Here is a 72,089-nt window from a genome sequence, read left to right on the forward strand (position 1 = left end):
TTGAAATCTCCACATGCAAATTCCTCAAAAAGAGGGTTTCCAATCTGCTCTGTCTAAAGGAAGGTTCAACCCTGTTAGTTGAACACACACAAATCAACGAAGTTACTGAGAAATCTTCTGTATAGCATTAGATGAAGAAATCCCACTTCCAACGAAATCCTCAAAGAGGTCCAAATATCCACAAGCAGACTTTACAAACAGAGTGTTTCCAAACTGCTCTATGAAAAGAAAGGTTAAACTCTGTGAGTGGAACGCACACATCACAAAGTGGTTTCTGAGAATGATTCTCTCTAGTTCTTATACGAGGATATTTCGTTTTCTACCGTTGCCCCAAAAACGCTTGAAATCTCCACATGCAAATTCCTCAAAAAGAGTGTTTCCAATCTGCTCTGTCTAAAGGAAGGTCCAACTCTGTGAGTTGAACACACACAAATCAAAGAAGTTTCTGAGAATTCTTCCTTCTAGCATTAGATGAAGAAATCCCGCTTCCAACGAAATCCTCAAAGAGGTCCAAATATCCACTTGCACACTTCACAAACAGAGTGTTTCCAAACTGTTCTATGAAAACAAAGGTTAAACTCTGTGAGTGGAACGCACACATCAAAAAGTGGGTTCTGAGAATGATTCTCTCTGGTTTTTATACGAGGATATTTCCTTTTCTAACGTTGGTCCAAAATCGCTTGAAATCTCCACATGCAAATTCCTCAAAAAGAGGGTTTCCAATCTGCTGTGTCTAAAGGAAGGTTCAACCCTGTTAGTTGAACACACACAAATCAACGAAGTTACTGAGAAATCTTCTGTATAGCACTAGATGAAGAAATCCCACTTCCAACGAAATCCTCAAAGAGGTCCAAATATCCACAAGCAGACTTTACAAACAGAGTGTTTCCAAACTGCTCTATGAAAAGAAAGGTTAAACTCTGTGAGTGGGACGCACACATCACAAAGTGGTTTCTGAGAATGATTCTCTCTAGTTTTTATACGAGGATATTTCGTTTTCTACCGTTGGCCCCAAAACGCTTGAAATCTCCACATGCAAATTCCTCAAAAACAGGGTTTCCAATCTGCTCTGTCTAAAGGAAGGTTCAACTCTGTGAGTTGAACACACACAAATCAAAGAAGTTTCTGAGAATTCTTCCTTCTAGCATTAGATGAAGAAATCCCGCTTCCAACGAAATCCTCAAAGAGGTCCAAATATCCACAAGCAGACTTTACAAACAGAGTGTTTCCAAACTGCTCTATGAAAAGGAAGGTTAAACTCTGTGAGTGGAACGCACACATCACAAAGTGGTTTCTGAGAATGATTCTCTCTAGTTTTTATACGAGGATATTTCCTTTTCTACTGCCGGCCACAAAACGCTTGAAATCTCCACATGCAAATTCCACAAAAAGAGGGTTTCCAATCTGCTCTGTCTAAAGGAAGGTTCAACTCTGTGAGTTGAGCACACATGCATCAAAGAAGTTTCTGTGAATTCTTCCTTCTAGCATTAGATGAAGAAATCCCGCTTCCAACGAAATCCTCAAAGAGGTCCAAATATCCACTTGCAGACTTTACAAACAGAGTGTTTCCAAACTGCTCTATGAAAAGAAAGGTTAAACTCTGTGAGTGGAACGCACACATCACAAAGTGGTTTCTGAGAATGATTCTCTCTAGTTCTTATACGAGGATATTTCGTTTTCTACCGTTGGCCCCAAAACGCTTGAAATCTCCACATGCAAATTCCTCAAAAAGAGGGTTTCCAATCTGCTCTCTCTAAAGGAAGGTCCAACTCTGTGAGTTGAACACACACAAATCAAAGAACTTTCTGAGAATTCTTCCTTCTAGCATTAGATGAAGAAATCCCACTTCCAACGAAATCCTCAAAGAGGTCCAAATATCCACTTGCAGACTTTACAAACAGAGTGTTTCCAAACTGCTCTATGAAAAGAAAGGTTAAACTCTGTGAGTGGAACGCACACATCACAAAGTGGTTTCTGAGAATGATTCTCTCTAGTTTTTATACGAGGATATTTCCTTTTCCACGCTGGCCCCAAAACGCTTGAAATCTCCACATGCAAATTCCTCAAAAAGAGGGTTTCCAATCTGCTCTGTCTAAAGGAAGGTTCAACTCTGTGAGTTGAGCACACATGAATCAAAGAAGTTTCTGTGAATTCTTCCTTTTAGCATTAGATGAAGAAATCCCTCTTCCAACGAAATCTTCAAAGAGGTCTAAATATCCACTTGCAGACGTCACAAACAGAGTGTTTCCAAACTGCTCTATGAAAAGAAAGGTTAAACTCTGTGAGTGGATCGCACACATCACAAAGTGATTTCTGAGAATGATTCTCTCTAGTTTTTATACGAGGATATTTCCTTTTCTACCGTTGGCCCCAAATTGCTTGAAATCTCCACATGCAAATTCCTCAAAAAGAGGGTTTCCAATCTGCTCTGTCTAAAGGAAGGTTCAACCCTGTTAGTTGAACACACACAAATCAACGAAGTTACTGAGAAATCTTCTGTATAGCATTAGATGAAGAAATCCCACTTCCAACGAAATCCTCAAAGAGGTCCAAATATCCACAAGCAGACTTTACAAACAGAGTGTTTCCAAACTGCTCTATGAAAAGTAAGGTTAAACTCTGTGAGTGGAACGCACACATCACAAAGAGGTTTCCGAGAATGATTCTCTCTAGTTTTTATACGAGGATATTTCCTTTTCTAACGTAGGTCCAAAATCGCTTGACATCTCCACATGCAAATTCCTCAAAAAGAGGGTTTCCAATCTGCTCTGTCTGAAGGAAGGTTCAACTCTGTGAGTTGAACACACACAAATCAAAGAAGTTTCTGAGAATTCTTCCTTCTAGCATTAGATGAAGAAATCCCACTTCCAACGAAATCCTCAAAGAGGTCCAAATATCCACTTGCAGACTTCAAAACCAGAGTGTTTCCAAACTGCTCTATGAAAAGAAAGGTTAAACTCTGTGAGTGGAACGCACACATCACAAAGTGGTTTCTGAGAATGATTCTCTCTAGTTTTTATACGAGGATATTTCCTTTTCTACCGTTGGCCCCAAAATGCTTGAAATCTCCACATGCATATTCCTCAAAAAGAGGGTTTCCAATCTGCTCTGTCTAAAGGAAGGTTCAACTCTCTTAGTTGAACACACACAAATGAACGAAGTTACTGAGAAATCTTCTGTGTAGCATTAGATGAAGAAATCCCGCTTCCAAAGAAATCCTCAAAGAGGTCCAAATATCCACTTGCAGACTTTACAAAAAGAGTGTTTCCAAACTGCTCTATGAAAAGAAAGGTTAAACTCTGTGAGTGGAACGCACACATCACAAAGTGGGTTCTGAGAATGATTCTCTCTAGTTTTTATACGAGGATATTTACTTTTCTACCGCTGGCCCCAAAACGCTTGAAATCTCCACATGCAAATTCCTCAAAAAGAGGGTTTCCAATCTGCTCTGTCTAAAGCAATGTTCAACTCTGTGAGTAGAGCACACATGAATCAAAGAAGTTTCCGTGAATTCTTCCTCCTAGCATTAGATGAAGAAATCCCGCTTCCAACGAAATCCTCAAAGAGGTCTAAATATCCACTTGCAGACGTCACAAACAGAGTGTTTCCAAACTGCTCTATGAAAATAAAGGTTAAACTCTGTGAGTGGATCGCACACATCACAAAGTGATTTCTGAGAATGATTCTCTCTAGTTCTTATACGAGGATATTTCCTTTTCTACTGTTGGCCCCAAATTGCTTGAAATCTCCACATGCAAATTCCTCAAAAAGAGGGTTTCCAATCTGCTCTGTCTAAAGGAAGGTTCAACCCTGTTAGTTGAACACACACAAATCAACGAAGTTACTGAGAAATCTTCTGTATAGCATTAGATGAAGAAATCCCACTTCCAACGAAATCCTCAAAGAGGTCCAAATATCCACTTGCAGACTTTACAAACAGAGTGTTTCCAAACTGCTCTATGAAAAGAAAGGTTAAACTCTGTGAGTGGAACGCACACATCACAAAGTGGTTTCCGAGAATGATTCTCTCCAGTTTTTATATGAGGATATTTCCTTTTCTAACGTTGGTCCGAAATCGCTTGACATCTCCACATGCAAATTCCTCAAAAAGAGGGTTTCCAATCTGCTCTGTCTGAAGGAAGGTTCAACTCTGTGAGTTGAACACACACAAATCAAAGAAGTTTCTGAGAATTCTTCCTTCTAGCATTAGATGAAGAAATCCCGCTTCCAAAGAAATCCTCAAAGAGGTCCAAATATCGACTTGCAGACTTGAAAACCAGAGTGTTTCCAAACTGCTCTATGAAAAGAAAGGTTAAACTCTGTGAGTGGAACGCACACATCACAAAGTGGGTTCTGAGAATGATTCTCTCTAGTTTTTATACGAGGATATTTCCTTTTCTACCGCTGGCCCCAAAACGCTTGAAATCTCCACATGCAAATTCCTCAAAAAGAGGGTTTCCAATCTGCTCTGTCTAAAGGAATGTCCAACTCTGTGAGTAGAGCACACATGAATCAAAGAAGTTTCTGTGAATTCTTCCTTCTAGCATTAGATGAAGAAATCCCGCTTCCAACGAAATCCTCAAAGAGGTCCAAATATCCACTTGCAGACTTCAAAACCAGAGTGTTTCCAAACTGCTCTATGAAAAGAAAGGTTAAACTCTGTGAGTGGAACGCACACATCACAAAGTGGGTTCTGAGAATGATTCTCTCTAGTTTTTATACGAGGATATTTCCTTTTCTAACGTTGGTCCGAAATCACTTGAAATCTCCACATGCAAATTCCTCAAAAAGAGGGTTTCCAATCTGCTCTGTCTAAAGGAAGGTTCAACTCTGTTAGTTGAACACACACAAATCAACGAAGTTACTGAGAAATCTTCTGTATAGCATTAGATGAAGAAATCCCACTTCCAACGAAATCCTCAAAGGGGTCCAAATATCCACAAGCAGACTTTACAAACAGAGTGTTTCCAAACTGCTCTATGAAAAGAAATGTTAAACTCTGTGAGTGGAACGCACACATCACAAAGTGGTTTCTGAGAATGATTCTCTCTAGTTCATATACGAGGATATTTCGTTTTCTACCGTTGCCCCCAAAACGCTTGAAATCTCCACATGCAAATTCCTCAAAAAGAGGGTTTCCAATCTGCTCTGTCTAAAGGAAGGTCCAACTCTGTGAGTTGAACACACACAAATCAAAGAAGTTTCTGAGAATTCTTCCTTCTAGCATTAGATGAAGAAATCCCGCTTCCAACGAAATCCTCAAAGAGGTCCAAATATCCACTTGCACACTTCACAAACAGAGTGTTTCCAAACTGTTCTATGAAAACAAAGGTTAAACTCTGTGAGTGGAACGCACACATCAAAAAGTGGGTTCTGAGAATGATTCTCTCTGGTTTTTATACGAGGATATTTCCTTTTCTAACGTTGGTCCAAAATCGCTTGAAATCTCCACATGCAAATTCCTCAAAAAGAGGGTTTCCAATCTGCTGTGTCTAAAGGAAGGTTCAACCCTGTTAGTTGAACACACACAAATCAACGAAGTTACTGAGAAATCTTCTGTATAGCACTAGATGAAGAAATCCCACTTCCAACGAAATCCTCAAAGAGGTCCAAATATCCACAAGCAGACTTTACAAACAGAGTGTTTCCAAACTGCTCTATGAAAAGAAAGGTTAAACTCTGTGAGTGGAACGCACACATCACAAAGTGGTTTCTGAGAATGATTCTCTCTAGTTTTTATACGAGGATATTTCGTTTTCTACCGCTGGCCCCAAAACGCTTGAAATCTCCACATGCAAATTCCTCAAAAAGAGGGTTTCCAATCTGCTCTGTCTAAAGGAAGGTTCAACTCTGTGAGTTGAACACACACAAATCAAAGAAGTTTCTGAGAATTCTTCCTTCTAGCATTAGATGAAGAAATCCCGCTTCCAACGAAATCCTCAAAGAGGTCCAAATATCCACAAGCAGACTTTACAAACAGAGTGTTTCCAAACTGCTCTATGAAAAGGAAGGTTAAACTCTGTGAGTGGAACGCACACATCACAAAGTGGTTTCTGAGAATGATTCTCTCTAGTTTTTACACGAGGATATTTCGTTTTCTACCGTTGGCCCCAAAACGCTTGAAATCTCCACATGCAAATTCCTCAAAAAGAGGGTTTCCAATCTGCTCTGTCTAAAGGAAGGTTCAACTCTGTGAGTTGAACACACACAAATCAAAGAAGTTTCTGAGAATTCTTCCTTCTAGCATTAGATGAAGAAATCCCGCTTCCAACGAAATCCTCAAAGAGGTCCAAATATCCACTTGCAGACTTTACAAACAGAGTGTTTCCAAACTGCTCTATGAAAAGAAAGGTTAAACTTTGTGAGTGGAACGCACACATCACAAAGTGGTTTCTGAGAATGATTCTCTCTAGTTTTTATACGAGGATATTTCCTTTTCTACTGCCGGCCACAAAACGCTTGAAATCTCCACATGCAAATTCCACAAAAAGAGGGTTTCCAATCTGCTCTGTCTAAAGGAAGGTTCAACTCTGTGAGTTGAGCACACATGCATCAAAGAAGTTTCTGTGAATTCTTCCTTCTAGCATTAGATGAAGAAATCCCGCTTCCAACGAAATCCTCAAAGAGGTCCAAATATCCACTTGAACACTTCACAAACAGAGTGTTTCCAAACTGTTCTATGAAAACAAAGGTTAAACTCTGTGAGTGGAACGCACACATCACAAAGTGGGTTCTGAGAATGATTCTCTCTGGTTTTTATACGAGGATATTTCCTTTTCTAACGTTGGTCCGAAATCGCTTGAAATCTCCACATGCAAATTCCTCAAAAAGAGGGTTTCCAATCTGCTCTGTCTAAAGGAAGGTTCAACCCTGTTAGTTGAACACACACAAATCAACGAAGTTACTGAGAAATCTTCTGTATAGCATTAGATGAAGAAATCCCACTTCCAACGAAATCCTCAAAGAGGTCCAAATATCCACTTGCAGACTTTACAAACAGAGTGTTTCCAAACTACTCTATGAAAAGAAAGGTTAAACTCTGTGAGTGGAACGCACACATCACAAAGTGGTTTCTGAGAATGATTCTCTCTAGTTTTTATACGAGGATATTTCCTTTTCTAACGTTGGTCCGAAATCGCTTGATATCTCCACATGCAATTTCCTCAAAAAGAGGGTTTCCAATCTGCTCTGTCTAAAGGAAGGTTCAACTCTGTGAGTTGAACACACACAAATCAAAGAAGTTTCTGAGAATTCTTCCTTCTAGCATTAGATGAAGAAATCCCGCTTCCAACGAAATCCTCAAAGAGGTCCAAATATCCACTTGCACACTTCACAAACAGAGTGTTTCCAAACTGTTCTATGAAAACAAAGGTTAAACTCTGTGAGTGGAACGCACATATCACAAAGTGGGTTCTGAGAATGATTCTCTCTGGTTTTTATACGAGGATATTTCCTTTTCTAACGTTGGTCCAAAATCGCTTGAAATCTCCACATGCAAATTCCTCAAAAAGAGGGTTTCCAATCTGCTCTGTCTAAAGGAAGGTTCAACCCTGTTAGTTGAACACACACAAATCAACGAAGTTACTGAGAAATCTTCTGTATAGCATTAGATGAAGAAATCCCACTTCCAGCGAAATCCTCAAAGAGGTCCAAATATCCACAAGCAGACTTTACAAACAGAGTGTTTCCAAACTGCTCTATGAAAAGAAAGGTTAAACTCTGTGAGTGGAATGCACACATCACAAAGTGGTTTCTGAGAATGATTCTCTCTAGTTTTTATACGAGGATATTTCCTTTTCTACCGCTGGCCCCAAAACGCTTGAAATCTCCACATGCAAATTCGTCAAAAAGAGGGTTTCCAATCTGCTCTGTCTAAAGGAAGGTTCAACTCTGTGAGTTGAGCACACATGAATCAAAGAAGTTTCTGTGAATTCTTCCTTCTAGCATTAGATGAAGAAATCCCGCTTCCAACGAAATCCTCAAAGAGGTCTAAATATCCACTTGCAGACTTTACAAACAGAGTGTTTCCAAACTGCTCTATGAATAGAAAGGTTAAACTCTGTGAGTGGATCGCACACATCACAAAGTGATTTCTGAGAATGATTCTCTCTAATTTTTATACGAGGATATTTCGTTTTCTACCGCTGGCCCCAAAACGCTTGAAATCTCCACATGCAAATTCCTCAAAAAGAGGGTTTCCAATCTGCTCTGTCTAAAGGAAGGTTCAACTCTGTGAGTTGAACACACACAAATCAAAGAAGTTTCTGAGAATTCTTCCTTCTAGCATTAGATGAAGAAATCCCGCTTCCAACGAAATCCTCAAAGAGGTCCAAATATCCACAAGCAGACTTTACAAACAGAGTGTTTCCAAACTGCTCTATGAAAAGGAAGGTTAAACTCTGTGAGTGGAACGCACACATCACAAAGTGGTTTCTGAGAATGATTCTCTCTAGTTTTTACACGAGGATATTTCGTTTTCTACCGTTGGCCCCAAAACGCTTGAAATCTCCACATGCAAATTCCTCAAAAAGAGGGTTTCCAATCTGCTCTGTCTAAAGGAAGGTTCAACTCTGTGAGTTGAACACACACAAATCAAAGAAGTTTCTGAGAATTCTTCCTTCTAGCATTAGATGAAGAAATCCCGCTTCCAACGAAATCCTCAAAGAGGTCCAAATATCCACTTGCAGACTTTACAAACAGAGTGTTTCCAAACTGCTCTATGAAAAGAAAGGTTAAACTTTGTGAGTGGAACGCACACATCACAAAGTGGTTTCTGAGAATGATTCTCTCTAGTTTTTATACGAGGATATTTCCTTTTCTACTGCCGGCCACAAAACGCTTGAAATCTCCACATGCAAATTCCACAAAAAGAGGGTTTCCAATCTGCTCTGTCTAAAGGAAGGTTCAACTCTGTGAGTTGAGCACACATGCATCAAAGAAGTTTCTGTGAATTCTTCCTTCTAGCATTAGATGAAGAAATCCCGCTTCCAACGAAATCCTCAAAGAGGTCCAAATATCCACTTGAACACTTCACAAACAGAGTGTTTCCAAACTGTTCTATGAAAACAAAGGTTAAACTCTGTGAGTGGAACGCACACATCACAAAGTGGGTTCTGAGAATGATTCTCTCTGGTTTTTATACGAGGATATTTCCTTTTCTAACGTTGGTCCGAAATCGCTTGAAATCTCCACATGCAAATTCCTCAAAAAGAGGGTTTCCAATCTGCTCTGTCTAAAGGAAGGTTCAACCCTGTTAGTTGAACACACACAAATCAACGAAGTTACTGAGAAATCTTCTGTATAGCATTAGATGAAGAAATCCCACTTCCAACGAAATCCTCAAAGAGGTCCAAATATCCACTTGCAGACTTTACAAACAGAGTGTTTCCAAACTACTCTATGAAAAGAAAGGTTAAACTCTGTGAGTGGAACGCACACATCACAAAGTGGTTTCTGAGAATGATTCTCTCTAGTTTTTATACGAGGATATTTCCTTTTCTAACGTTGGTCCGAAATCGCTTGATATCTCCACATGCAATTTCCTCAAAAAGAGGGTTTCCAATCTGCTCTGTCTAAAGGAAGGTTCAACTCTGTGAGTTGAACACACACAAATCAAAGAAGTTTCTGAGAATTCTTCCTTCTAGCATTAGATGAAGAAATCCCGCTTCCAACGAAATCCTCAAAGAGGTCCAAATATCCACTTGCACACTTCACAAACAGAGTGTTTCCAAACTGTTCTATGAAAACAAAGGTTAAACTCTGTGAGTGGAACGCACATATCACAAAGTGGGTTCTGAGAATGATTCTCTCTGGTTTTTATACGAGGATATTTCCTTTTCTAACGTTGGTCCAAAATCGCTTGAAATCTCCACATGCAAATTCCTCAAAAAGAGGGTTTCCAATCTGCTCTGTCTAAAGGAAGGTTCAACCCTGTTAGTTGAACACACACAAATCAACGAAGTTACTGAGAAATCTTCTGTATAGCATTAGATGAAGAAATCCCACTTCCAGCGAAATCCTCAAAGAGGTCCAAATATCCACAAGCAGACTTTACAAACAGAGTGTTTCCAAACTGCTCTATGAAAAGAAAGGTTAAACTCTGTGAGTGGAATGCACACATCACAAAGTGGTTTCTGAGAATGATTCTCTCTAGTTTTTATACGAGGATATTTCCTTTTCTACCGCTGGCCCCAAAACGCTTGAAATCTCCACATGCAAATTCGTCAAAAAGAGGGTTTCCAATCTGCTCTGTCTAAAGGAAGGTTCAACTCTGTGAGTTGAGCACACATGAATCAAAGAAGTTTCTGTGAATTCTTCCTTCTAGCATTAGATGAAGAAATCCCGCTTCCAACGAAATCCTCAAAGAGGTCTAAATATCCACTTGCAGACTTTACAAACAGAGTGTTTCCAAACTGCTCTATGAATAGAAAGGTTAAACTCTGTGAGTGGATCGCACACATCACAAAGTGATTTCTGAGAATGATTCTCTCTAATTTTTATACGAGGATATTTCCTTTTCTACCGTTGGCCACAAATTGCTTGAAATCTCCACATGCAAATTCCTCAAAAAGAGGGTTTCCAATCTGCTCTGTCTAAAGGAAGGTTCAACCCTGTTAGTTGAACACACACAAATCAACGAAGTTACTGAGAAATCTTCTGTATAGCATTAGATGAAGAAATCCCACTTCCAACGAAATCCTCAAAGAGGTCCAAATATCCACTTGCAGACTTTACAAACAGAGTGTTTCCAAACTGCTCTATGAAAAGAAAGGTTAAACTCTGTGAGTGGAACGCACACATCACAAAGTGGTTTCTGAGAATGATTCTCTCTAGTTTTTATACGAGGATATTTCCTTTTCTACTGCCGGCCACAAAACGCTTGAAATCTCCACATGCAAATTCCACAAAAAGAGGGTTTCCAATCTGCTCTGTCTAATGGAAGGTTCAACTCTGTGAGTTGAGCACACATGCATCAAAGAAGTTTCTGTGAATTCTTCCTTCTAGCATTAGATGAAGAAATCCCGCTTCCAACGAAATCCTCAAAGAGGTCCAAATATCCACTTGCAGACTTTACAAACATAGTGTTTCCAATCTGCTCTATGAAAAGAAAGGTTAAACTCTGTGAGTGGAACGCCCACATCAGAAAGTGGTTTCTGAGAATGATTCTCTCTAGTATTTATACGAGGATATTTCCTTTTCTACTGTTGGCCCCAAAACGCTTGAAATCTCCACATGCAAATTGCTCAAAAAGAGGGTTTCCAATCTGCTCTGTCTAAAGGAAGGTTCAACTCAGTGAGTTGAACACACACAAATCAAAGAAGTTTCTGAGAATTCTTCCTTCTAGCATTAGATGAAGAAATCCCGCTTCCAACGAAATCCTCAAAGAGGTCCAAATATCCACTTGAACACTTCACAAACAGAGTGTTTCCAAACTGTTCTATGAAAACAAAGGTTAAACTCTGTGAGTGGAACGCACACATCACAAAGTGGGTTCTGAGAATGATTCTCTCTGGTTTTTATACGAGGATATTTCCATTTCTAACGTTGGTCCGAAATCGCTTGAAATCTCCACATGCAAATTCCTCAAAAAGAGGGTTTCCAATCTGCTCTGTCTAAAGGAAGGTTCAACCCTGTTAGTTGAACACACACAAATCAACGAAGTTACTGAGAAATCTTCTGTATAGCATTAGATGAAGAAATCCCACTTCCAACGAAATCCTCAAAGAGGTCCAAATATCCACTTGCAGACTTTACAAACAGAGTGTTTCCAAACTGCTCTATGAAAAGAAAGGTTAAACTCTGTGAGTGGAACGCACACATCACAAAGTGGTTTCTGAGAATGATTCTCTCTAGTTTTTATACGAGGATATTTCCTTTTCTAACGTTGGTCCGAAATCGCTTGATATATCCACATGCAATTTCCTCAAAAAGAGGGTTTCCAATCTGCTCTGTCTAAACGAAGGTTCAACTCTGTGAGTTGAACACACACAAATCAAAGAAGTTTCTGAGAATTCTTCCTTCTAGCATTAGATGAAGAAATCCCGCTTCCAACGAAATCCTCAAAGAGGTCCAAATATCCACTTGCACACTTCACAAACAGAGTGTTTCCAAACTGTTCTATGAAAACAAAGGTTAAACTCTGTGAGTGGAACGCACACATCACAAAGTGGGTTCTGAGAATGATTCTCTCTGGTTTTTATACGAGGATATTTCCTTTTCTAACGTTGGTCCAAAATCGCTTGAAATCTCCACATGCAAATTCCTCAAGAAGAGGGTTTCCAATCTGCTCTGTCTAAAGGAAGGTTCAACCCTGTTAGTTGAACACACACAAATCAACGAAGTTACTGAGAAATCTTCTGTATAGCATTAGATGAAGAAATCCCACTTCCAACGAAATCCTCAAAGAGGGCCAAATATCCACAAGCAGACTTTACAAACAGAGTGTTTCCAAACTGCTCTATGAAAAGAAAGGTTAAACTCTGTGAGTGGAACGCACACATCACAAAGTGGTTTCTGAGAATGATTCTCTCTAGTTTTTATACGAGGATATTTCGTTTTCTACCGTTGGCCCCAAAACGCTTGAAATCTCCACATGCAAATTCCTCAAAAACAGGGTTTCCAATCTGCTCTGTCTAAAGGAAGGTTCAACTCTGTGAGTTGAACACACACAAATCAAAGAAGTTTCTGAGAATTCTTCCTTCTAGCATTAGATGAAGAAATCCCGCTTCCAACGAAATCCTCAAAGAGGTCCAAATATCCACTTGCAGACTTTACAAACAGAGTGTTTCCAAACTGCTCTATGAAAAGAAAGGTTAAACTCTGTGAGTGGAACGCACACATCACAAAGTGGTTTCTGAGAATGATTCTCTCTAGTTTTTATACGAGGATATTTCGTTTTCTACCGTTGGCCCCAAAACGCTTGAAATCTCCACATGCAAATTCCTCAAAAAGAGGGTTTCCAATCTGCTCTGTCTAAAGGAAGGTTCAACTCTGTGAGTTGAACACACACAAATCAAAGAAGTTTCTGAGAATTCTTCCTTCTAGCATTAGATGAAGAAATCCCGCTTCCAACGAAATCCTCAAAGAGGTCCAAATATCCACTTGCAGACTTTACAAACAGAGTGTTTCCAAACTGCTCTATGAAAAGAAAGGTTAAACTCTGTGAGTGGAACGCACACATCACAAAGTGGTTTCTGAGAATGATTCTCTCTAGTTTTTATACGAGGATATTTCCTTTTCTACCGCTGGCCCCAAAACGCTTGAAATCTCCACATGCAAATTCCTCAAAAAGAGGGTTTCCTATCTGCTCTCTCTAAAGGAAGGTTCAACTCTGTGAGTTGAGCACACATGAATCAAAGAAGTTTCTGTGAATTCTTCCTTCTAGCATTAGATGAAGAAATCCCGCTTCCAACGAAATCCTCAAAGAGGTCCAAATATCCACTTGCAGACTTTACAAACATAGTGTTTCCAATCTGCTCTATGAAAAGAAAGGTTAAACTCTGTGAGTGGAACGCACACATCACAAAGTGGTTTCCGAGAATGATTCTCTCTAGTTTTTATACGAGGATATTTCCTTTTCTAACGTTGGTCCGAAATCGCTTGAAATCTCCACATGCAAATTCCTCAAAAAGAGGGTTTCCAATCTGCTCTGTCTAAAGGAAGGTTCAACTCTGTGTGTTGAACACACACAAATCAAAGAAGTTTCTGAGAATTCTTCCTTCTAGCATTAGATGAAGAAATCCCGCTTCCAAAGAAATCCTCAAAGAGGTCCAAATATCCACTTGCAGACTTCAAAACCAGAGTGTTTCCAAACTGTTCTATGAAAAGAAAGGTTAAACTCTGTGAGTGGAACGCACACATCACAAAGTGGGTTCTGAGAATGATTCTCTCTAGTTTTTATACGAGGATATTTCCTTTTCTAACGTTGGTCCGAAATCACTTGAAATCTCCACATGCAAATTCCTCAAAAAGAGGGTTTCCAATCTGCTCTGTCAAAAGGAAGGTTCAACCCTGTTAGTTGAACACACACAAATCAACGAAGTTACTGAGAAATCTTCTGTATAGCATTAGATGAAGAAATCCCACTTCCAACGAAATCCTCAAAGAGGTCCAAATATCCACAAGCAGACTTTACAAACAGAGTGTTTCCAAACTGCTCTATGAAAAGAAAGGTTAAACTCTGTGAGTGGAACGCACACATCACAAAGTGGTTTCTGAGAATGATTCTCTCTAGTTCTTATACGAGGATATTTCCTTTTCTACCGCTGGCCCCAAAACGCTTGAAATCTCCACATGCAAATTCGTCAAAAAGAGGGTTTCCAATCTGCTCTGTCTAAAGGAAGGTTCAACTCTGTGAGTTGAGCACACATGGATCAATGAAGTTTCTGTGAATTCTTCCTTCTAGCATTAGATGAAGAAATCCCGCTTCCAACGAAATCCTCAAAGAGGTCTAAATATCCACTTGCAGACTTTACAAACAGAGTGTTTCCAAACTGCTCTATGAAAAGAAAGGTTAAACTCTATGAGTGGATCGCACACATCCCAAAGTGATTTCTGAGAATGATTCTCTCTAATTTTTATACGAGGATATTTCCTTTTCTACCGTTGGCCCCAAATTGCTTGAAATCTCCACATGCAAATTCCTCAAAAAGAGGGTTTCCAATCTGCTCTGTCTAAAGGAAGGTTCAACCCTGTTAGTTGAACACACACAAATCAACGAAGTTACTGAGAAATCTTCTGTATAGCATTAGATGAAGAAATCCCACTTCCAACGAAATCCTCAAAGAGGTCCAAATATCCACTTGCAGACTTTACAAACAGAGTGTTTCCAAACTGCTCTATGAAAAGAAAGGTTAAACTCTGTGAGTGGAACGCACACATCACAAAGTGGTTTCTGAGAATGATTCTCTCTAGTTTTTATACGAGGATATTTCCTATTCTACTGCCGGCCACAAAACGCTTGAAATCTCCACATGCAAATTCCACAAAAAGAGGGTTTCCAATCTGCTCTGTCTAATGGAAGGTTCAACTCTGTGAGTTGAGCACACATGCATCAAAGAAGTTTCTGTGAATTCTTCCTTCTAGCATTAGATGAAGAAATCCCGCTTCCAACGAAATCCTCAAAGAGGTCCAAATATCCACTTGCAGACTTTACAAACATAGTGTTTCCAATCTGCTCTATGAAAAGAAAGGTTAAACTCTGTGAGTGGAACGCCCACATCAGAAAGTGGTTTCTGAGAATGATTCTCTCTAGTATTTATACGAGGATATTTCCTTTTCTACTGTTGGCCCCAAAACGCTTGAAATCTCCACATGCAAATTGCTCAAAAAGAGGGTTTCCAATCTGCTCTGTCTAAAGGAAGGTTCAACTCAGTGAGTTGAACACACACAAATCAAAGAAGTTTCTGAGAATTCTTCCTTCTAGCATTAGATGAAGAAATCCCGCTTCCAACGAAATCCTCAAAGAGGTCCAAATATCCACTTGAACACTTCACAAACAGAGTGTTTCCAAACTGTTCTATGAAAACAAAGGTTAAACTCTGTGAGTGGAACGCACACATCACAAAGTGGGTTCTGAGAATGATTCTCTCTGGTTTTTATACGAGGATATTTCCATTTCTAACGTTGGTCCGAAATCGCTTGAAATCTCCACATGCAAATTCCTCAAAAAGAGGGTTTCCAATCTGCTCTGTCTAAAGGAAGGTTCAACCCTGTTAGTTGAACACACACAAATCAACGAAGTTACTGAGAAATCTTCTGTATAGCATTAGATGAAGAAATCCCACTTCCAACGAAATCCTCAAAGAGGTCCAAATATCCACTTGCAGACTTTACAAACAGAGTGTTTCCAAACTGCTCTATGAAAAGAAAGGTTAAACTCTGTGAGTGGAACGCACACATCACAAAGTGGTTTCTGAGAATGATTCTCTCTAGTTTTTATACGAGGATATTTCCTTTTCTAACGTTGGTCCGAAATCGCTTGATATATCCACATGCAATTTCCTCAAAAAGAGGGTTTCCAATCTGCTCTGTCTAAACGAAGGTTCAACTCTGTGAGTTGAACACACACAAATCAAAGAAGTTTCTGAGAATTCTTCCTTCTAGCATTAGATGAAGAAATCCCGCTTCCAATGAAATCCTCAAAGAGGTCCAAATATCCACTTGCACACTTCACAAACAGAGTGTTTCCAAACTGTTCTATGAAAACAAAGGTTAAACTCTGTGAGTGGAACGCACACATCACAAAGTGGGTTCTGAGAATGATTCTCTCTGGTTTTTATACGAGGATATTTCCTTTTCTAACGTTGGTCCAAAATCGCTTGAAATCTCCAAATGCAAATTCCTCAAAAAGAGGGTTTCCAATCTGCTCTGTCTAAAGGAAGGTTCAACCCTGTTAGTTGAACACACACAAATCAACGAAGTTACTGAGAAATCTTCTGTATAGCATTAGATGAAGAAATCCCACTTCCAACGAAATCCTCAAAGAGGTCCAAATATCCACAAGCAGACTTTACAAACAGAGTGTTTCCAAACTGCTCTATGAAAAGAAAGGTTAAACTCTGTGAGTGGAACGCACACATCACAAAGTGGTTTCTGAGAATGATTCTCTCTAGTTTTTATACGAGGATATTTCGTTTTCTACCGTTGGCCCCAAAACGCTTGAAATCTCCACATGCAAATTCCTCAAAAAGAGGGTTTCCAATCTGCTCTGTCTAAAGGAAGGTTCAACTCTGTGAGTTGAACACACACAAATCAAAGAAGTTTCTGAGAATTCTTCCTTCTAGCATTAGATGAAGAAATCCCGCTTCCAACGAAATCCTCAAAGAGGTCCAAATATCCACTTGCAGACTTTACAAACAGAGTGTTTCCAAACTGCTCTATGAAAAGAAACGATAACTCTGTGAGTGGAACGCACACATCACAAAGTGGTTTCTGAGAATGATTCTCTCTAGTTTTTATACGAGGATATTTCGTTTTCTACCGTTGGCCCCAAAACGCTTGAAATCTCCACATGCAAATTCCTCAAAAAGAGGGTTTCCAATCTGCTCTGTCTAAAGGAAGGTTCAACTCTGTGAGTTGAACACACACAAATCAAAGAAGTTTCTGAGAATTCTTCCTTCTAGCATTAGATGAAGAAATCCCGCTTCCAACGAAATCCTCAAAGAGGTCCAAATATCCACTTGCAGACTTTACAAACAGAGTGTTTCCAAACTGCTCTATGAATAGAAAGGTTAAACTCTGTGAGTGGAACGCACACATCACAAAGTGGTTTCTGAGAATGATTCTCTCTAGTTTTTATACGAGGATATTTCCTTTTCTACCGCTGGCCCCAAAACGCTTGAAATCTCCACATGCAAATTCCTCAAAAAGAGGGTTTCCTATCTGCTCTGTCTAAAGGAAGGTTCAACTCTGTGAGTTGAGCACACATGAATCAAAGAAGTTTCTGTGAATTCTTCCTTCTAGCATTAGATGAAGAAATCCCGCTTCCAACGAAATCCTCAAAGAGGTCCAAATATCCACTTGCAGACTTTACAAACATAGTGTTTCCAATCTGCTCTATGAAAAGAAAGGTTAAACTCTGTGAGTGGAACGCACACATCACAAAGTGGTTTCCGAGAATGATTCTCTCTAGTTTTTATACGAGGATATTTCCTTTTCTAACGTTGGTCCGAAATCGCTTGAAATCTCCACATGCAAATTCCTCAAAAAGAGGGTTTCCAATCTGCTCTGTCTAAAGGAAGGTTCAACTCTGTGTGTTGAACACACACAAATCAAAGAAGTTTCTGAGAATTCTTCCTTCTAGCATTAGATGAAGAAATCCCGCTTCCAAAGAAATCCTCAAAGAGGTCCAAATATCCACTTGCAGACTTCAAAACCAGAGTGTTTCCAAACTGTTCTATGAAAAGAAAGGTTAAACTCTGTGAGTGGAACGCACACATCACAAAGTGGGTTCTGAGAATGATTCTCTCTAGTTTTTATACGAGGATATTTCCTTTTCTAACGTTGGTCCGAAATCACTTGAAATCTCCACATGCAAATTCCTCAAAAAGAGGGTTTCCAATCTGCTCTGTCTAAAGGAAGGTTCAACCCTGTTAGTTGAACACACACAAATCAACGAAGTTACTGAGAAATCTTCTGTATAGCATTAGATGAAGAAATCCCACTTCCAACGAAATCCTCAAAGAGGTCCAAATATCCACAAGCAGACTTTACAAACAGAGTGTTTCCAAACTGCTCTATGAAAAGAAAGGTTAAACTCTGTGAGTGGAACGCACACATCACAAAGTGGTTTCTGAGAATGATTCTCTCTAGTTCTTATACGAGGATATTTCGTTTTCTACCGTTGGCCCCAAAACGCTTGAAATCTCCACATGCAAATTCCTCAAAAAGAGGGTTTCCAATCTGCTCTCTCTAAAGGAAGGTCCAACTCTGTGAGTTGAACACACACAAATCAAAGAACTTTCTGAGAATTCTTCCTTCTAGCATTAGATGAAGAAATCCCGCTTCCAACGAAATCCTCAAAGAGGTCCAAATATCCACTTGCAGACTTTACAAACAGAGTGTTTCCAAACTGCTCTATGAAAAGAAAGGTTAAACTCTGTGAGTGGAACGCACACATCACAAAGTGGTTTCTGAGAATGATTCTCTCTAGTTTTTATACGAGGATATTTCCTTTTCTACGCTGGCCCCAAAACGCTTGAAATCTCCACATGCAAATTCCTCAAAAAGACGGTTTCCAATCTGCTCTGTCTAAAGGAAGGTTCAACTCTGTGAGTTGAGCACACATGAATCAAAGAAGTTTCTGTGAATTCTTCCTTCTAGCATTAGATGAAGAAATCCCTCTTCCAACGAAATCTTCAAAGAGGTCTAAATATCCACTTGCAGACGTCACAAACAGAGTGTTTCCAAACTGCTCTATGAAAAGAAAGGTTAAACTCTGTGAGTGGATCGCACACATCACAAAGTGATTTCTGAGAATGATTCTCTCTAGTTTTTATACGAGGATATTTCCTTTTCTACCGTTGGCCCCAAATTGCTTGAAATCTCCACATGCAAATTCCTCAAAAAGAGGGTTTCCAATCTGCTCTGTCTAAAGGAAGGTTCAACCCTGTTAGTTGAACACACACAAATCAACGAAGTTACTGAGAAATCTTCTGTATAGCATTAGATGAAGAAATCCCACTTCCAACGAAATCCTCAAAGAGGTCCAAATATCCACAAGCAGACTTTACAAACAGAGTGTTTCCAAACTGCTCTATGAAAAGAAAGGTTAAACTCTGTGAGTGGAACGCACACATCACAAAGAGGTTTCCGAGAATGATTCTCTCTAGTTTTTATACGAGGATATTTCCTTTTCTAACGTAGGTCCAAAATCGCTTGACATCTCCACATGCAAATTCCTCAAAAAGAGGGTTTCCAATCTGCTCTGTCTGAAGGAAGGTTCAACTCTGTGAGTTGAACACACACAAATCAAAGAAGTTTCTGAGAATTCTTCCTTCTAGCATTAGATGAAGAAATCCCGCTTCCAACGAAATCCTCAAAGAGGTCCAAATATCCACTTGCAGACTTCAAAACCAGAGTGTTTCCAAACTGCTCTATGAGAAGAAAGGTTAAACTCTGTGAGTGGAACGCACACATCACAAAGTGGTTTCTGAGAATGATTCTCTCTAGTTTTTATACGAGGATATTTCGTTTTCTACCGTTGGCCCCAAAACGCTTGAAATCTCCACATGCAAATTCCTCAAAAACAGGGTTTCCAATCTGCTCTGTCTAAAGGAAGGTTCAACTCTGTGAGATGAACACACACAAATCAAAGAAGTTTCTGAGAATTCTTCCTTCTAGCATTAGATGAAGAAATCCCGCTTCCAACGAAATCCTCAAAGAGGTCCAAATATCCACTTGCAGACTTTACAAACAGAGTGTTTCCAAACTGCTCTATGAATAGAAAGGTTAAACTCTGTGAGTGGAATGCACACATCACAAAGTGGTTTCTGAGAATGATTCTCTCTAGTTTTTATACGAGGATATTTCCTTTTCTACCGCTGGCCCCAAAACGCTTGAAATCTCCACATGCAAATTCGTCAAAAAGAGGGTTTCCAATCTGCTCTGTCTAAAGGAAGGTTCAACTCTGTGAGTTGAGCACACATGAATCAAAGAAGTTTCTGAGAATTCTTCCTTCTAGCATTAGATGAAGAAATCCCGCTTCCAACGAAATCCTCAAAGAGGTCCAAATATCCACAAGCAGACTTTACAAACAGAGTGTTTCCAAACTGCTCTATGAAAAGAAAGGTTAAACTCTGTGAGTGGAACGCACACATCACAAAGAGGTTTCCGAGAATGATTCTCTCTAGTTTTTATACGAGGATATTTCCTTTTCTAACGTAGGTCCAAAATCTCTTGACATCTCCACATGCAAATTCCTCAAAAAGAGGGTTTCCAATCTGCTCTGTCTGAAGGAAGGTTCAACTCTGTGAGTTGAACACACACAAATCAAAGAAGTTTCTGAGAATTCTTCCTTCTAGCATTAGATGAAGAAATCCCGCTTCCAACGAAATCCTCAAAGAGGTCCAAATATCCACTTGCAGACTTCAAAACCAGAGTGTTTCCAAACTGCTCTATGAGAAGAAACGTTAAACTCTGTGAGTGGAACGCACACATCACAAAGTGGTTTCTGAGAATGATTCTCTCTAGTTTTTATACGAGGATATTTCGTTTTCTACCGTTGGCCCCAAAACGCTTGAAATCTCCACATGCAAATTCCTCAAAAACAGGGTTTCCAATCTGCTCTGTCTAAAGGAAGGTTCAACTCTGTGAGTTGAACACACACAAATCAAAGAAGTTTCTGAGAATTCTTCCTTCTAGCATTAGATGAAGAAATCCCGCTTCCAACGAAATCCTCAAAGAGGTCCAAATATCCACTTGCAGACTTTACAAACAGAGTGTTTCCAAACTGCTCTATGAATAGAAAGGTTAAACTCTGTGAGTGGTATGCACACATCACAAAGTGGTTTCTGAGAATGATTCTCTCTAGTTTTTATACGAGGATATTTCCTTTTCTACCGCTGGCCCCAAAACGCTTGAAATCTCCACATGCAAATTCGTCAAAAAGAGGGTTTCCAATCTGCTCTGTCTAAAGGAAGGTTCAACTCTGTGAGTTGAGCACACATGAATCAAAGAAGTTTCTGAGAATTCTTCCTTCTAGCATTAGATGAAGAAATCCCGCTTCCAACGAAATCCTCAAAGAGGTCCAAATATCCACATGCAGACTTCAAAACCAGAGTGTTTCCAAACTGCTCTATGAAAAGAAAGGTTAAACTCTGTGAGTGGAACGCACACATCACAAAGTGGTTTCTGAGAATGATTCTCTCTAGTTTTTATACGAGGATATTTCCTTTTCTACTGTTGGCCCCAAAATGCTTGAAATCTCCACATGCATATTCCTCAAAAAGAGGGTTTCCAATCTGCTCTGTCTAAAGGAAGGTTCAACTCTCTTAGTTGAACACACACAAATCAACGAAGTTACTGAGAAATCTTCTGTGTAGCATTAGATGAAGAAATCCCGCTTCCAAAGAAATCCTCAAAGAGATCCAAATATCCACTTGCAGACTTTACAAAAAGAGTGTTTCCAAACTGCTCTATGAAAAGAAAGGTTAAACTCTGTGAGTGGAACGCACACATCACAAAGTGGGTTCTGAGAATGATTCTCTCTAGTTTTTATACGAGGATATTTCCTTTTCTACCGCTGGCCCCAAAACGCTTGAAATCTCCACATGCAAATTCCTCAAAAAGAGGGTTTCCAATCTGCTCTGTCTGAAGGAAGGTTCAATTCTGTGAGTTGAACACACACAAATCAAAGAAGTTTCTGAGAATTCTTCCTTCTAGCATTAGATGAAGAAATCCCGCTTCCAAAGAAATCCTCAAAGAGGTCCAAATATCCACTTGCAGACTTGAAAACCAGAGTGTTTCCAAACTGCTCTATGAAAAGAAAGGTTAAACTCTGTGAGTGGAACGCACACATCACAAAGTGGTTTCTGAGAATGATTCTCTCTAGTTTTTATACGAGGATATTTCCTTTTCTACCGTTGGCCCCAAAATGCTTGAAATCTCCACATGCATATTCCTCAAAAAGAGGGTTTCCAATCTGCTCTGTCTGAAGGAAGGTTCCACTCTGTTAGTTGAACACACACAAATCAACGAAGTTACTGAGAAATCTTCCGTGTAGCATTAGATGAAGAAATCCCGCTTCCAACGAAATCCTCAAAGAGGTCCAAATATCCACTTGCAGACTATACAAACATAGTGTTTCCAATCTGCTCTATGAAAAGAAAGGTTAAACTCTGTGAGTGGAACGCCCACATCACAAAGTGGTTTCTGAGAATGATTCTCTCTAGTATTTATACGAGGATATTTCCTTTTCTACTGTTGGCCCCAAAACGCTTTAAATCTCCACATGCAAATTCCTCAAAAAGAGGGTTTCCAATCTGCTCTGTCTAAAGGAAGGTTCAACTCTGTGAGTTGAACACACACAAATCAAAGAAGTTTCTGAGAATTCTTCCTTCTAGCATTAGATGAAGAAATCCCGCTTCCAACGAAATCCTCAAAGAGGTCCAAATATCCACTTGCAGACTTTACAAAAAGAGTGTTTCCAAACTGCTCTATGAAAAGAAAGGTTAAACTCTGTGAGTGGAACGCACACATCACAAAGTGGGTTCTGAGAATGATTCTCTCTAGTTTTTATACGAGGATATTTCCTTTTCTACCGCTGGCCCCAAAACGCTTGAAATCTCCACATGCAAATTCCTCAAAAAGAGGGTTTCCAATCTGCTCTGTCTAAAGGAATGTCCAACTCTGTGAGTAGAGCACACATGAATCAAAGAAGTTTCTGTGAATTCTTCCTTCTAGCATTAGATGAAGAAATCCCGCTTCCAACGAAATCCTCAAAGAGGTCCAAATATCCACTTGCAGACTTCAAAACCAGAGTGTTTCCAAACTGCTCTATGAAAAGAAAGGTTAAACTCTATGAGTGGAACGCACACATCACAAAGTGGGTTCTGAGAATGATTCTCTCTAGTTTTTATACGAGGATATTTCCTTTTCTAACGTTGGTCCGAAATCACTTGAAATCTCCACATGCAAATTCCTCAAAAAGAGGGTTTCCAATCTGCTCTGTCTAAAGGAAGGTTCAACCCTGTTAGTTGAACACACACAAATCAACGAAGTTACTGAGAAATCTTCTGTATAGCATTAGATGAAGAAATCCCACTTCCAACGAAATCCTCAAAGAGGTCCAAATATCCACAAGCAGACTTTACAAACAGAGTGTTTCCAAACTGCTCTATGAAAAGAAAGGTTAAACTCTGTGAGTGGAACGCACACATCACAAAGTGGTTTCTGAGAATGATTCTCTCTAGTTCTTATACGAGGATATTTCGTTTTCTACCGTTGGCCCCAAAACGCTTGAAATCTCCACATGCAAATTCCTCAAAAAGAGGGTTTCCAATCTGCTCTCTCTAAAGGAAGGTCCAACTCTGTGAGTTGAACACACACAAATCAAAGAAGTTTCTGAGAATTCTTCCTTCTAGCATTAGATGAAGAAATCCCGATTCCAACGAAATCCTCAAAGAGGTCCAAATATCCACTTGCACACTTCACAAACAGAGTGTTTCCAAACTGTTCTATGAAAACAAAGGTTAAACTCTGTGAGTGGAACGCACACATCAAAAAGTGGGTTCTGAGAATGATTCTCTCTGGTTTTTATACGAGGATATTTCCTTTTCTAACGTTGGTCCAAAATCGCTTGAAATCTCCACATGCAAATTCCTCAAAAAGAGGGTTTCCAATCTGCTGTGTCTAAAGGAAGGTTCAACCCTGTTAGTTGAACACACACAAATCAACGAAGTTACTGAGAAATCTTCTGTATAGCACTAGATGAAGAAATCCCACTTCCAACGAAATCCTCAAAGAGGTCCAAATATCCACAAGCAGACTTTACAAACAGAGTGTTTCCAAACTGCTCTATGAAAAGAAAGGTTAAACTCTGTGAGTGGAACGCACACATCACAAAGTGGTTTCTGAGAATGATTCTCTCTAGTTTTTATACGAGGATACTTCGTTTTCTACCGCTGGCCCCAAAACGCTTGAAATCTCCACATGCAAATTCCTCAAAAAGAGGGTTTCCAATCTGCTCTGTCTAAAGGAAGGTCCAACTCTGTGAGTTGAACACACACAAATCAAAGAAGTTTCTGAGAATTCTTCCTTCTAGCATTAGATGAAGAAATCCCGATTCCAACGAAATCCTCAAAGAGGTCCAAATATCCACTTGCACACTTCACAAACAGAGTGTTTCCAAACTGTTCTATGAAAACAAAGGTTAAACTCTGTGAGTGGAACGCACACATCAAAAAGTGGGTTCTGAGAATGATTCTCTCTGGTTTTTATACGAGGATATTTCCTTTTCTAACGTTGGTCCAAAATCGCTTGAAATCTCCACATGCAAATTCCTCAAAAAGAGGGTTTCCAATCTGCTGTGTCTAAAGGAAGGTTCAACCCTGTTAGTTGAACACACACAAATCAACGAAGTTACTGAGAAATCTTCTGTATAGCACTAGATGAAGAAATCCCACTTCCAACGAAATCCTCAAAGAGGTCCAAATATCCACAAGCAGACTTTACAAACAGAGTGTTTCCAAACTGCTCTATGAAAAGAAAGGTTAAACTCTGTGAGTGGAACGCACACATCACAAAGTGGTTTCTGAGAATGATTCTCTCTAGTTTTTATACGAGGATATTTCGTTTTCTACCGCTGGCCCCAAAACGCTTGAAATCTCCACATGCAAATTCCTCAAAAAGAGGGTTTCCAACCTGCTCTGTCTAAAGGAAGGTCCAACTCTGTGAGTTGAACACACACAAATCAAAGAAGTTTCTGAGAATTCTTCCTTCTAGCATTAGATGAAGAAATCCCGATTCCAACGAAATCCTCAAAGAGGTCCAAATATCCACTTGCACACTTCACAAACAGAGTGTTTCCAAACTGTTCTATGAAAACAAAGGTTAAACTCTGTGAGTGGAACGCACACATCAAAAAGTGGGTTCTGAGAATGATTCTCTCTGGTTTTTATACGAGGATATTTCCTTTTCTAACGTTGGTCCAAAATCGCTTGAAATCTCCACATGCAAATTCCTCAAAAAGAGGGTTTCCAATCTGCTGTGTCTAAAGGAAGGTTCAACCCTGTTAGTTGAACACACACAAATCAACGAAGTTACTGAGAAATCTTCTGTATAGCACTAGATGAAGAAATCCCACTTCCAACGAAATCCTCAAAGAGGTCCAAATATCCACAAGCAGACTTTACAAACAGAGTGTTTCCAAACTGCTCTATGAAAAGAAAGGTTAAACTCTGTGAGTGGAACGCACACATCACAAAGTGGTTTCTGAGAATGATTTTCTCTAGTATTTATACGAGGATATTTCCTTTTCTAACGTTGGTCCGAAATCGCTTGATATCTCCACATGCAATTTCCTCAAAAAGAGGGTTTCCAATCTGCTCTGTCTAAAGGAAGGTTCAACTCTGTGAGTTGAACACACACAAATCAAAGAAGTTTCTGAGAATTCTTCCTTCTAGCATTAGATGAAGAAATCCCGCTTCCAACGAAATCCTCAAAGAGGTCCAAATATCCACTTGCAGACTTTACAGAAAGAGTGTTTCCAAACTGCTATATGAAAAGAAAGGTTAAACTCTGTGAGTGGAACGCACACTTCACAAAGTGGGTTCTGAGAATGATTCTCTCTAGTTTTTATACGAGGATATTTCCTTTTCTAACGTTGGTCCGAAATCGCTTGACATCTCCACATGCAAATTCCTCAAAAAGAGGGTTTCCAATCTGCTCTGTCTGAAGGAAGGTTCAACTCTGTGAGTTGAACACACACAAATCAAAGAAGTTTCTGAGAATTCTTCCTTCTAGCATTAGATGAAGAAATCCCGCTTCCAACGAAATCCTCAAAGAGGTCCAAATATCCACTTGCAGACTTCAAAACCAGAGTGTTTCCAAACTGCTCTATGAAAAGAAAGGTTAAACTCTGTGAGTGGAACGCTCACATCACAAAGTAGTTTCTGAGAATGATTCTCTCTAGTTTTTATACGAGGATATTTCGTTTTCTACCGTTGGCCCCAAAACGCTTGAAATCTCCACATGCATATTCCTCAAAAAGAGGGTTTCCAATCTGCTCTGTCTAAAGGAAGGTTCAACTCTGTTAGTTGAACACACACAAATCAACGAAGTTACTGAGAAATCTTCTGTGTAGCATTAGATGAAGAAATCCCGCTTCCAACGAAATCCTCAAAGAGGTCCTAATATCCACTTGCAGACTTTACAAACATAGTGTTTCCAATCTGCTCTATGAAAAGAAAAGTTAAACTCTGTGAGTGGAACGCCCACACCTCAAAGTGGTTTCTGAGAATGATTCTCTCTAGTATTTATACGAGGATATTTCCTTTTCTACTGTTGGCCCGAAAACGCTTGAAATCTCCACATGCAAATTCCTCAAAAAGAGGGTTTCCAATCTGCTCTGTCTAAAGGAAGGTTCAACTCTGAGAGTTGAACACACACAAATCAAAGAAGTTTCTGAGAATTCTTCCTTCTAGCATTAGATGAAGAAATCCCGCTTCCAACGAAATCCTCAAAGAGGTCCGAATATCCACTTGCACACTTCACAAACAGAGTGTTTCCAAACTGCTCTATGAAAAGAAAGGTTAAACTCTGTGAGTGGAACTCACACATCACAAAGTGGTTTCTGAGAATGATTCTCTCTAGTTTTTATACGAGGATATTTCCTTTTCTACCGTTGGCCCCAAAACGCTTGAAATCTCCACATGCAAATTCCTCAAAAAGAGGGTTTCCAATCTGCTCTGTCTAAAGGAAGGTTCAACTCTGTGAGTTGAACACACACAAATCAAAGAAGTTTCTGAGAATTCTTCCTTCTAGCATTAGATGAAGAAATCCCGCTTCCAACGAAATCCTCAAAGAGGTCCAAATATCCACTTGCAGACTTTACAGAAAGAGTGTTTCCAAACTGCTATATGAAAAGAAAGGTTAAACTCTGTGAGTGGAACGCACACTTCACAAAGTGGGTTCTGAGAATGATTCTCTCTAGTTTTTATACGAGGATATTTCCTTTTCTAACGTTGGTCCGAAATCGCTTGACATCTCCACATGCAAATTCCTCAAAAAGAGGGTTTCCAATCTGCTCTGTCTGAAGGAAGGTTCAACTCTGTGAGTTGAACACACACAAATCAAAGAAGTTTCTGAGAATTCTTCCTTCAAGCATTAGATGAAGAAATCCCGCTTCCAACGAAATCCTCAAAGAGGTCCAAATATCCACCTGCAGACTTCAAAACCAGAGTGTTTCCAAACTGCTCTATGAAAAGAAAGGTTAAACTCTGTGAGTGGAACGCTCACATCACAAAGTGGGTTCTGAGAATGATTGTCTCTAGTTTTTATACGAGGATATTTCCTTTTCCACGGTTGGCCCCAAATCGCTTGAAATCTCCACATGCAAATTCCTCAAAAAGAGGGTTTCCAATCTGCTCTGTCTAAAGGAAGGTTGTACTCTGTTAGTTGAACACACACAAATCAACGAACTTACTGACAAATCTTCTGTATAGCATTAGATGAAGAAACCCCACTTCCAACGAAATCCTCAAAGAGGTCCAAATATCCACTTGCAGACTTTACAAACAGAGTCTTTCCAAACTGCTCTATGAAAAGAAAGGTTAAACTCTGTGAGTGGAACGCACCCATCACAAAGTGGTTTCGGAGAATGATTCTCTCTAGTTTTTATACGAGGATATTTCCTTTTCTAACGTAGGTCCGAAATCGCTTGACATCTCCACATGCAATTTCCTCAAAAAGAGGGTTTCCAATCTGCTCTGTCTAAAGGAAGGTTCAACTCTGTGAGTTGAAGACACACAAATCAAAGCAGTTTCTGAGAATTCTTCCTTCTAGCATTAGATGAAGAAATCCCGCTTCCAACGAAATCCTCAAAGAGGTCCAAATATCCACTTGCACACTTCACAAACAGAGTGTTTCCAAACTGTTCTATGAAAACAAAGGTTAAAGTCTGTGAGTGGAACGCACACATCACAAAGTGGGTTCTGAGAATGATTCTCTCTAGTTTTTATACGAGGATATTTCCTTTTCTAACGTTGGTCCGAAATCGCTTGAAATCTCCACATGCAAATTCCTCAAAAAGAGGGGTTCCTATCTGCTCTGTCTAAAGGAAGGTTCAACCCTGTTAGTTGAACACACACAAATCAACGAAGTTACTGAGAAATCTTCTGTATAGCATTAGATGAAGAAATCCCACTTCCAACGAAATCCTCAAAGAGGTCCAAATATCCACAAGCAGACTTTACAAACAGAGTGTTTCCAAACTGCTCTATGAAAAGAAAGGTTAAACTCTGTGAGTGGAACACACACATCACAAAGTGGTTTCTGAGAATGATTCTCTCTAGTTTTTATTCGACGATATTTCGTTTTCTATCGTTGGCCCCAAAACGCTTGAAATCTCCACATGCAAATTCCTCAAAAAGAGGGTTTCCAATCTGCTCTGTCTAAAGGAAGGTTCAACTCTGTGAGTTGAACACACAGAAATCAAAGAACTTTCTGAGAATTCTTCCTTCTAGCATTAGATGAAGAAATCCCGATTCCAACGAAATCCTCAAAGAGGTCCAAATATCCACATGCAGACTTTACAAACAGAGTGTTTCCAAACTGCTCTATGAAAAGAAACGTTAAACTCTGTGAGTGGAACACACACATCACAAAGTGGTTTCTGAGAATGATTCTCTCTAGTTTTTATACGAGGATATTTCGTTTTCTACCGTTGGCCCCAAAATGCTTGAAATCTCCACATGCAAATTCCTCAAAAAGAGGGTTTCCAATCTGCTCTGTCTAAAGGAAGGTTCAACTCTGAGAGTTGAACACACACAAATCAAAGAAGTTTCTGAGAATACTTCCTTCTAGCATTAGATGAAGAAATCCCGCTTCCAACGAAATCCTCAAAGAGGTCCAAATATCCACTTGCAGACTTTACAAACAGAGTGTTTCCAAACTGCTCTATGAAAAGAAAGGTTAAACTCTGTGAGTGGAACGCACCCATTACAAAGTGGTTTCTGAGAATGATTCTCTCTAGTTTTTATACGAGGATATTTCCTTTTCTAACGTTGGTCCAAAATCGCTTGACATCTCCACATGCAATTTCCTCAAAAAGAGGGTTTCCAATCTGCTCTGTCTAAAGGAAGGTTCAACTCTCTGAGTTGAAGACACACAAATCAAAGTAGTTTCTGAGAATTCTTCCTTCTAGCATTAGATGAAGAAATCCCGCTTCCAACGAAATCCTCAAAGAGGTCCAAATATCCACTTGCACACTTCACAAACAGAGTGTTTCCAAACTGTTCTATGAAAACAAAGGTTAAACTCTGTGAGTGGAACGCACACATCACAAAGTGGGTTCTGAGAATGATTCTCTCTAGTTTTTATACGAGGATATTTCCTTTTCTAACGTAGGTCCGAAATCGCTTGTAATCTCCACATGCAAATTCCTCAAAAAGAGGGTTTCCTATCTGCTCTGTCTAAAGGAAGGTTCAACCCTGTTAGTTGAACACACACAAATCAACGAAGTTACTGAGAAATCTTCTGTATAGCATTAGATGAAGAAATCCCACTTCCAACGAAATCCTCATAGAGGTCCAAATATCCACAAGCAGACTTTACAAACAGAGTGTTTCCAAACTGCTCTATGAAAAGAAACGTTACACTCTGTGAGTGGAACGCACACATCACAAAGTGGTTTCTGAGAATGATTCTCTCTAGTTTTTATACGAGGATATTTCGTTTTCTACCGTTGGCCCCAAAACGCTTGAAATCTCCACATGCAAATTCCTCAAAAAGAGGGTTTCCAATCTGCTCTGTCTAAAGGAAGGTTCAACTCTGTGAGATGAACACACACAAATCAAAGAACTTTCTCAGAATTCTTCCTTCTAGCATTAGATGAAGAAATCCCGCTTCCAACGAAATCCTCAAAGAGGTCCAAATATCCACATGCAGACTTTACAAACAGAGTGTTTCCAAACTGCTCTATGAAAAGAAACGTTAAACTCTGTGAGTGGAACGGACACATCACAAAGTGGTTTCTGAGAATGATTCTCTCTAGTTTTTATACGAGGATATTTCCTTTCTACCGCTGGCCCCAAAACACTTGAAATCTCCACATGCAAATTCCTCAAAAAGAGGGTTTCCTATCTGCTCTGTCTAAAGGAAGGTTCAACTCTGTGAGTTGAGCACACATGAATCAAAGAAGTTTCTGTGAATTCTTCCTTCTAGCGTTACATGTAGAAATCCCGCTTCCAACGAAATCCTCAAAGAGGTCCAAATATCCACTTGCAGACTTTACAAACATAGTGTTTCCAATCTGCTCTATGAAAAGAACGGTTAAACTCTGTGAGTGGATCGCACACATCACAAAGTGATTTCTGACAATGATTCTCTCTAGTTTTTATACGAGGATATTTCCTTTTCTACCGTTGGCCCCAAATTGCTTGAAATCTCCACATGCAAATTCCTCAAAAAGAGGGTTTCCAATCTGCTCTGTCTAAAGGAAGGTTCAACCCTGTTAGTTGAACACACACAAATCAACGAAGTTACTGAGAAATCTTCTGTATAGCATTAGATGAAGAAACCCCACTTCCAACGAAATCCTCAAAGAGGTCCAAATATCCACTTGCAGACTTTACAAACAGAGTGTTTCCAAACTGCTGTATGAAAAGAAAGGTTAAACTCTGTGAGTGGAACGCACACATCACAAAGTGGTTTCCGAGAATGATTCTCTCTAGTTTTTATTCGAGGATATTTCCTTTTCTAACGTTGGTCCGAAATCGCTTGAAATCTCCACATGCAAATTCCTCAAAAAGAGGGTTTCCAATCTGCTCTCTCTAAAGGAAGGTCCAACTCTGTGAGATGAACACACACAAATCAAAGAAGTTTCTGAGAATTCTTCCTTCTAGCATTAGATGAAGAAATCCCGCTTCCAACGAAATCCTCAAAGAGGTCCAAATATCCACTTGCAGACTTTACAAACGGAGTGTTTCCAAACTGCTCTATGAAAAGAAAGGTTAAACTCTGTGAGTGGAACGCACACATCACAAAGTGGTTTCTGAGAATGATTCTCTCTAGTTTTTATACGAGGATATTTCGTTTTCTACCGTTGGCCCCAAAACGCTTGAAATCTCCACATGCAAATTCCTCAAAAAGAGGGTTTCCAATCTGCTCTGTCTAAAGGAAGGTCCAACTCTGTGAGTTGAACACACACAAATCAAAGAAGTTTCTGAGAATTCTTCCTTCTAGCATTAGATGAAGAAATCCCGCTTCCAACGAAATCCTCAAAGAGGTCCAAATATCCACTTGCACACTTCACAAACAGAGTGTTTCAAAACTGTTCTATGAAAACAAAGGTTAAACTCTGTGAGTGGAACGCACACATCACAAAGTGGGTTCTGAGAATGATTCTCTCTGGTTTTTATACGAGGATATTTCCTTTTCTAACGTTGGTCCAAAATCGCTTGAAATCTCCACATGCAAATTCCTCAAAAAGAGGGTTTCCAATCTGCTCTGTCTAAAGGAAGGTTCAACTCTGTGAGTTGAACACACGCAAATCAAAGAAGTTACTGAGAAATCTTCTGCATAGCATTAGATGAAGAAATCCCACTTCCAACGAAATCCTCAAAGAGGTCCAAATATCCACAAGCAGACTTTACTAACAGAGTGTTTCCAAACTGCTCTATGAAAAGAAAGGTTAAACTCTGTGAGTGGAACGCACACATAAAAAAGTGGGTTCTGAGAATGATTCTCTCTAGTTTTTATACGAGGATATTTCGTTTTCTACCGTTGGCCCCAAAACGCTTGAAATCTCCACATGCAAATTCCTCAAAAAGAGGGTTTCCAATCTGCTCTGCCTAAAGGAAGGTCCAACTCTGTGAGTTGAACACACTCAAATCAAAGAAGTTTCTGAGAATTCTTCCTTCTAGCATTAGATGAAGAAATCCCGCTTCCAACGAAATCCTCAAAGAGGTCCAAATATCCACTTGCACACTTCACAAACAGAGTGTTTCCAAACTGCTCTATGAATAGAAAGGTTAAACTCTGTGAGTGGAACGCACACATCACAAAGTGGTTTCTTAGAATGATTCTTTCTAGTTTTTATACGAGGATATTTCCTTTTCTAAGGCTGGCCCCAAAACGCTTGAAATCTCCACATGCAAATTCCTCAAAAAGAGGGTTTCCAATCTGCTCTGTCTAAAGGAAGGTTCAACTCTGTGAGTTGAGCACACATGAATCAAAGAAGTTTCTGAGAATTCTTCCTTCTAGCATTAGATGAAGAAATTCCGCTTCCAACGAAATCCTCAAAGAGGTCTAAATATCCACTTGCAGACTTCACAAACAGAGTGTTTCCAAACTGCTCTATGAAAAGAAAGGTTAAACTCTGTGAGTGGATCGCACACATCACAAAGTGATTTCTGAGAATGATTCTCTCTAGTTTTTATACGAGGATATTTCCTTTTCTACCGTTGGCCCCAAAACGCTTGAAATCTCCACATGCAAATTCCTCAAAAAGAGGGTTTCCAATCTGCTCTGTCTAAAGGAAGGTCCAACTCTGTGAGTTGAACACACACAAATCAAAGAAGTTTCTGAGAATTCTTCCTTCTAGCATTAGATGAAGAAATCCCGCTTCCAACGAAATCCTCAAAGAGGTCCAAATATCCACTTTCAGACTTCAAAACCAGAGTGTTTCCAAACTGCTCTATGAAAAGAAAGGTTAAACTCTGTGAGTGGAACGCACACATCACACAGTGGGTTCTGAGAATGATTCTCTCTGGTTTTTATACGAGGATATTTCCTTTTCTAACGTTGGTCCAAAATCGCTTGAAATCTCCACATGCAAATTCCTCAAAAAGAGGGTTTCCAATCTGCTCTGTCTAAAGGAAGGTTCAACCCTGTTAGTTGAACACACACAAATCAACGAAGTTACTGAGAAATCTTCTGTATAGCATTAGATGAAGAAATCCCACTTCCAACGAAATCCTCAAAGAGGTCCAAATATCCACAAGCAGACTTTACAAACAGAGTGTTTCCAAACTGCTCTATGAATAGAAAGGTTAAACTCTGTGAGTGGAACGCACACATCACAAAGTGGTTTCTGAGAATGATTCTCTCTAGTTTTTATACGAGGATATTTCGTTTTCTACCGTTGGCCCCAAAACGCTTGAAATCTCCACATGCAAATTCCTCAAAAAGAGGGTTTCCAATCTGCTCTGTCTAAAGGAAGGTTCAACTCTGTGAGTTGAACACACACAAATCAAAGAAGTTTCTGAGAATTCTTCCTTCTAGCATTAGATGAAGAAATCCCGCATCCAACGAAATCCTCAAAGAGGTCCAAATATCCACTTGCAGACTTTACAAACAGAGTGTTTCCAAACTGCTCTATGAAAAGAAAGGTTAAACTCTGTGAGTGGAACGCACACATCACAAAGTGGTTTCTGAGAATGATTCTCTCTAGTTTTTATACGAGGATATTTCCTTTTCTACCGCTGGCCACAAAACGCTTGAAATCTCCACATGCAAATTCCTCAAAAAGAGGGTTTCCAATCTGCTCTGTCTAAAGGAAGGTCCAACTCTGTGAGTTGAACACACACAAATCAAAGAAGTTTCTGAGAATTCTTCCTTCTAGCATTAGATGAAGAATTCCCTCTTCCAACGAAATCCTCAAAGAGGTCCAAATATCCACTTGCAGACTTCAAAACCAGAGTGTTTCCAAACTGCTCTATGAAAAGAAAGGTTAAACTCTGTGAGTGGAATGCACACATCACAAAGTGGGTTCTGAGAATGATTCTCTCTAATTTTTATACGAGGATATTTCCTTTTCTAACGTTGGTCCGAAATCACTTGAAATCTCCACATGGAAATTCCTCAAAAAGAGGGTTTCCAATCTGCTCTGTCTAAAGGAAGGTTCAACCCTGTTAGTTGAACACACACAAATCAACGAACTTACTGAGAAATCTTCTGTATAGCATTAGATGAAGAAATCCCACTTCCAACGAAATCCTCAAAGAGGTCCAAATATCCACAAGCAGACTTTACAAACAGAGTGTTTCCAAACTGCTCTATGAAAAGAAAGGTTAAACTCTGTGAGTGGAACGCACACATCACAAAGTGGTTTCTGAGAATGATTCTCTCTAGTTCTTATACGAGGATATTTCGTTTTCTACCGTTGGCCCCAAAACGCTTGAAATCTCCACATGCAAATTCCTCAAAAAGAGGGTTTCCAATCTGCTCTGTCTAAAGGAAGGTCCAACTCGGTGAGTTGAGCACACATGAATCAAAGAAGTTTCTGTGAATTCTTCCTTCTAGCATTAGATGAAGAAATCCCGCTTCCAACGAAATCCTCAAAGAGGTCCAAATATCCACTTGCACACTTCACAAACAGAGTGTTTCCAAACTGTTCTATGAAAACAAAGGTTAAAGTCTGTGAGTGGAACGCACACATCACAAAGTGGGTTCTGAGAATGATTCTCTCTGGTTTTTATACGAGGATATTTCCTTTTCTAACGTTGGTCCAAAATCGCTTGAAATCTCCACATGCAAATTCCTCAAAAAGAGGGTTTCCAATCTGCTCTGTCTAAAGGAAGGTTCAACTCTGTGAGTTGAACACACACAAATCAAAGAAGTTTCTGAGAATTCTTCCTTCTAGCATTAGATGAAGAAATCCCGCTTCCAACGAAATCCTCAAAGAGGTCCAAATATCCACTTGCAGACTTTACAAACAGAGTGTTTCCAAACTGCTCTATGAATAGAAAGGTTAAACTCTGTGAGTGGATCGCAGACATCACATAGTGATTTCTGAGAATGATTCTCTCTAGTTTTTATACGATGATATTTCCTTTTCTACCGTTGGCCCCAAATTGCTTGAAATCTCCACATGCAAATTCCTCAAAAAGAGGGTTTCCAATCTGCTCTGTCTAAAGGAAGGTTCAACCTGTTAGTTGAACACACACAAATCAACGAAGTTACTGAGAAATCTTCTGTATAGCATTAGATGAAGAAATCCCACTTCCAACGAAATCCTCAAAGAGGTCCAAATATCCACTTGCAGACTTTACAAACAGAGTGTTTCCAAACTGCTCTATGAAAAGAAAGGTTAAACTCTGTGAGTGGAACGCACACATCACAAAGAGGTTTCCGAGAATGATTCTCTCTAGTTTTTATACGAGGATATTTCCTTTTCTAACGTAGGTCCGAAATCGCTTGACATCTCCACATGCAAATTCCTCAAAAAGAGGGTTTCCAATCTGCTCTGTCTGAAGGAAGGTTCAACTCTGTGAGTTGAACACACACAAATCAAAGAAGTTTCTGAGAATTCTTCCTTCTAGCATTAGATGAAGAAATCCCGCTTCCAACGAAATCCTCAAAGAGGTCCAAATATCCACTTGCAGACTTCAAAACCAGAGTGTTTCCAAACTGCTCTATGAAAAGAAAGATTAAACTCTGTGAGTGGAACGCACACATCACAAAGTGGTTTCTGAGAATGATTCTCTCTAGTTTTTATACGAGGATATTTCCTTTTCTACCACTGGCCCCAAAATGCTTGAAATCTCCACATGCATATTCCTCAAAAAGAGGGTTTCCAATCTGCTCTGTCTAAAGGAAGGTTCAACTCTGTTAGTTGAACACACACAAATCAACGAAGTTACTGAGAAATCTTCTGTGTAGCATTAGATGAAGAAATCCCGCTTCCAACGAATTCCTCAAAGAGTCCAAATATCCACTTGCAGACTTTACAAACAGAGTGTTTCCAAACTGCTCTATGAAAAGAAAGGTTAAACTCTGTGAGTGGAACGCACACATCACAAAGTGGGTTCTGAGAATGATTCTCTCTAGTTTTTATACGAGGATATTTCCTTTTCCACCGCTGGCCCAAAAACGCTTGAAATCTCCACATGCAAATTCCTCAAAAAGAGGGTTTCCAATCTGCTCTGTCTAAAGGAATGTTCAACTCTGTGAGTAGAGCACACATGAATCAAAGAAGTTTCTGTGAATTCTTCCTTCTAGCATTTGATGAAGAAATCCCGCTTCCAACGAAATTCTCAAAGAGGTCTAAATATCCACTTGCAGACGTCACAAACAGAGTGTTTCCAAACTGCTCTATGAAAAGAAAGGTTAAACTCTGTGAGTGGATCGCACACATCATAAAGTGATTTCTGAGAATGATTCTCTCTAGTTTTTATACGAGGATATTTCCTTTTCTACCGTTGGCCCCAAATTGCTTGAAATCTCCACATGCAAATTCCTCAAAAAGAGGGTTTCCAATCTGCTCTGTCTAAAGGAAGGTTCAACCCAGTTAGTTGAACACACACAAATCAACGAAGTTACTGAGAAATCTTCTGTATAGCATTAGATGAAGAAATCCCACTTCCAACGAAATCCTCAAAGAGGTCCAAATATCCACTTGCAGAGTTTACAAACAGAGTGTTTACAAACTGCTCTAAGAAAAGAAAGGTTAAACTCTGTGAGTGGAACTCACACATCACAAAGTGGTTTCTGAGAATGATTCTCTCTAGCTTTTATACGAGGATATTTCCTTTTCTAACGATGTCCCCAAAACGCTTGAAATCTCCACATGCAAATTCCTCAAAAAGAGGGTTTCCAATCTGCTCTGTCTAAAGGAGGATTCAACTCTGTGAGTTGAACACACACAAATCAAAGAACTTTCTGAGAATTCTTCCTTCTAGCATTAGATGAAGAAATCCCGCTTCCAACGAAATCCTCAAAGAGGTCCAAATATCCACTTGCAGACTGTACAAAAAGAGTGTTTCCAAACTGCTCTATGAAAAGAAAGGTTAAACTCTGTGTGTGGAACGCACACATCAAAAAGTGGGTTCTGAGAATGATTCTCTCTAGTTTTTATACGAGGATATTTCCTTTTCTAACGTTGGTCCGAAATCGCTTGATATCTCCACATGCAATTTCCTCAAAAAGAGGGTTTCCAATCTGCTCTGTCTAAAGGAAGGTTCAACTCTGTGAGTTGAACACACAAAAATCAAAGAAGTTTCTGAGAATTCTTCCTTCTAGCATTAGATGAAGAAATCCCGATTCCAACGAAATCCTCAAAGAGGTCCAAATATCCACTTGCACACTTCACAAACAGAGTGTTTCCAAACTGTTCTATGAAAACAAAGGTTAAACTCTGTGAGTGGAAAGCACACATCACAAAGTGGGTTCTGAGAATGATTCTCTCTAGTTCTTATACGAGGATATTTCCTTTTCTAACGTTGGTCCGAAATCGCTTGAAATCTCCACCTGCAAATTCCTCAAAAAGAGGGTTTCCAATCTGCTCTGTCTAAAGGAAGGTTCAAACCTGTTAGTTGAACACACACAAATCAACGAAGTTACTGAGAAATCTTCTGTATAGCATTAGATGAAGAAATCCCACTTCCAAGGAAATCCTTAAAGAGGTCCAAATATCCACAAGCAGACTTTAGAAACAGATTGTTTCCAAACTGCTCTATGAAAAGAAAGGTTAATCTCTGTGAGTGGAACGCACACATCACAAAGTGGTTTCTGAGAATGATTCTCTCTAGTTTTTATACGAGGATATTTCCTTTTCTACCGCTGGCCCCAAAACGCTTGAAATCTCCACATGCAAATTCCTCAAAAAGAGGTTTTCCAATCTGCTCTGTCTAAAGGAAGGTTCAACTCTGTGAGTAGAGCACACATGAATCAAAGAAGTTTCTGAGAATTCTTCCTTCTAGCATTAGATGAAGAAATCCCGCTTCCAACGAAATCCTCAAAGAGGTCTAAATATCCACTTGCAGACTTCACAAACAGAATGTTTCCAAACTGCTCTATGAAAAGAAAGGTTAAACTCTGTGAGTGGATCACACCCATCACAAAGTGATTTCTGAGAATGATTCTCTCTAGTTTTTATACGAGGATATTTCCTTTTCTACCGTTGGCCCCAAATTGCTTGAAATCTCCACATGCAAATTCCTCAAAAAGAGGGTTTCCAATCTGCTCTGTCTAAAGGAAGGTTCAACCCAGTTAGTTGAACACACACAAATCAACGAAGTTACTGAGAAATCTTCTGTATAGCATTAGATGAAGAAATCCCACTTCCAACGAAATCCTCAAAGAGGTCCAAATATCCACTTGCAGACTTTACAAACAGAGTGTTTCCAAACTGCTCTATGAAAAGAAAGGTTAAACTTTGTGAGTGGAACGCACACATCACAAAGTGGTTTCCGAGAATGATTCTCTCTAGTTTTTATTCGAGGATATTTCCTTTTCTAACGTTGGTCTGAAATCGCTTGACATCTCCACATGCAAATTCCTCAAAAAGAGGGTTTCCAATCTGCTCTGTCTGAAGGAAGGTTCAACTCTGTGAGTTGAACACACACAAATCAAAGAAGTTTCTGAGAATTCTTCCTTCTAGCATTAGATGAAGAAATCCCGCTTCCAACGAAATCCTCAAAGAGGTCCAAATATCCACTTGCAGACTTCAAAACCAGAGTGTTTCCAAACTGCTCTATGAAAAGAAAGGTTAAACTCTGTGAGTGGAACGCACACATCACAAAGTGGTTTCTGAGAATGATTCTCTCTAGTTTTTATACGAGGATATTTCCTTTTCTACTGTTGGCCCCAAAATGCTTGAAATCTCCACATGCATATTCCTCAAAAAGAGGGTTTCCAATCTGCTCTGTCTAAAGGAAGGTTCAACTCTGTTAGTTGAACTCACACAAATCAACGAAGTTACTGAGAAATCTTCTGTGTAGCATTAGATGAAGAAATCCCGCTTCCAAAGAAATCCTCAAAGAGGTCCAAATATCCACTTGCAGACTTTACAAACATAGTGTTTCCAATCTGCTCTATGAAAGGAAAGGTTAAACTCTGTGAGTGGAACGCACACATCACAAAGTGGTTCCTGAGAATGATTCTCTCTAGTTTTTATACGAGGATATTTCCTTTTCTACCGTTGGCCCCAAATTGCTTGAAATCTCCACATGCAAATTCCTCAAAAAGAGGGTTTCCAATCTGCTGTGTCTAAAGGAAGGTTCAACCCTGTTAGTTGAACACACACAAATCAACGAAGTTACTGAGAAATCTTCTGTATAGCATTAGATGAAGAAATCCCACTTCCAACGAAATCCTCAAAGAGGTCCAAATATCCACTTGCAGAGTTTACAAACAGAGTGTTTACAAACTGCTCTATGAAAAGAAAGGTTAAACTCTGTGAGTGGAACGCACACATCACAAAGTGGTTTCCGAGAATGATTCTCTCCAGTTTTTATATGAGGATATTTCCTTTTCTAACGTTGGTCCGAAATCGCTTGACATCTCCACATGCAAATTCCTCAAAAAGAGGGTTTCCAATCTGCTCTGTCTGAAGGAAGGTTCAACTCTGTGAGTTGAACACACACAAATCAAAGAAATTTCTGAGAATTCTTCCTTCTAGCATTAGATGAAGAAATCCCGCTTCCAACGAAATCCTCAAAGAGGTCCAAATATCCACTTGCAGACTTCAAAACCAGAGTGTTTCCAAACTGCTCTATGAAAAGAAAGGTTAAACTCTGTGAGTGGAACGCACACATCACAAAGTGGTTTCTGAGAATGATTCTCTCTAGTTTTTATACCAGGATATTTCCTTTTCTACTGCAGGCCCCAAAATGCTTGAAATCTCCACATGCAAATTCCTCAAAAAGAGGGTTTCCAATCTGCTCTGTCTAAAGAAAGGTTCAACTCTGTTAGTTGAGCACACATAAATCAAAGAAGTTTCTGTGAATTCTTCCTTCTAGCATTAGATGAAGAAATCCCGCTTCCAACGAAATCCTCAAAGAGGTCTAAATATCCACTTGCAGACTTCACAAACAGAGTGTTTCCAAACTGCTCTATGAAAAGAAAGGTTAAACTCTGTGAGTGGATCGCACACATCACAAAGTGGTTTCTGAGAATGATTCTCTCTAGTTTTTATACGAGGATATTTCGTTTTCTACCGTTGGCCCCAAAACGCTTGAAATCTCCACATGCAAATTCCTCAAAAAGAGGGTTTCCAATCTGCTCTGTCTAAAGGAAGGTTCAACTCTGTGAGTTGAACACACACAAATAAAAGAAGTTTCTGAGAATTCTTCCTTCTAGCATTAGATGAAGAAATCCCACTTCCAACGAAATCCTCAAAGAGGTCCAAATATCCACTTGCACACTTCACAAACAGAGTGTTTCCAAACTGCTCTATGAAAAGAAAGGTTAAACTCTGTGAGTGGAACTCACACATCACAAAGTGGTTTCTGAGAATGATTCTCTCTAGCTTTTATACGAGGATATTTCCTTTTCTAACGATGTCCCCAAAACGCTTGAAATCTCCACATGCAAATTCCTCAAAAAGAGGGTTTCCAATCTGCTCAGTCTAAAGGAGGATTCAACTCTGAGAGTTGAACACACACAAATCAAAGAACTTTCTGAGAATTCTTCCTTCTAGCATTAGATGAAGAAATCCCGCTTCCAACGAAATCCTCAAAGAGGTCCAAATATCCACTTGCAGACTTCAAAACCAGAGTGTTTCCAAACTGCTCTATGAAAAGAAAGGTTAAACTCTGTGAGTGGAACGCACACATCACAAAGTGGTTTCTGAGAATGATTCTCTCTAGTTCTTATACGAGGATATTTCCTTTTCTACTGTTGGCCCCAAAACGCTTGAAATCTCCACATGCAAATTCCTCAAAAAGAGGGTTTCCAATCTGCTCTGTCTAAAGGAAGGTTCAACTCTGTGAGTTGAACACACACAAATAAAAGAAGTTTCTGAGAATTCTTCCTTCTAGCATTAGATGAAGAAATCCCACTTCCAACGAAATCCTCAAAGAGGTCCAAATATCCACTTGCACACTTCACAAACAGAGTGTTTCCAAACTGCTCTATGAAAAGAAAGGTTAAACTCTGTGAGTGGAACTCACACATCACAAAGTGGTTTCTGAGAATGATTCTCTCTAGCTTTTATACGAGGATATTTCCTTTTCTAACGATGTCCCCAAAAAGCTTGAAATCTCCACATGCATATTCCTCAAAAAGAGGGTTTCCAATCTGCTCTGTCTAAAGGAAGGTTGTACTCTGTTAGTTGAACACACACAAATCAACGAAGTTACTGAGAAATCTTCTGTGTAGCATTAGATGAAGAAATCCCGCTTCCAACGAAATCCTCAAAGAGGTCCAAATATCCACTTGCAGACTTTACAAACATAGTGTTTCCAATCTGCTCTATGAAAAGAAAGGTTAAACTCTGAGAGTGGAACGCCCACATCACAAAGTAGTTTCTGAGAATGATTCTCTCTAGTATTTATACGAGGATATTTCCTTTTCTACTTCTGGCCCCAAAACGCTTGAAATCTCCACATGCAAATTCCTCAAAAAGAGGGTTTCCAATCTGCTCTGTCTAAAGGACGGTTCAACTCTGTGAGTTGAACACACACAAATCAAAGAAGTTTCTGAGAATTCTTCCTTCTAGCATTAGATGAAGAAATCCCGCTTCCAACGAAATCCTCAAAGAGGTCCAAATATCCACTTGCACACTTCACAAACAGAGTGTTTCCAAACTGCTCTATGAACAGAAAGGTTAAACTCTGTGAGTGGAACGCACACATCACAAAGTGGTTTCTGAGAATGATTCTCTCTAGTTTTTATACGATGATATTTCCTTTTCTAACGTTGTCCCCAAAACGCTTGAAATCTCCACATGCAAATTCCTCAAAAAGAGGGTTTCCAATCTGCTCTGTCTAAAGGAAGGTTCAACTCTGTGAGTTGAACACACACAAATCAAAGAAGTTTCTGAGAATTCTTCCTTCTAGCATTAGATGAAGAAATCCCGCTTCCAACGAAATACTCAAAGAGGTCCAAATATCCACTTGCACACTTCACAAACAGAGTGTTTCCAAACTGCTCTATGAAAAGAAAGGTTAAACTCTGTGAGTGGATCGCCCACATCACAAAGTGGTTTCTCAGAATGATTCTCTCTAGTATTTATACGAGGATATTTCCTTTTCTACTGTTGGCCCCAAAACGCTTGAAATCTCCACATGCAAATTCCTCAAAAAGAGGGTTTCCAATCTGCTCTGTCTAAAGGAAGGTTCAACTCTGTGAGTTGAGCACACATAAATCAAAGAAGTTTCTGTGAATTCTTCCTTCTAGCATTAGATGAAGAAATCCCTCTTCCAAAGAAATCCTCAAAGAGGTCTAAATATCCACTTGCAGACTTCACAAACAGAGTGTTTCCAAACTGCTCTATGAAAAGAAAGGTTAAACTCTGTGAGTGGAAAGCACACATCACAAAGTGGTTTCTGAGAATGATTCTCTCTAGTTTTTATACGAGGATATTTCCTTTTCTACCGTTGGCCCCAAATCGCTTGAAATCTCCACATGCACATTCCTCAAAAAGAGGGTTTCCAATCTGCTCTGTCTAAAGGAATGTTCAACCCTGCTGGTTGAACACACACAAATCAACGAACTTACTGAGAAATCTTCTGTATAGCATTAGATGAAGAAATCCCACTTCCAACGAAATCCTAAAAGAGGTCCAAATATCCACAAGCGGACTTTACAAACAGAGTGTTTCCAAACTGCTCTATGAAAAGAAAGGTTAAACTCTGTGAGTGGAACGCACACATCACAAAGTGGTTTCTGAGAATGATTCTCTCTAGTTTTTATACGAGGATATTTCCTTTTCTACCGTTGGCCCCAAATCGCTTGAAATCTCCACATGCAAATTCCTCAAAAAGAGGGTTTCCAATCTGCTCTGTCTAAAGGAAGGTTCAACTCTGTGAGTTGAACACACACAAATCAAAGAAGTTTCTGAGAATTCTTCCTTCTAGCATTAGATGAAGAAATCCCGCTTCCAACGAAATCCTCAAAGAGGTCCAAATATCCACTTGCAGAGTTTACAAAGAGTGTTTCCAAACTGCTCTATGAAAAGAAAGGTTAAATTCTGTGAGTGGAATGCTCACATCACAAAGTAGTTTCTGAGAATGATTCTCTCTAGTTTTTATACGAGGATATTTCCTTTTCTACCGTTCGCCCCAAAAGCTTGAAATCTCCACATGCATATTCCTCAAAAAGAGGGTTTCCAACCTGCTCTGCCTAAAGGAAGGTTGTACTCTGTTAGTTGAACACACACAAATCAACGAAGTTACTGAGAAATCTTCTGTGTAGCATTAGATGAAGAAATCCCGCTTCCAACGAAATCCTCAAAGAGGTCCAAATATCCACTTGCAGACTTTACAAACATAGTGTTTCCAATCTGCTCTATGAAAAGAAAGGTTAAACTCTGTGAGTGGAACGCCCACATCACAAATTAGTTTCTGAGAATGATTCTCTCTAGTTTTTATACGAGGATATTTCCTTTTCTACTGCTGGCCCCAAAACGCTTGAAATCTCCACATGCAAATTCCTCAAAAAGAGTGTTTCCAATCTGCTCTGTCTAAAGGACGGTTCAACTCTGTGAGTTGAAAACACACAAATCAAAGAAGTTTCTGAGAATTCTTCCTTCTAGCATTAGATGAAGAAATCCCGCTTCCAACGAAATCCTCAAAGAGGTCCAAATATCCACTTGCACACTTCACAAACAGAGTGTTTCCAAACTGCTCTATGAAAAGAAAGGTTAAACTCTGTGAGTGGAACGCACACATCACAAAGTGGTTTCTGAGAATGATTCTCTCTAGTTTTTATACGAGGATATTTCCTTTTCTAACGTTGTCCCCAAAACGCTTGAAATCTCCACATGCAAATTCCTCAAAAAGAGGGTTTCCAATCTGCTCTGTCTAAAGGAAGGTTCAACTCTGTGAGTTGAACACACACAAATCAAAGAAGTTTCTGAGAGTTCTTCCTTCTAGCATTAGATGAAGAAATCTCGCTTCCAACGAAATCCTCAAAGAGGTCCAAATATCCACTTGCAGACTTTACAAAAAGAGTGTTTCCAAACTGCTCTATGAAAAGAAAGGTTAAACTCTGTGAGTGGAACGCACACATCACAAAGTGGTTTCTGAGAATGATTCTCTCTTGTTTTTATACGAGGATATTTCCTTTTCTACCGCAGGACCCAAAACGCTTGAAATCTCCACATGCAAATTCCTCAAAAAGAGGGTTTCCAATCTGCTCCGTCTAAAGGAAGGTTCAACTCTGTTAGTTGAGCTCACATAAATCAAAGAAGTTTTTGTGAATTCTTCCTTCTAGCATTAGATGAAGAAATCCCGCTTCCAACGAAATCCTCAAAGAGGTCTAAATATCCACTTGCAGACTTCACATACAGAGTGTTTCCAAACTGCTCTATGAAAAGAAAGGTTAAACTCTGTGAGTGGATCGCACACATCACAAGGTGGTTTCTGAGAATGATTCTCTCTAGTTTTTATACGAGGATATTTCCTTTTCTACCGTTGGCCCCAAATCGCTTGAAATCTCCACATGCAAATTCCTCAAAAAGAGGGTTTCCAATCTGCTCTGTCTAAAGGAAGGTTCAACCCTGTTAGTTGAACACACACAAATCAACGAAGTTACTGAGAAATCTTCTGTATAGCATTAGATAAAGAAATCCCACTTCCAACGAAATCCTCAAAGAGGTCCACATATCCACTTGCAGACTTTACAAACAGTGTGTTTCCAAACTGCTCTATGAAAAGAAAGGTTAAACTCTGTGAGTGGAATGCACACATCACAAAGTGGGTTCTGAGAATGATTCTCTCTAGTTTTAATACGAGGATATTTCCTTTTCTAACGTTGGTCTGAAATCTCCTGAAATCTCCACATGCAAATTCCTCAAAAAGAGGTTCACCAATCTGCTCTGTCTAAAGGAAGGTTCAACTCTGTGAGTTGAACACACACAAATCAAAGAAGTTTCTGAGAATTCTTCCTTCTAGCATTAGATGAAGAAATCCCGCTTCCAACGAAATCCTCAAAGAGGTCCAAATATCCACTTGCAGACTTTACAAAAAGAGTGTTTCCAAACTGCTCTATGAAAAGAAAGGTTAAACTCTGTGAGTGGAACGCACACATCACAAAGTGGTTTCTGAGAATGATTCTCTCTAGTTTTTATACCAGGATATTTCCTTTTCTACTGCAGGCCCCAAAATGCTTGAAATCTCCACATGCAAATTCCTCAAAAAGAGGGTTTCCAATCTGCTCTGTCTAAAGAAAGGTTCAACTCTGTTAGTTGAGCACACATAAATCAAAGAAGTTTCTGTGAATTCTTCCTTCTAGCATTAGATGAAGAAATCCCGCTTCCAACGAAATCCTCAAAGAGGTCTAAATATCCACTTGCAGACTTCACAAACAGAGTGTTTCCAAACTGCTCTATGAAAAGAAAGGTTAAACTCTGTGAGTGGATCGCACACATCACAAAGTGGTTTCTGAGAATGATTCTCTCTAGTTTTTATACGAGGATATTTCGTTTTCTACCGTTGGCCCCAAAACGCTTGAAATCTCCACATGCAAATTCCTCAAAAAGAGGGTTTCCAATCTGCTCTGTCTAAAGGAAGGTTCAACTCTGTGAGTTGAACACACACAAATAAAAGAAGTTTCTGAGAATTCTTCCTTCTAGCATTAGATGAAGAAATCCCACTTCCAACGAAATCCTCAAAGAGGTCCAAATATCCACTTGCACACTTCACAAACAGAGTGTTTCCAAACTGCTCTATGAAAAGAAAGGTTAAACTCTGTGAGTGGAACTCACACATCACAAAGTGGTTTCTGAGAATGATTCTCTCTAGCTTTTATACGAGGATATTTCCTTTTCTAACGATGTCCCCAAAACGCTTGAAATCTCCACATGCAAATTCCTCAAAAAGAGGGTTTCCAATCTGCTCAGTCTAAAGGAGGATTCAACTCTGAGAGTTGAACACACACAAATCAAAGAACTTTCTGAGAATTCTTCCTTCTAGCATTAGATGAAGAAATCCCGCTTCCAACGAAATCCTCAAAGAGGTCCAAATATCCACTTGCAGACTTCAAAACCAGAGTGTTTCCAAACTGCTCTATGAAAAGAAAGGTTAAACTCTGTGAGTGGAACGCACACATCACAAAGTGGTTTCTGAGAATGATTCTCTCTAGTTCTTATACGAGGATATTTCCTTTTCTACTGTTGGCCCCAAAACGCTTGAAATCTCCACATGCAAATTCCTCAAAAAGAGGGTTTCCAATCTGCTCTGTCTAAAGGAAGGTTCAACTCTGTGAGTTGAACACACACAAATAAAAGAAGTTTCTGAGAATTCTTCCTTCTAGCATTAGATGAAGAAATCCCACTTCCAACGAAATCCTCAAAGAGGTCCAAATATCCACTTGCACACTTCACAAACAGAGTGTTTCCAAACTGCTCTATGAAAAGAAAGGTTAAACTCTGTGAGTGGAACTCACACATCACAAAGTGGTTTCTGAGAATGATTCTCTCTAGCTTTTATACGAGGATATTTCCTTTTCTAACGATGTCCCCAAAAAGCTTGAAATCTCCACATGCATATTCCTCAAAAAGAGGGTTTCCAATCTGCTCTGTCTAAAGGAAGGTTGTACTCTGTTAGTTGAACACACACAAATCAACGAAGTTACTGAGAAATCTTCTGTGTAGCATTAGATGAAGAAATCCCGCTTCCAACGAAATCCTCAAAGAGGTCCAAATATCCACTTGCAGACTTTACAAACATAGTGTTTCCAATCTGCTCTATGAAAAGAAAGGTTAAACTCTGAGAGTGGAACGCCCACATCACAAAGTAGTTTCTGAGAATGATTCTCTCTAGTATTTATACGAGGATATTTCCTTTTCTACTTCTGGCCCCAAAACGCTTGAAATCTCCACATGCAAATTCCTCAAAAAGAGGGTTTCCAATCTGCTCTGTCTAAAGGACGGTTCAACTCTGTGAGTTGAACACACACAAATCAAAGAAGTTTCTGAGAATTCTTCCTTCTAGCATTAGATGAAGAAATCCCGCTTCCAACGAAATCCTCAAAGAGGTCCAAATATCCACTTGCACACTTCACAAACAGAGTGTTTCCAAACTGCTCTATGAACAGAAAGGTTAAACTCTGTGAGTGGAACGCACACATCACAAAGTGGTTTCTGAGAATGATTCTCTCTAGTTTTTATACGATGATATTTCCTTTTCTAACGTTGTCCCCAAAACGCTTGAAATCTCCACATGCAAATTCCTCAAAAAGAGGGTTTCCAATCTGCTCTGTCTAAAGGAAGGTTCAACTCTGTGAGTTGAACACACACAAATCAAAGAAGTTTCTGAGAATTCTTCCTTCTAGCATTAGATGAAGAAATCCCGCTTCCAACGAAATACTCAAAGAGGTCCAAATATCCACTTGCACACTTCACAAACAGAGTGTTTCCAAACTGCTCTATGAAAAGAAAGGTTAAACTCTGTGAGTGGATCGCCCACATCACAAAGTGGTTTCTCAGAATGATTCTCTCTAGTATTTATACGAGGATATTTCCTTTTCTACTGTTGGCCCCAAAACGCTTGAAATCTCCACATGCAAATTCCTCAAAAAGAGGGTTTCCAATCTGCTCTGTCTAAAGGAAGGTTCAACTCTGTGAGTTGAGCACACATAAATCAAAGAAGTTTCTGTGAATTCTTCCTTCTAGCATTAGATGAAGAAATCCCTCTTCCAAAGAAATCCTCAAAGAGGTCTAAATATCCACTTGCAGACTTCACAAACAGAGTGTTTCCAAACTGCTCTATGAAAAGAAAGGTTAAACTCTGTGAGTGGAAAGCACACATCACAAAGTGGTTTCTGAGAATGATTCTCTCTAGTTTTTATACGAGGATATTTCCTTTTCTACCGTTGGCCCCAAATCGCTTGAAATCTCCACATGCACATTCCTCAAAAAGAGGGTTTCCAATCTGCTCTGTCTAAAGGAATGTTCAACCCTGCTGGTTGAACACACACAAATCAACGAACTTACTGAGAAATCTTCTGTATAGCATTAGATGAAGAAATCCCACTTCCAACGAAATCCTAAAAGAGGTCCAAATATCCACAAGCGGACTTTACAAACAGAGTGTTTCCAAACTGCTCTATGAAAAGAAAGGTTAAACTCTGTGAGTGGAACGCACACATCACAAAGTGGTTTCTGAGAATGATTCTCTCTAGTTTTTATACGAGGATATTTCCTTTTCTACCGTTGGCCCCAAATCGCTTGAAATCTCCACATGCAAATTCCTCAAAAAGAGGGTTTCCAATCTGCTCTGTCTAAAGGAAGGTTCAACTCTGTGAGTTGAACACACACAAATCAAAGAAGTTTCTGAGAATTCTTCCTTCTAGCATTAGATGAAGAAATCCCGCTTCCAACGAAATCCTCAAAGAGGTCCAAATATCCACTTGCAGAGTTTACAAAGAGTGTTTCCAAACTGCTCTATGAAAAGAAAGGTTAAATTCTGTGAGTGGAATGCTCACATCACAAAGTAGTTTCTGAGAATGATTCTCTCTAGTTTTTATACGAGGATATTTCCTTTTCTACCGTTCGCCCCAAAAGCTTGAAATCTCCACATGCATATTCCTCAAAAAGAGGGTTTCCAACCTGCTCTGCCTAAAGGAAGGTTGTACTCTGTTAGTTGAACACACACAAATCAACGAAGTTACTGAGAAATCTTCTGTGTAGCATTAGATGAAGAAATCCCGCTTCCAACGAAATCCTCAAAGAGGTCCAAATATCCACTTGCAGACTTTACAAACATAGTGTTTCCAATCTGCTCTATGAAAAGAAAGGTTAAACTCTGTGAGTGGAACGCCCACATCACAAATTAGTTTCTGAGAATGATTCTCTCTAGTTTTTATACGAGGATATTTCCTTTTCTACTGCTGGCCCCAAAACGCTTGAAATCTCCACATGCAAATTCCTCAAAAAGAGTGTTTCCAATCTGCTCTGTCTAAAGGACGGTTCAACTCTGTGAGTTGAAAACACACAAATCAAAGAAGTTTCTGAGAATTCTTCCTTCTAGCATTAGATGAAGAAATCCCGCTTCCAACGAAATCCTCAAAGAGGTCCAAATATCCACTTGCACACTTCACAAACAGAGTGTTTCCAAACTGCTCTATGAAAAGAAAGGTTAAACTCTGTGAGTGGAACGCACACATCACAAAGTGGTTTCTGAGAATGATTCTCTCTAGTTTTTATACGAGGATATTTCCTTTTCTAACGTTGTCCCCAAAACGCTTGAAATCTCCACATGCAAATTCCTCAAAAAGAGGGTTTCCAATCTGCTCTGTCTAAAGGAAGGTTCAACTCTGTGAGTTGAACACACACAAATCAAAGAAGTTTCTGAGAGTTCTTCCTTCTAGCATTAGATGAAGAAATCTCGCTTCCAACGAAATCCTCAAAGAGGTCCAAATATCCACTTGCAGACTTTACAAAAAGAGTGTTTCCAAACTGCTCTATGAAAAGAAAGGTTAAACTCTGTGAGTGGAACGCACACATCACAAAGTGGTTTCTGAGAATGATTCTCTCTTGTTTTTATACGAGGATATTTCCTTTTCTACCGCAGGACCCAAAACGCTTGAAATCTCCACATGCAAATTCCTCAAAAAGAGGGTTTCCAATCTGCTCCGTCTAAAGGAAGGTTCAACTCTGTTAGTTGAGCTCACATAAATCAAAGAAGTTTCTGTGAATTCTTCCTTCTAGCATTAGATGAAGAAATCCCGCTTCCAACGAAATCCTCAAAGAGGTCTAAATATCCACTTGCAGACTTCACATACAGAGTGTTTCCAAACTGCTCTATGAAAAGAAAGGTTAAACTCTGTGAGTGGATCGCACACATCACAAGGTGGTTTCTGAGAATGATTCTCTCTAGTTTTTATACGAGGATATTTCCTTTTCTACCGTTGGCCCCAAATCGCTTGAAATCTCCACATGCAAATTCCTCAAAAAGAGGGTTTCCAATCTGCTCTGTCTAAAGGAAGGTTCAACCCTGTTAGTTGAACACACACAAATCAACGAAGTTACTGAGAAATCTTCTGTATAGCATTAGATAAAGAAATCCCACTTCCAACGAAATCCTCAAAGAGGTCCACATATCCACTTGCAGACTTTACAAACAGTGTGTTTCCAAACTGCTCTATGAAAAGAAAGGTTAAACTCTGTGAGTGGAATGCACACATCACAAAGTGGGTTCTGAGAATGATTCTCTCTAGTTTTAATACGAGGATATTTCCTTTTCTAACGTTGGTCTGAAATCTCCTGAAATCTCCACATGCAAATTCCTCAAAAAGAGGTTCACCAATCTGCTCTGTCTAAAGGAAGGTTCAACTCTGTGAGTTGAACACACACAAATCAAAGAAGTTTCTGAGAATTCTTCCTTCTAGCATTAGATGAAGAAATCCCGCTTCCAACGAAATCCTCAAAGAGGTCCAAATATCCACTTGCAGACTTTACAAAAAGAGTGTTTCCAAACTGCTCTATGAAAAGAAAGGTTAAACTCTGTGAGTGGAACGCACACATCACAAAGTGGTTTCTGAGAATGATTCTCTCTAGTTTTTATACCAGGATATTTCCTTTTCTACTGCAGGCCCCAAAATGCTTGAAATCTCCACATGCAAATTCCTCAAAAAGAGGGTTTCCAATCTGCTCTGTCTAAAGAAAGGTTCAACTCTGTTAGTTGAGCACACATAAATCAAAGAAGTTTCTGTGAATTCTTCCTTCTAGCATTAGATGAAGAAATCCCGCTTCCAACGAAATCCTCAAAGAGGTCTAAATATCCACTTGCAGACTTCACAAACAGAGTGTTTCCAAACTGCTCTATGAAAAGAAAGGTTAAACTCTGTGAGTGGATCGCACACATCACAAAGTGGTTTCTGAGAATGATTCTCTCTAGTTTTTATACGAGGATATTTCGTTTTCTACCGTTGGCCCCAAAACGCTTGAAATCTCCACATGCAAATTCCTCAAAAAGAGGGTTTCCAATCTGCTCTGTCTAAAGGAAGGTTCAACTCTGTGAGTTGAACACACACAAATAAAAGAACTTTCTGAGAATTCTTCCTTCTAGCATTAGATGAAGAAATCCCGCTTCCAACGAAATCCTCAAAGAGGTCCAAATATCAACTTGCAGACTTTACAAACAGAGTGTTTACAAACTGCTCTATGAAAAGAAAGGTTAAACTCTGTGAGTGGAACGCACACATCACATAGTGGTTTCTGAGAATGATTCTCTCTAGTTTTTATACGAGGATATTTCCTTTCTAACGTTGGTCTGAAATCGCCTGAAATCTCCACATGCTAATTCCTCAAAAAGAGGGTTTCCAATCTGCTCTGTCTAAAGGAAGGTTCAACTCTGTGAGTTGAACACACACAAATCAAAGAAGTTTCTGAGAATTCTTCCTTCTAGCATTAGATGAAGAAATCCCGCTTCCAACGAAATCCTCAAAGAGGTCCAAATATCCACTTGCACACTTCACAAACAGAGTGTTTCCAAACTGCTCTATGAAAAGAAAGGTTAAACTCTGTGAGTGGAACGCACACATCACAAAGTGGTTTCAGAGAATGATTCTCTCTAGTTTTTATACGAGGATATTTCCTTTTCTACCGCTGGCCCCAAAACGCTTGAAATCTCCACATGAAATTCCTCAAAAAGAGGGTTTCCAATCTGCTCTGTCTAAAGGAAGGTTCAATTCTGTGAGTTGAGCACACATGAATCAAAGAAGTTTCTGTGAATTCTTCCTTCTAGCATTAAATGAAGAAATCCCGCTTCCAACGAAATCCTCAAAGAGGTCTAAATATCCACTTGCAGACTTCACAAACAGAGTGTTTCCAAACTGCTCTATGAAAAGAAAGGTTAAACTCTGTGAGTGGAACGCACACATCACAAAGTGGTTTCCGAGAATGATTCTCTCTAGTTTTTATACGAGGATAATTCCTTTTCTAACGTTGGTCCGAAATCGCTTGAAATCTCCACATGCAAATTCCTCAAAAAGAGGGTTTCCAATCTGCTCTGTCTAAAGGAAGGTTCAACCCTGTTAGTTGAACACACACAAATCAACGAAGTTACTGAGAAATCTTCTGTATAGCATTAGATAAAGTATTCCCGCTTCCAACGAAATCCTCAAAGAGGTCCAAATATCCACTTGCAGACTTTACAAAAAGAGTGTTTCCAAACTGCTCTATGAAAAGAAAGGTTAAACTCTGTGAGTGGAACGCACACATCACAAAGTGGTTTCTGAGAATGATTCTCTCTAGTTTTTATACGAGGATATTTCCTTTTCTACCGCAGGACCCAAAACGCTTGAAATCTCCACATGCAAATTCCTCAAAAAGAGGGTTTCCAATCTGCTCCGTCTAAAGGAAGGTTCAACTCTGTTAGTTGAGCACACATAAATCAAAGAAGTTTCTGTGAATTCTTCCTTCTAGCATTAGATGAAGAAATCCCGATTCCAACGAAATCCTCAAAGAGGTCTAAATATCCACTTGCAGACTTCACAAACAGAGTGTTTCCAAACTGCTCTATGAAAAGAAAGGTTAAACTCTGTGAGTGGATCGCACACATCACAAACTGGTTTCTGAGAATGATTCTCTCTAGTTTTTATACGAGGATATTTCCTTTTCTACCGTTGGCCCCAAATCGCTTGAAATCTCCACATGCAAATTCCTCAAAAAGAGGGTTTCCAATCTGCTCTGTCTAAAGGAGGGTTCAACCCTGTTAGTTGAACACACACAAATCAAAGAAGTTACTGAGAAATCTTCTGTATAGCATTAGATAAAGAAATCCCACTTCCAACGAAATCCTCAAAGAGGTCCAAATATCCACTTGCAGACTTTACAAACAGAGTGTTTCCAAACTGCTCTATGAAAAGAAAGGTTAAACTCTGTGAGTGGAACGCACACATCACAAAGTGGGTTCTGAGAATGATTCTCTCTAGTTTTAATACGAGGATATTTCCTTTTCTAACGTTGGTCTGAAATCTCCTGAAATCTCCACATGCAAATTCCTCAAAAAGAGGTTTTCCAATCTGCTCTGTCTAAAGGAAGGTTCAACTCTGTGAGTTGAACACACACAAATCAAAGAAGTTTCTGAGAATTCTTCCTTCTAGCATTAGATGAAGAAATCCCGCTTCCAACGAAATCCTCAAAGAGGTCCAAATATCCACTTGCACACTTCACAAACAGAGTGTTTCCAAACTGCTCTATGAAAAGAAAGGTTAAACTCTGTGAGTGGAACGCACACATCACAAAGTGGTTTCTGAGAATGATTCTCTCTAGTTTTTATACGAGGATATTTCCTTTTCTACCGCAGGCCCCAAAACGCTTGAAATCTCCACATGCAAATTCCTCAAAAAGAGGGTTTCCAATCTGCTCTGTCTAAAGGAAGGTTCTACCCTGTTAGTTGAACACACACAAATCAACGAAGTTACTGAGAAATCTTCTGTATAGCATTAGATGAAGAAATCCCACTTCCAACGAAATCCTCAAAGAGTTCCAAATATCCACTTGCAGACTTTACAAACAGAGTGTTTACAAACTGCTCTATGAAAAGAAAGGTTAAACTCTGTGAGTGGAACGCACACATCACAAAGTGGTTTCTGAGAATGATTCTCTCTAGTTTTTATACGAGGATATTTCCTTTTCTACCGATGGCCCCAAAACCCTTGAAATCCCCACATGCGAATTCCACAAAAAGAGGGTTTCCAATCTGCTCTGTCTAAAGGAAGGTTCAACTCTGTGAGTTGAACACACACAAATCAAAGAAGTTTCTGAGAATTCTTCCTTCTAGCATTAGATGAAGAAATCCCTCTTCCAACGAAATCCTCAAAGAGGTCCAAATGTCCACTTGCAGACTTTACAAACAGAGTGTTTCCAAACTGCTCTATGAAAAGAAAGGTTAAACTCTGTGAGTGGAACGCACACATCACAAAGTGGTTTCTGAGAATGATTCTCTCTAGTTTTTATTCGAGGATATTTCCTTTTCTACCGCTGGCCCCAAAACGCTTGAAATCTCCACATGCAAATTCCTCAAAAAGAGGGTTTCCAATCTGCTCTGTCTAAAGGAAGGTTCAACTCAGTTAGTTGAACACACACAAATCAAAGAACTTTCTGAGAATTCTTCCTTCCAGCATTAGATGAAGAAATCCCGCTTCCAACGAAATCCTCAAAGAGGTCCAAATATCCACTTGCAGACTTTAGAAACAGAGTGTTTCCAAACTGCTCTATGAAAAGAAAGGTTAAACTCTGTGAGTGGATTGCACACATCACAAAGTGGTTTCTGAGAATGATTCTCTCTAGTTTTTATACAAGGATATTCCCTTTTCTAACGTTGGCCCCAAATCGCTTGAAATCTCCACATGCAAATTCCTCAAAAAGAGGGTTTCCAATCTGCTCTGTCTAAAGGAAGGTTCAACTCTGTGAGTTGAACACACACAAATCAAAGAACTTTCTGAGAATTCTTCCTTCTAGCATTAGATGAAGAAATCCCGCTTCCTAAGAAATCCTCAAAGAGGTCCAAATATCCACTTGCAGACTTTACAAACAGAGTTTTTCCAAACTGCTCTATGAAAAGAAAGGTTAAACTCTGTGAGTGGAACGCTCACATCACAAAGTAGTTTCTGAGAATGATTCTCTCTAGTTTTTATACGAGGATATTTCCTTTTCTAACGTTCGCCCCAAAAGCTTGAAATCTCCACATGCATATTCCTCAAAAAGAGGGTTTCCAATCTGCTCTGTCTAAAGGAAGGTTCAACTCTGTGAGTTGAACACACACAAATCAGAGAAGTTTCTGAGAATTCTTCCTTCTAGCATTAGATGAAGAAATCCCGCTTCCAACGAAATCCTCAAAGAGGTCCAAATATCCACTTGCAGACTTTACAAACAGAGTGTTTCCAAACTGCTCTATGAAAAGAAAGGTTAAACTCTGTGAGTGGAATGCACACATCACAAAGTGGTTTCCGAGAATGATTCTCTCTAGTTTTTATACGAGGATATTTCCTTTTCTAACGTTGGTCCGAAATCGCTTGAAATCTCCACATGCAAATTCCTCAAAAAGAGGGTTTCCAATCTGCTCTGTCTGAAGGAAGGTTCAACTCTGTGAGTTGAACACACACAAATCAAATAAGTTTCTGAGAATTCTTCCTTCTAGCATTAGATGAAGAAATCGCGCTTCCAACGAAATCCTCAAAGAGGTCCAAATATCCACTTGCAGACTTCAAAACCAGAGTGTTTCCAAACTGCTCTATGAAAAGAAAGGTTAAACTCTGTGAGTGGAACGCACACATCACAAAGTGGTTTCCGAGAATGATTCTCTCTAGTTTTTATACGAGGATATTTCCTTTTCTAACGTTGGTCCGAAATCGCTTGTAATCTCCACATGCAAATTCCTCAAAAAGAGGGTTTCCAATCTGCTCTGTCTGAAGGAAGGTTCAACTCTGTGAGATGAACACACACAAATCAAAGAACTTTCTGAGAATTCTTCCTTCTAGCATTAGATGAAGAAATCCCGCTTCCAACGAAATCCTCAAAGAGGTCCAAATATCCACTTGCAGACTTTACAAAAAGAGTGTTTCCAAACTGCTCTATGAAAAGAAAGGTTAAACTCTGTGAGTGGAGTGCACACATCACAAAGTGGTTTCTGAGAATAATTCTCTCTAGTTTTTATACCAGGATATTTCCTTTTCTACTGCAGTCCCCAAAATGCTTGAAATCTCCACATGCAAATTCCTCAAAAAGAGGGTTTCCAATCTGCTCTGTCTAAAGAAAGGTTCAACTCTGTTAGTTGAGCACACATGAATCAAAGAAGTTTCTGTGAATTCTTCCTTCTAGCATTAGATGAAGAAATCCCGCTTCCAACGAAATCCTCAAAGAGGTCTAAATATCTACTTGCAGACTTCACAAACAGAGTGTTTCCAAACTGCTCTATGAAAAGAAAGGTTAAACTCTGTGAGTGGAACGCACACATCACAAAGTGGTTTCCGAGAATGATTCTCTCTAGTTTTTATACGAGGATATTTCCTTTTCTAACTTTGGTCCGAAATCGCTTGTAATCTCCACATGCAAATTCCTCAAAAAGAGGGTTTCCAATCTGCTCTGTCTGAAGGAAGGTTCAACTCTGTGAGATGAACACACACAAATCAAAGAACTTTCTGAGAATTCTTCCTTCTAGCATTAGATGAAGAAATCCCGCTTCCAACGAAATCCTCAAAGAGGTCCAAATATCCACTTGCAGACTTTACAAAAAGAGTGTTTCCAAACTGCTCTATGAAAAGAAAGGTTAAACTCTGTGAGTGGAGTGCACACATCACAAAGTGGTTTCTGAGAATGATTCTCTCTAGTTTTTATACCAGGATATTTCCTTTTCTACTGCAGTCCCCAAAATGCTTGAAATCTCCACATGCAAATTCCTCAAAAAGAGGGTTTCCAATCTGCTCTGTCTAAAGAAAGGTTCAACTCTGTTAGTTGAGCACACATAAATCAAAGAAGTTTCTGTGAATTCTTCCTTCTTGCATTAGATGAAGAAATCCCACTTCCAATGAAATCCTCAAAGAGGTCTAAATATCCACTTGCAGACTTCACAAGCAGAGTGTTTCCAAACTGCTCTATGAAAAGAAAGGTTAAGCTCTGTGAGTGGATCGCACACATCACAAAGTGGTTTCTGAGAATGATTCTCTCTAGTTTTTATACGAGGATATTTCGTTTTCTACCGTTGGCCCCAAAACGCTGGAAATCTCCACATGCAAATTCCTCAAAAAGAGGGTTTCCAATCTGCTCTGTCTAAAGGAAGGTTCAACTCTGTGAGTTGAACACACACAAATCAAAGAACTTTCTGAGAATTCTTCCTTCTAGCATTAGATGAAGAAATCCCGCTTCCAACGAAATCCTCAAAGAGGTCCAAATATCAACTTGCAGACTTTACAAACAGAGTGTTTACAAACTGCTCTATGAAAAGAAAGGTTAAACTCTGTGAGTGGAACGCACACATCACAAAGTGGTTTCTGAGAATGATTCTCTCTAGTTTTTATACGAGGATATTTCCTTTTCTACCGATGGCCCCAAAACGCTTGAAATCTCCACATGCAAATTCCTCAAAAAGAGGGTTTCCAATCTGCTCTGTCTAAAGGAAGGTTCAACTCTGTGAGTTGAGCACACATGAATCAAAGAAGTTTCTGTGAATTCTTCCTTCTAGCATTAGATGAAGAAATCCCGCTTCCAACGAAATCCTCAAAGAGGTCTAAATATCTACTTGCAGACTTCACAAACAGAGTGTTTCCAAACTGCTCTATGAAAAGAAAGGTTAAACTCTGTGAGTGGAACGCACACATCACAAAGTGGTTTCCGAGAATGATTCTCTCTAGTTTTTATACGAGGATATTTCCTTTTCTAACGTTGGTCCGAAATCGCTTGTAATCTCCACATGCAAATTCCTCAAAAAGAGGGTTTCCAATCTGCTCTGTCTGAAGGAAGGTTCAACTCTGTGAGATGAACACACACAAATCAAAGAACTTTCTGAGAATTCTTCCTTCTAGCATTAGATGAAGAAATCCCGCTTCCAACGAAATCCTCAAAGAGGTCCAAATATCCACTTGCAGACTTTACAAAAAGAGTGTTTCCAAACTGCTCTATGAAAAGAAAGGTTAAACTCTGTGAGTGGAGTGCACACATCACAAAGTGGTTTCTGAGAATGATTCTCTCTAGTTTTTATACCAGGATATTTCCTTTTCTACTGCAGGCCCCAAAATGCTTGAAATCTCCACATGCAAATTCCTCAAAAAGAGGGTTTCCAATCTGCTCTGTCTAAAGAAAGGTTCAACTCTGTTAGTTGAGCACACATAAATCAAAGAAGTTTCTGTGAATTCTTCCTTCCAGCATTAGATGAAGAAATCCCGCTTCCAACGAAATCCTCAAAGAGGTCTAAATATCCACTTGCAGACTTCACAAACAGAGTGTTTCCAAACTGCTCTATGAAAAGAAAGGTTAAACTCTGTGAGTGGAACGCACACATCACAAAGTGGTTTCTGAGAATGATTCTCTCTAGTTTTTATACGAGGATATTTCCTTTTCTAACGTTGGCCCCAAAGTGCTTGAAATCTCCACATGCAAATTCCTCAAAAAGAGGGTTTCCAATCTGCTCTGTCTAAAGGAAGGTTCAACTCTGTGAGTTGAACACACACAAATAAAAGAACTTTCTGAGAATTCTTCCTTCTAGCATTAGATGAAGAAATCCCGCTTCCAACGAAATCCTCAAAGAGGTCCAAATATCAACTTGCAGACTTTAAAAACAGAGTGTTTACAAACTGCTCTATGAAAAGAAAGGTTAAACTCTGTGAGTGGAACGCACACATCACAAAGTAGTTTCTGAGAATGATTCTCTCTAGTTTTTATACGAGGATATTTCCTTTTCTAACGTTGGTCTGAAATCGCCTGAAATCTCCACATGCTAATTCCTCAAAAAGAGGGTTTCCAATCTGCTCTGTCTAAAGGAAGGTTCAACTCTGTGAGTTGAACACACACAAATCAAAGAAGTTTCTGAGAATTCTTCCTTCTAGCATTAGATGAAGAAATCCCGCTTCCAATGAAATCCTCAAAGAGGTCCAAATATCCACTTGCACACTTCACAAACAGAGTGTTTCCAAACTGCTCTATGAAAAGAAAGGTTAAACTCTGTGAGTGGAACGCACACATCACAAAGTGGTTTCAGAGAATGATTCTCTCTAGTTTTTATACGAGGATATTTCCTTTTCTACCGCTGGCCCCAAAACGCTTGAAATCTCCACATGCAAATTCCTCAAAAAGAGGGTTTCCAATCTGCTCTGTCTAAAGGAAGGTTCAATTCTGTGAGTTGAGCACACATGAATCAGATAAGTTTCTGAGAATTCTTCCTTCTAGCATTAGATGAAGAAATCGCGCTTCCAACGAAATCCTCAAAGAGGTCTAAATATCCACTTGCAGACTTCACAAACAGAGTGTTTCCAAACTGCTCTATGAAAAGAAAGGTTAAACTCTGTGAGTGGAACGCACACATCACAAAGTGGTTTCTGAGAATGATTCTCTCTAGTTTTTATACGAGGATATTTCCTTTTCTAACGTTGGTCCGAAATCGCTTGAAATCTCCACATGCAAATTCCTCAAAAAGAGGGTTTCCAATCTGCTCTGTCTAAAGGAAGGTTCAACCCTGTTAGTTGAACACACACAAATCAACGAAGTTACTGAGAAATCTTCTGTATAGCATTAGATAAAGTAATCCCACTTCCATCGAAATCCTCAAAGAGGTCCAAATATCCACTTGCAGACTTTACAAACAGAGTGTTTCCAAACTGCTCTATGAAAAGAAAGGTTAAACTCTGTGAGTGGAATGCACACATCACAAAGTGGTTTCTGAGAATGATTCTCTCTAGTTTTTATACCAGGATATTTCCTTTTCTACTGCAGTCCCCAAAATGCTTGAAATCTCCACATGCAAATTCCTCAAAAAGAGGGTTTCCAATCTGCTCTGTCTAAAGGAAGGTTCAACTCTGTGAGTTGAACACACACAAATCAAAGAAGTTTCTGAGAATTCTTCCTTCTAGCATTAGATGAAGAAATCCCGCTTCCAACGAAATCCTCAAAGAGGTCCAAATATCCACTTGCACACTTCACAAACAGAGTGTTTCCAAACTGCTCTATGAAAAGAAAGGTTAAACTGTGTGAGTGAAACGTACACATCACAAAGTGGTTTCCGAGAATGATTCTCTCTAGTTTTTATACGAGGATATTTCCTTTTCTAACGTTGGTCCGAAATCGCTTGAAATCTCCACATGCAAATTCCTCAAAAAGAGGGTTTCCAATCTGCTCTGTCTGAAGGAAGGTTCAACTCTGTGAGTTGAACACACACAAATCAAAGAAGTTTCTGAGAATTCTTCCTTCTAGCATTAGATGAAGAAATCCCGCTTCCAACGAAATCCTCAAAGAGGTCCAAATATCCACTTGCAGACTTCAAAACCAGAGTGTTTCCAAACTGCTCTATGAAAAGAAAGGTTTAACTCTGTGAGTGGAACGCACACATCACAAAGTGGTTTCTGAGAATGATTCTCTCTAGTTTTTATACGAGGATATTTCCTTTTCTACCGCTGGCCCCAAAACGCTTGAAATCTCCACATGCAAATTCCTCAAAAAGAGGGTTTCCAATCTGCTCTGTCTAAAGGAAGGTTCAACTCTGTGAGTTGAGCACACATGAATCAAAGAAGTTTCTGTGAATTCTTCCTTCTAGCATTAGATGAAGAAATCCCGCTTCCAACGAAATCCTCAAAGAGGTCCAAATATCAACTTGCAGACTTTACAAACAGAGTGTTTACAAACTGCTCTATGAAAAGAAAGGTTAAACTCTGTGAGTGGAACGCACACATCACAAAGTGGTTTCTGAGAATGATTCTCTCTAGTTTTTATACGAGGATATTTCCTTTTCTAACGTTGGTCTGAAATCGCCTGAAATCTCCACATGCTAATTCCTCAAAAAGAGGGTTTCTAATCTGCTCTGTCTAAAGGAAGGTTCAACTCTGTGAGTTGAACACACACAAATCAAAGAAGTTTCTGAGAATTCTTCCTTCTAGCATTAGATGAAGAAATCCCGCTTCCAACGAAATCCTCAAAGAGGTCCAAATATCCACTTGCACACTTCACAAACAGAGTGTTTCCAAACTGCTCTATGAAAAGAAAGGTTAAACTCTGTGAGTGGAACGCACACATCACAAAGTGGTTTCCGAGAATGATTCTCTCTAGTTTTTATACGAGGATATTTCCTTTTCTAACGTTGGTCCGAAATCGCTTGTAATCTCCACATGCAAATTCCTCAAAAAGAGGGTTTCCAATCTGCTCTGTCTGAAGGAAGGTTCAACTCTGTGAGGTGAACACACACAAATCAAAGAACTTTCTGAGAATTCTTCCTTCTAGCATTAGATGAAGAAATCCCGCTTCCAACGAAATCCTCAAAGAGGTCCAAATATCCACTTGCAGACTTTACAAAAAGAGTGTTTCCAAACTGCTCTATGAAAAGAAAGGTTAAACTCTGTGAGTGGAGTGCACACATCACAAAGTGGTTTCTGAGAATGATTCTCTCTAGTTTTTATACCAGGATATTTCCTTTTCTACTGCAGGCCCCAAAATGCTTGAAATCTCCACATGCAAATTCCTCAAAAAGAGGGTTTCCAATCTGCTCTGTCTAAAGAAAGGTTCAACTCTGTTAGTTGAGCACACATAAATCAAAGAAGTTTCTGTGAATTCTTCCTTCCAGCATTAGATGAAGAAATCCCGCTTCCAACGAAATCCTCAAAGAGGTCTAAATATCCACTTGCAGACTTCACAAACAGAGTGTTTCCAAACTGCTCTATGAAAAGAAAGGTTAAACTCTGTGAGTGGAACGCACACATCACAAAGTGGTTTCTGAGAATGATTCTCTCTAGTTTTTATACGAGGATATTTCCTTTTCTAACGTTGGCCCCAAAGTGCTTGAAATCTCCACATGCAAATTCCTCAAAAAGAGGGTTTCCAATCTGCTCTGTCTAAAGGAAGGTTCAACTCTGTGAGTTGAACACACACAAATAAAAGAACTTTCTGAGAATTCTTCCTTCTAGCATTAGATGAAGAAATCCCGCTTCCAACGAAATCCTCAAAGAGGTCCAAATATCAACTTGCAGACTTTAAAAACAGAGTGTTTACAAACTGCTCTATGAAAAGAAAGGTTAAACTCTGTGAGTGGAACGCACACATCACAAAGTAGTTTCTGAGAATGATTCTCTCTAGTTTTTATACGAGGATATTTCCTTTTCTAACGTTGGTCTGAAATCGCCTGAAATCTCCACATGCTAATTCCTCAAAAAGAGGGTTTCCAATCTGCTCTGTCTAAAGGAAGGTTCAACTCTGTGAGTTGAACACACACAAATCAAAGAAGTTTCTGAGAATTCTTCCTTCTAGCATTAGATGAAGAAATCCCGCTTCCAATGAAATCCTCAAAGAGGTCCAAATATCCACTTGCACACTTCACAAACAGAGTGTTTCCAAACTGCTCTATGAAAAGAAAGGTTAAACTCTGTGAGTGGAACGCACACATCACAAAGTGGTTTCAGAGAATGATTCTCTCTAGTTTTTATACGAGGATATTTCCTTTTCTACCGCTGGCCCCAAAACGCTTGAAATCTCCACATGCAAATTCCTCAAAAAGAGGGTTTCCAATCTGCTCTGTCTAAAGGAAGGTTCAATTCTGTGAGTTGAGCACACATGAATCAGATAAGTTTCTGAGAATTCTTCCTTCTAGCATTAGATGAAGAAATCGCGCTTCCAACGAAATCCTCAAAGAGGTCTAAATATCCACTTGCAGACTTCACAAACAGAGTGTTTCCAAACTGCTCTATGAAAAGAAAGGTTAAACTCTGTGAGTGGAACGCACACATCACAAAGTGGTTTCTGAGAATGATTCTCTCTAGTTTTTATACGAGGATATTTCCTTTTCTAACGTTGGTCCGAAATCGCTTGAAATCTCCACATGCAAATTCCTCAAAAAGAGGGTTTCCAATCTGCTCTGTCTAAAGGAAGGTTCAACCCTGTTAGTTGAACACACACAAATCAACGAAGTTACTGAGAAATCTTCTGTATAGCATTAGATAAAGTAATCCCACTTCCATCGAAATCCTCAAAGAGGTCCAAATATCCACTTGCAGACTTTACAAACAGAGTGTTTCCAAACTGCTCTATGAAAAGAAAGGTTAAACTCTGTGAGTGGAATGCACACATCACAAAGTGGTTTCTGAGAATGATTCTCTCTAGTTTTTATACCAGGATATTTCCTTTTCTACTGCAGTCCCCAAAATGCTTGAAATCTCCACATGCAAATTCCTCAAAAAGAGGGTTTCCAATCTGCTCTGTCTAAAGGAAGGTTCAACTCTGTGAGTTGAACACACACAAATCAAAGAAGTTTCTGAGAATTCTTCCTTCTAGCATTAGATGAAGAAATCCCGCTTCCAACGAAATCCTCAAAGAGGTCCAAATATCCACTTGCACACTTCACAAACAGAGTGTTTCCAAACTGCTCTATGAAAAGAAAGGTTAAACTGTGTGAGTGAAACGTACACATCACAAAGTGGTTTCCGAGAATGATTCTCTCTAGTTTTTATACGAGGATATTTCCTTTTCTAACGTTGGTCCGAAATCGCTTGAAATCTCCACATGCAAATTCCTCAAAAAGAGGGTTTCCAATCTGCTCTGTCTGAAGGAAGGTTCAACTCTGTGAGTTGAACACACACAAATCAAAGAAGTTTCTGAGAATTCTTCCTTCTAGCATTAGATGAAGAAATCCCGCTTCCAACGAAATCCTCAAAGAGGTCCAAATATCCACTTGCAGACTTCAAAACCAGAGTGTTTCCAAACTGCTCTATGAAAAGAAAGGTTTAACTCTGTGAGTGGAACGCACACATCACAAAGTGGTTTCTGAGAATGATTCTCTCTAGTTTTTATACGAGGATATTTCCTTTTCTACCGCTGGCCCCAAAACGCTTGAAATCTCCACATGCAAATTCCTCAAAAAGAGGGTTTCCAATCTGCTCTGTCTAAAGGAAGGTTCAACTCTGTGAGTTGAGCACACATGAATCAAAGAAGTTTCTGTGAATTCTTCCTTCTAGCATTAGATGAAGAAATCCCGCTTCCAACGAAATCCTCAAAGAGGTCCAAATATCAACTTGCAGACTTTACAAACAGAGTGTTTACAAACTGCTCTATGAAAAGAAAGGTTAAACTCTGTGAGTGGAACGCACACATCACAAAGTGGTTTCTGAGAATGATTCTCTCTAGTTTTTATACGAGGATATTTCCTTTTCTAACGTTGGTCTGAAATCGCCTGAAATCTCCACATGCTAATTCCTCAAAAAGAGGGTTTCCAATCTGCTCTGTCTAAAGGAAGGTTCAAATCTGTGAGTTGAACACACACAAATCAAAGAAGTTTCTGAGAATTCTTCCTTCTAGCATTAGATGAAGAAATCCCGCTTCCAACGAAATCCTCAAAGAGGTCCAAATATCCACTTGCACACTTCACAAACAGAGTGTTTCCAAACTGCTCTATGAAAAGAAAGGTTAAACTCTGTGAGTGGAACGCACACATCACAAAGTGGTTTCTGAGAATGATTCTCTCTAGTTTTTATACGAGGATATTTCCTTTTCTACCGCTGGCCCCAAAACGCTTGAAATCTCCACATGCAAATTCCTCAAAAAGAGGGTTTCCAATCTGCTCTGTCTAAAGGAAGGTTCAATTCTGTGAGTTGAGCACACATGAATCAAAGAAGTTTCTGTGAATTCTTCCTTCTAGCATTAAATGAAGAAATCCCGCTTCCAACGAAATCCTCAAAGAGGTCTAAATATCCACTTGCAGACTTCACAAACAGAGTGTTTCCAAACTGCTCTATGAAAAGAAAGGTTAAACTCTGTGAGTGGAACGCACACATCACAAAGTGGTTTCTGAGAATGATTCTCTCTAGTTTTTATACGAGGATATTTCCTTTTCTAACGTTGGCCCCAAAACGCTTGAAATCTCCACATGCAAATTCCTCAAAAAGAGTGTTTCCAATCTGCTCTGTCTAAAGGAAGGTTCAACTCTGTGAGTTGAACACACACAAATAAAAGTACTTTCTGAGAATTCTTCCTTCTAGCATTATATGAAGAAATCCCACTTCCAACGAAATCCTCAAAGAGGTCCAAATATCCACTTGCAGACTTTACAAACAGAGTGTTTCCAAACTGCTCTATGAAAAGAAAGGTTAAACTCTGTGAGTGGAACGCACACATCACAAAGTGGGTTCTGAGAATGATTCTCTCTAGTTTTTATACGAGGATATTTCCTTTTCTAACGTTGGTCCGAAATCGCTTGATATCTCCACATGCAATTTCCTCAAAAAGAGGGTTTCCAATCTGCTCTGTCTAAAGGAAGGTTCAACTCTGTGAGTTGAACACACACAAATCAAAGAAGTTTCTGAGAATTCTTCCTTCTAGCATTAGATGAAGAAATCCCGCTTCCAACGAAATCCTCAAAGAGGTCCAAATATCCACTTGCACACTTCACAAACAGAGTGTTTCCAAACTGTTCTATGAAAACAAAAGTTAAACTCTGTGAGTGGAACGCACACATCACAAAGTGGGTTCTGAGAATGATTCTCTCTAGTTTTTATACGAGGATATTTCCTTTTCTAACGTTGGTCCGAAATCGCTTGAAATCTCCACATGCAAATTCCTCAAAAAGAGGGTTTCCAATCTGCTCTGTCTAAAGGAAGGTTCAACTCTGTGAGTTGAACACACACAAATCAAAGAATTTTCTGAGAATTCTTCCTTCTAGCATTAGATGAAGAAATCCCGCTTCCAACGAAATCCTCAAAGAGGTCCAAATATCCACTTGCAGACTTTACAAACAGAGTGTTTCCAAACTGCTCTATGAATAGAAAGGTTAAACTCTGTGAGTGGAACGCACACATCACAAAGTGGTTTCTGAGAATGATTCTCTCTAGTTTTTATAGGAGGATATTTCCTTTTCAACAGTAGGCCCCAAAACGCTTGAAATCTCCACATGCAAATTCCTCAAAAAGAGGGTTTCCAATCTGCTCTGTCTAAAGGAAGGTTCAACTATGTTAGTTGAGCACACATAAATCAAAGAAGTTTCTGTGAATTCTTCCTTCTAGCATTAGATGAAGAAATCCCGCTTCCAACGAAATCCTCAAAGAGGTCTAAATATCCACTTGCAGACTTCACAAACAGAGTGTTTCCAAACTGCTCTATGAAAAGAAAGGTTAAACTCTGTGAGTGGATCGCACACATCACAAAGTGGTTTCTGAGAATGATTCTCTCTCTTTTTTATACGAGGATATTTCCTTTTCTACCGTTGGCCCCAAATCGCTTGAAATCTCCACATGCAAATTCCTGAAAAAGAGGGTTTCCAATCTGCTGTGTCTAAAGGAAAGTTCAACCCTGTTAGTTGAACACACACAAATCAACGAAGTTACTGAGAAATCTTCTGTATAGCATTAGATAAAGAAATCCCACTTCCATCGAAATCCTCAAAGAGGTCCAAATATCCACTTGCACACTTCACAACCAGAGTGTTTCCAAACTGCTCTATGAAAAGAAAGGTTAAACTCTGTGAGTGAAACGTACACATCACAAAGTGGTTTCCGAGAATGATTCTCTCTAGTTTTTATACGAGGATATTTCCTTTTCTAACGTTGGTCCGAAATCGCTTGAAATCTCCACATGCAAATTCCTCAAAAAGAGGGTTTCCAATCTGCTCTGTCTGAAGGAAGGTTCAACTCTGTGAGTTGAACACACACAAATCAAAGAAGTTTCTGAGAATTCTTCCTTCTAGCATTAGATGAAGAAATCCCGCTTCCAACGAAATCCTCAAAGAGGTCCAAATATCCACTTGCAGACTTCAAAACCAGAGTGTTTCCAAACTGCTCTATGAAAAGAAAGGTTAAACTCTGTGAGTGGAACGCACACATCACAAAGTGGTTTCTGAGAATGATTCTCTCTAGTTTTTATACGAGGATATTACCTTTTCTACCGTTGGCCCCAAAAAGCTTGAAATCTCCACATGCATATTCCTCAAAAAGAGGGTTTCCAACCTGCTCTGTCTAAAGCAAGGTTCAACTCTGTTAGTTGAACACACACAAATCAACGAAGTTACTGAGAAATCTTCTGTGTAGCATTAGATGAAGTAATCACGCTTCGAACGAATTCCTCAAAGAGGTCCAAATATCCACTTGCAGACATTACAAACAGAGTATTTCCAAACTGCTATATGAAAAGAAAGGTTAAACTCTGTGAGTGGAACGCACACATCACAAAGTGGTTTCTGAGAATGATTCTCTCTAGTTTTTATACGAGGATATTTCCTTTTCTACCGATGGCCCCAAAACGCTTGAAATCTCCACATGCGAATTCCTCAAAAAGAGGGTTTCCAATCTGCTCTGTCTAAAGGAAGGTTCAACTCTGTGAGTTGAACACACGCAAATCAAAGAAGTTTCTGAGAATTCTTCTTTCTAGCATTAGATGACAAAATCCCGATTCCAACGAAATCCTCAAAGACGTCCAAATATCCACTTGCAGACTTTACAAACAGAGTGTTTCCAAGCTGCTCTATGAAAAGAAAGGTTAAACTCTGTGAGTGGAACGCACACATCACAAAGTGGTTTCTGAGAATGATTCTCTCTAGTTTTTATAGGAGGATATTTCCTTTTCAACAGTAGGCCCCAAAACGCTTGAAATCTCCTCATGCCAATTCCTCAAAAAGAGGGTTTCCAGTCTGCTCTGTCTAAAGGAAGGTTCAACTCTGTGAGTTGAACACACACAAATCAAAGAACTTTCTCAGAATTCTTCCTTCTAGCATTGGATGAAGAAATCCCGCTTCCTACGAAATCCTCAAAGAGGTCCAAATATCCACTTGCAGACTTTACAAACAGAGTGTTTCCAAACTGCTCTATGAAAAGAAAGGTTAAACTCTGTGAGTGAAACGCTCACATCACTAAGTAGTTTCTGAGAATGATTCTCTCTAGTTTTTATACGAGGATATTTCCATTTCTACCGTTCGCCCCAAAAGCTTGAAATCTCCACATGCAAATTCCTCAAAAAGAGTGTTTCCAATCTGCTCTGTCTAAAGGAAGGTTCAACCCTGCTAGTTGAACACACACAAATCAACGAACTTACTGAGAAATCTTCTGTATAGCATTAGATGAAGAAATCCCACTTCCAACGAAATCCTCAAAGAGGTCCAAATATCCACTTGCAGACTTTACAAACAGAGTGTTTCCAAACTGCTCTATGAAAAGAAAGGTTAAACTCTGTGAGTGGAACGCACACATCACAAAGTGGGTTCTGAGAATGATTCTCTCTAGTTTTTATACGAGGATATTTCCTTTTCTAACGTTGGTCCGAAATCGCTTGATATCTCCACATGCAATTTCCTCAAAAAGAGGGTTTCCAATCTGCTCTGTCTAAAGGAAGGTTCAACTCTGTGAGTTGAACACACACAAATCAAAGAAGTTTCTGAGAATTCTTCCTTCTAGCATTAGATGAAGAAATCCCGCTTCCAACGAAATCCTCAAAGAGGTGCTAATATCCACTTGCACACTTCACAAACAGAGTGTTTCCAAACTGTTCTATGAAAACAAAAGTTAAACTCTGTGAGTGGAACGCACACATCACAAAGTGGGTTCTGAGAATGATTCTCTCTAGTTTTTATACGAGGATATTTCCTTTTCTAACGTTGGTCCGAAATCGCTTGAAATCTCCACATGCAAATTCCTCAAAAAGAGGGTTTCCAATCTGCTCTGTCTAAAGGAAGGTTCAACTCTGTGAGTTGAACACACAGAAATCAAAGAATTTTCTGAGAATTCTTCCTTCTAGCATTAGATGAAGAAATCCCGCTTCCAACGAAATCCTCAAAGAGGTCCAAATATCCACTTGCAGACTTTACAAACAGAGTGTTTCCAAACTGCTCTATGAATAGAAAGGTTAAACTCTGTGAGTGGAACGCACACATCACAAAGTGGTTTCTGAGAATGATTCTCTCTAGTTTTTATAGGAGGATATTTCCTTTTCAACAGTAGGCCCCAAAACGCTTGAAATCTCCCCATGCAAATTCCTCAAAAAGAGGGTTTCCAATCTGCTCTGTCTAAAGGAAGGTTCAACTATGTTAGTTGAGCACACATAAATCAAAGAAGTTTCTGTGAATTCTTCCTTCTAGCATTAGATGAAGAAATCCCGCTTCCAACGAAATCCTCAAAGAGGTCTAAATATCCACTTGCAGACTTCACAAACAGAGTGTTTCCAAACTGCTCTATGAAAAGAAAGGTTAAACTCTGTGAGTGGATCGCACACATCACAAAGTGGTTTCTGAGAATGATTCTCCCTCTTTTTTACACGAGGATATTTCCTTTTCTACCGTTGGCCCCAAATCGCTTGAAATCTCCACATGCAAATTCCTGAAAAAGAGGGTTTCCAATCTGCTCTGTCTAAAGGAAAGTTCAACCCTGTTAGTTGAACACACACAAATCAAGGAAGTTACTGAGAAATCTTCTGTATAGCATTAGATAAAGAAATCCCACTTCCATCGAAATCCGCAAAGAGGTCCAAATATCCACTTGCACACTTCACAACCAGAGTGTTTCCAAACTGCTCTATGAAAAGAAAGGTTAAACTCTGTGAGTGAAACGTACACATCACAAAGTGGTTTCCGAGAATGATTCTCTCTAGTTTTTATACGAGGATAATTCCTTTTCTAACGTTGGTCCGAAATCGCTTGAAATCTCCACATGCAAATTCCTCAAAAAGAGGGTTTCCAATCTGCTCTGTCTGAAGGAAGGTTCAACTCTGTGAGTTGAACACACACAAATCAAAGAAGTTTCTGAGAATTCTTCCTTCTAGCATTAGATGAAGAAATCCCGCTTCCAACGAAATCCTCAAAGAGGTCCAAATATCCACTTGCAGACTTCAAAACCAGAGTGTTTCCAAACTGCTCTATGAAAAGAAAGGTTAAACTCTGTGAGTGGAACGCACACATCACAAAGTGGTTTCTGAGAATGATTCTCTCTAGTTTTTATACGAGGATATTACCTTTTCTACCGTTGGCCCCAAAAAGCTTGAAATCTCCACATGCATATTCCTCAAAAAGAGGGTTTCCAACCTGCTCTGTCTAAAGCAAGGTTCAACTCTGTTAGTTGAACACACACAAATCAACGAAGTTACTGAGAAATCTTCTGTGTAGCATTAGATGAAGTAATCCCGCTTCGAACGAATTCCTCAAAGAGGTCGAAATATCCACTTGCAGACATTACAAACAGAGTGTTTCCAAACTGCTCTATGAAAAGAAAGGTTAAACTCTGTGAGTGGAACGCACACATCACAAAGTGGTTTCTGAGAATGATTCTCTCTAGTTTTTATACGAGGATATTTCCTTTTCTACTGATGGCCCCAAAACGCTTGAAATCTCCACATGCGAATTCCTCAAAAAGAGGGTTTCCAATCTGCTCTGTCTAAAGGAAGGTTCAACTCTGTGAGTTGAACACACACAAATCAAAGAAGTTTCTGAGAATTCTTCTTTCTAGCATTAGATGAAAAAATCCCGATTCCAACGAAATCCTCAAAGACGTCCAAATATCCACTTGCAGACTTTACAAACAGAGTGTTTCCAAGCTGCTCTATGAAAAGAAAGGTTAAACTCTGTGAGTGGAACGCACACATCACAAAGTGGTTTCTGAGAATGATTCTCTCTAGTTTTTATAGGAGGATATTTCCTTTTCAACAGTAGGCCCCAAAACGCTTGAAATCTCCTCATGCCAATTCCTCAAAAAGAGGGTTTCCAATCTGCTCTGTCTAAAAAAAGGTTCAACTCTGTGAGTTGAACACACACAAATCAAAGAACTTTCTCAGAATTCTTCCTTCTACCATTGGATGAAGAAATCCCGCTTCCTACGAAATCCTCAAAGAGGTCCAAATATCCACTTGCAGACTTTACAAACAGAGTGTTTCCAAACTGCTCTATGAAAAGAAAGGTTAAACTCTGTGAGTGAAACGCTCACATCACAAAGTAGTTTCTGAGAATTATTCTCTCTAGTTTTTATACGAGGATATTTCCATTTCTACCGTTCGCCCCAAAAGCTTGAAATCTCCACATGCAAATTCCTCAAAAAGAGTGTTTCCAATCTGCTCTGTCTAAAGGAAGGTTCAACCCTGCTAGTTGAACACACACAAATCAACGAACTTACTGAGAAATCTTCTGTATAGCATTAGATGAAGAAATCCCACTTCCAACGAAATCCTCAAAGAGGTCCAAATATCCACTTGCAGACTTTACAAACAGAGTGTTTCCAAACTGCTCTATGAAAAGAAAGGTTAAACTCTGTGAGTGGAACGCACACATCACAAAGTGGGTTCTGAGAATGATTCTCTCTAGTTTTTATACGAGGATATTTCCTTTTCTAACGTTGGTCCGAAATCGCTTGATATCTCCACATGCAATTTCCTCAAAAAGAGGGTTTCCAATCTGCTCTGTCTAAAGGAAGGTTCAACTCTGTGAGTTGAACACACACAAATCAAAGAAGTTTCTGAGAATTCTTCCTTCTAGCATTAGATGAAGAAATCCCGCTTCCAACGAAATCCTCAAAGAGGTACAAATATCCACTTGCACACTTCAAAAACAGAGTGTTTCCAAACTGTTCTATGAAAACAAAAGTTAAACTCTGTGAGTGGAACGCACACATCAAAAAGTGGGTTCTGAGAATGATTCTCTCTAGTTTTTATACGAGGATATTTCCTTTTCTAACGTTGGTCCGAAATCGCTTGAAATCTCCACATGCAAATTCCTCAAAAAGAGGGTTTCCAATCTGCTCTGTCTAAAGGAAGGTTCAACTCTGTGAGTTGAACACACACAAATCAAAGAAGTTTCTGAGAATTCTTCCTTCTAGCATTAGATGAAGAAATCCCGCTTCCAATGAAATCCTCAAAGAGGTCCAAATATGCACTTGCAGACTTTACAAACAGAGTGTTTCCAAACTGCTCTATGAATAGAAAGGTTAAACTCTGTGAGTGGAACGCACACATCACAAAGTGGTTTCTGAGAATGATTCTCTCTAGTTTTTATAGGAGGATATTTCCTTTTCAACAGTAGGCCCCAAAACGCTTGAAATCTCCACATGCAAATTCCTCAAAAAGAGGGTTTCCAATCTGCTCTGTCTAAAGGAAGGTTAAACTATGTTAGTTGAGCACACATAAATCAAAGAAGTTTCTGTGAATTCTTCCTTCTAGCATTAGATGAAGAAATCCCGCTTCCAACGAAATCCTCAAAGAGGTCTAAATATCCACTTGCAGACTTCACAAACAGAGTGTTTCCAAACTGCTCTATGAAAAGAAAGGTTAAACTCTGTGAGTGGATCGCACACATCACAAAGTGGTTTCTGAGAATGATTCTCTCTCTTTTTTATACGAGGATATTTCCTTTTCTACCGTTGGCCCCAAATCGCTTGAAATCTCCACATGCAAATTCCTC

The sequence above is a fragment of the Gorilla gorilla genome, chromosome 8, assembly GCF_029281585.2.
Source record: "Gorilla gorilla gorilla isolate KB3781 chromosome 8, NHGRI_mGorGor1-v2.1_pri, whole genome shotgun sequence".
Taxonomy (NCBI): domain Eukaryota; kingdom Metazoa; phylum Chordata; class Mammalia; order Primates; family Hominidae; genus Gorilla; species Gorilla gorilla.